Raw genomic sequence first — 66973 nt, 5'->3', positions numbered from 1 at the left:
TACCCTGCTGGTGGGAATGCAGACTGCTGCAGCCACTATGAAAAACAATATGGTGTTACCTCAAAAAATTAAAAATTGAACTTCCATTTGACCCAGTGATCCCACTTCTAGGAATATACCCTAAGAAGCCTGAAACACCAATCAGAAAGAACATATGTACCCCCATGTTCGTAGCAGCACTGTTTACAATAGCTAAGATCTGGAAACAGCCCAAATGTCCATCAGTAGACGAATGGATTAAAAAGCAGTGGTACATATACCAATGGATTACTATGCAGCTGTAAGAAAGAAAGATCTCTTATCCTTTGAGATGACATGGAGGAACCCGGAAAGTGTCATCCTAAGTGAAATAAGCCAAACAGAGAAAGACAAGTTTCATATGATCTCACTTATTTGTGGAATATAATGAGATCCAGAGACGCGGAAGCGGGGTACAGACTGACAATCCCCTAAAGAGGGGGGTGGTGGGGGAGAGATAAACCACAGAACTTATATGCATGTATGCATGAACAATGGACATGGACAACAAAGCTGGGGATAAGGCAGGGAGGGAGGGAAAGGGGGTAATCAGTGGGGGGAAAAGGAGAAACATTTGTAACAAAAATTAATTAATAAAAATAAAAAAGGAAAAAAAATAATATTTTCAGATTTGTAAAATGGAAAAAAAAAAAAAGTAAGGCAGAAGAGAGAATCTCCCAACCACTGTGTCTTCTGTATAAACAGGTCTCAAAATTTAGATTGTGAACTTGTTAGAGAACTCTCCTCAGATCGAACCTGATGGCACTCCACAATTACAAACAGATAGACTGAAGATCAGGATAATGGCAACAGCTAACTAGGCGATAAAAGATGAAAAGTGGTGAGAAATAGCTTGAGAAGAAATAGGGCCACAGATCTACAGAGAAAAATGGAAAATCTCAACCAAGGTTACTTACAACCCCATGGAGCAACTCTGGGGCCTCAGAACAGGAGAGCCTCATGTAAGAAGTCATGGAACAGCCCTGGCCAATTTGGCTCAGCAGTTAGAGCGTGGGCCTGTAGTCCGGAGAGACAGGGTTCAGTCCCCATACCTTGGTTGCAGTTTGTCCCCAGCCCTGGTTGGTCATGCGGGTGGCAGCCACTTTATGTGTCCCTTTCACATCAATGTTTCAAAAATTAGAAAAATGTCCTTGGGTGAAGATAAAATAAAAAACAAGTCACTGGAACTCTCTGAAGCCCTCCCCTGCTCCTGGGAGAGAAGGCAGAGTTTTACTGAGGGCGCGGCAGCCCCCAGGGGACGGGTGAGGCAGGCAGGTCCCCGCCTGTGCAGCTGCCTCCTCTGCTCACACCCTTCCCTTCCAGATCTCAGTCCTCAGGTGCAGCTTGTATTTCTCTGAACTTGCTCCTTTCTTAAATAACTTAATACCCCTGACGGTTTGACTCAGCGGTTGGAGCGCTGGCCCACAGATGGCCCACAGACTGAAGGGTCTCCGTTTCGATTCCTGGTGAAGGGCACGTACCTGGGTTGCAGGTTCGATTCCCGACTCCCGTCCCCGGTTGTGCAGAGGAAACCTATTGATGTGTCTCTCTCATGACACATCAATATTTCTCTCTCTCTCTCTCTTCCTTCCCTCCCTTCCACTCTATCTAAAAATCAATGGAAAAATATCCTCAGGTGAGGATTAACAAAAATAATAATAATTTAATAACCTTTATGGACATCTTTAAGTCATTTTAAAAAGCAAGGAAGAATGTATAAGATGGCTATATTCTCTAGACTAGAAATGCAACTGGTCTCTAACCAAATCTCCTTGGTTTGATTGACCAGATTCTTGGTGACTTTAGACTAATCCTTGAAGTGGGTTTCAGCTTTTCCTTCTCTAAAATGGGAAAAGAGGCTACAACAGGGCGCGGGAGATAAACTGTGGAGCCCAGATGGCAGAATGGCCAAGCCGGCAGTCTCACTTCGCCTCCGTGGGCCAGCTTCCTCATCAGACAGTGGAGGATTCCCCAAAGTCTGAGATCTGCGATTCAAATTCGACAACAAACACCCCAAAACATGAGTAAGCCACACTGAAAATATCATATTTGGATATATGAAATAATCCCATGATGTTTGAAAGAAAGTAGATGCTTTTGATTTTGTTTTTCATAAGCACACTTGGTTATTTTCTTTCAATTGTAACATTAGAATGTAGAATGCATACAGAGTTTTTGACATCTGAGTTCCATGTCATCAGTATACCTGGTTAGGTTTCATTAATCATCTGTAGTTGCCCAAGAAAGTTCATTTCACATCTAGAGATCTGAGCCTCGTGGGGCCAGCCTGGACACGAAGTCATTCGATGTTACCTAGGAGAATGTGGGGCCATACAAGTTACAGGGATGTTAGGACGGATGGCATCAGTACACAGATGATGATGACGAGGATTCTTTCATCATTCCCCCGTTCGGTAAGCCTTCACCCCAGTCCCTGTGCACTCATCCGGGAATGGCTTTGTGCTGATTTATAGGAAGATAAATTTTCCTCGCCACTGCCCCAGGACAACGCTGAGAGAGGTTGCCTCTCAGAATGTGTGGGTAGATGATTCTAATGACATTTCAAGATGCCTTCCAGCTCTGTGAGTTTGAGAAACAAATGTATACTACTCCTCCACTCTGCTCCTCTAACACACACTTCTTCTCCCATAAAACACACCTTCAACAACCTGCAGCTCGCCGAGGCCAGCTGTGAACTTCGGGGTAGTTGTGCAAAGTCAGAGAAGTGTGAATGGATCCGGTGCCAGCTGGATAGAAGTGAGATTCGATGATCTCCCACTTGCAGCCTCGCTCGTCAGTGAAAACACTGACCTAGAATTCTAATTGCATGGTGACATGTTAGTGCTGGAGGCAGCAACCAGCCACAGCAGAAACGCCTTGTGGGAGGATGGGCCTCAGCAGGCTCTAAACCCCTACAAAGTGGTGTTCCAGGATCTGCAGGCTTTCTTGGTGGCTTATGACTACCCTCACCCCACTCAAAATAACCAACTTTTACAAAGATGATTATTACGTTTTCTATGTTCACTCTAGAAAGATGTGGAGAAAAAATAAATAGCCACAATTTCTTTCTTCCAGCAACAAAGACTGTCAGCACTCTCTCTTATTTTCTTCTTCCTGTCTATTCACTCCCAAAATATCAAGCGCATACCATGCCCGGTGCTGGGGTGTAGCTGTAAACAAGGCAGGCGTAGTCTCAGTTCTCATGAAGGTGTGTTTTAGGGTGGAAAATGAAGAAGTACACAAGTATTTCAGAGACCGAGAGCTTATGAGAGAAATGACCTAGGAAATATGATGAAGAAGAACTGGAGGGTTGGCTGGGGGTATTTTTGAACAGGTGGTCAGGTACGACCTGAGGAGGTGGTGTCTAAACTGCAGTCAGAGGGTTAGGCAGAGCCAGCTTTGGGGAAGCTGGAGGGAGAGAATACAGGCAGGGAAAGAGCTTGAGAGGGTCCTGGTACTGAAGGGGTAATTTGGAGGTTGAACAAGTCAAGGACTCAGCCAAGAGGTGACTAAGGACCAGGTCAGGTAGGGTTTTGTGGGCCCATTAGTCATTGTTCTAAATGTAACAGGAAACTGTCCGGCAGGTGTGGGTCAGTGGTTGAGCGTCAACCCATGCACCAAGAGGTCACTGTTCGATTCCCGGTCAGGGCACATGCCCAGGTTGTGGGCCCGATCCCCAGTGGGGGGCACGCAGGAGGCAGCCAGTTGATGTTCTCTCTCATCGATATTTCTCTCTCTCTCTCTAAAAGCAATAAAGAAAAAAAAATTTTTTTAAAGTAAAAAAAAAAACCTCAAGTAATATGAATTAAATTTTCAGACACTGTGCTTAGCAATATAAGCCAGTCACAAAAGACAAATACTGTGTGATTCCACACACAGAAGATAGAGTAGTCAAATCCAAAGGCTGGGGTGGGGGACAGTACAGACTCACTGTTGAGTGGGTACAGACAGAGTTTCAATCTAGAAAGAGGAAAAAGTTCGGGAGATGCACATCAATGTGAATATCACTGAAAATGGTTCAAATGACAAATTTTGTTATGTATAGTTTATCACAATTTAAAAAATAAAGCCAAGTAGGGTGGGAAAATAAACTGAGGTGGTGAGTAGGACAAATAGATTTTCCTGTCTTCTGGGGTCAGTATGAGGAATGTAACAGGATTTTGGCTTTTTGGCTACATAAACTGCGATGACTTCCTTGCTCCATTCTTCATTTTCTCTAGGAATAAAGAACGATAAGGGGAAAGGATCTTTAGCTACAAAAAGGGCAGCAGAAATGATCTCCCCTCATTCGAAACAGGTTTCTTCCCTGCTCAGAGTTGCCCTCTCTTCTTGTCCTCCTTTAAGCAGGACAGCCCATCTGACTGGAGACGGCCCCGGAGTCCTGCACATTCCATACGTAGCAAGGGCTCATTGAAAAATAGCATACTGTGAAAATCGACAAGACATATATTTCATAAAGAAGTTTGTTTTGTTTGTTTTTTTAAACCGCTAAATGAGAATGTACTAAGAAGGGAGGGCCCCTCCTGAAATGCAGGGGTTCCCTGGGCTGTCTTTAAACATCTGCACTGCAAAATAAACAAGGGTGACAGAATATTTTGAGATTAAATTACATTTCCCCAGGGTTTTCCCTTTTTCCTGTTTCCTTGTTCCAGCAAGTGGTGGGCTGTCCTCCGTGCTGAATGAAGAGCAGAACACTGTAAAACGGTCCCTAGGAGAGCTGGTGAATTACACGCTGAATCAGGCCGGCAGAGAAGCCAGGTTTGTCCCTCACGATATTGATCTGTACGGTGTCTTCTGAAATGTCAAGTTGTAGACGTTTAAAAATTGGGAAGCCTCACACAAAAATCTGGGTTCCCATTTTTCTTTGAGACATCTTAAGATGACTTGAGCAACAAGCAACCTTGTTTGTCCATCTGACAACAACCAGCTGGATCTGAGCTGCAGCTGTCCCTTTGGAATGGCATAGTAGTTGGGATAACATGAGCCACTGGAGCAAATAGCTCCTCAGATTTCAGTGGCACAACACAAAGGAAGTCAATTTCTCACGTATGTGTAACAAGCCCAGAGCAGGTGAGTCACAGACCGGGGGCCTCTGGAGCTCCTTCCTTCTTGTGGCTCCACCGTTCCTGAAGGCCTTGGAATTTTGGTTTCAGGCTGTGGAATGGGGGAAAAGCAAGCGGAGAAGCACACTGTTTCTCAACCACTTTAATCTGAAAGTGACATCCTCTGCTCCATTCCATTGGTGGGACCCAGTCATGTGACCCACCTAGATGCAAGGGGAGCTGGGAAATGTGGAGCCTGGCTGGGCAGCCACTTCCTGGTGCTGACTCTATTCCATGGAAGAGAAAACACAAATATGTGGTGGGCTTTTACAACTTTGCCACAAATGGGCATGTGGGTGCCAGTTCAGCAGAGTCCCACCACCATCTTTTTATCCCTGAGAGTCCCCAAAGGCATTGGGGGTTTGTGGCCCTGGCTGAAGGTGTTTGTGAACAGAGTGTGAGGAGAAAACACAGAAATTGATGAATTCTCCCTAGGCTGAAAAAGAGATTCCCTTAGGCTGGGAGGAAGAAAGAGAGACAGGTCAGCGGTGCCCTGGGAAGAGGGTCTGTGTGCCTTATTTTCTTGTTATATCGTCTAGGAAACTATAATGCCCTGGGAGGAATGATTGCATGGCATGCCTTGGCAGATGGGATGATAGCTGCCCCCTCCTCCCTCAAATTCCCTGTGTCCCTTGTGGAACATAGAAGTAGCAGAATCGACTAAAGTACCATATAAACCTGCACAGTAGAGACAACTTTTCTGAGTACAGAGGACCAAGTGGCTGTGTGCTTCCTTCTCCACCCCACACCACAAAACTGTAATTCCTGGCGTTAGGGATTATAGAAAGGAGGGAGGCTAACTCCCTGACTCCCACACTAGATTATAGCAGACATTTTCAATTGGTCTGCTGCAAGAATTTGTAAAACATGTAATACCTGACTGTTTAGTCAGGAGCACCAACCTCTTTCCCCTAGATTGTCAAATAAAAAAATGACAACATGCCCTGGCCGGTTTTGCTCAGTGGTTAGAGGTTCGGCCCATGGACCAGAGAGACCCGGGTCTGATTCCTGCTAGGGGCATGTACTTCGGTTGCAGTTTGTCCCTGGCCCCATTTGGGGTCCTGTGGGTGGCAACCAGTCGGTGTGTCTCTCTCAAGAGATGATTCTCTCTTTCTTCCTCCTTCTCTCTCTCCCGCTCTATCTGAAGTGCAAAAATGTCCTTGGGTGAGGGAAAAAAAAAATGACAACAGCCAACACAACAATAGCCTACAGGTGTGAATGCCCTGTCTTGAACCATAAATATATAGGTCAGATAATAGAGTTGCATCTTATTGGTCACATCACATAAGGTTGTGTCTGATTGGTTAATTTTTGGTACCAGAAGCCCTGATATACAAGTAAAGGCACTTAATTTTTTAAAAAGTCACTTTGGAACAAAAAGGGTAGGTAATTACTATTAGTGTTTTTTTTTTTTGTAAATCAATCAAAATTATGCCTTTTTGGGGGGTCGGACTGGCAAAAAATGTATTTTTTTGGCGTGCCACATAATTTTAGTAATTAGTTTATGTGTGCCATGAGATGAAAAAGGTTGAAAATTGTTGGATTAGAATCTAGGAGTCTACAGCCAAGTCATTATATAAAATTACTGATAGGTGATTCTTACACACATGAGTTTATGGACTGAGATTCATACCCTTGTTAAAGAGAAAACAACAGGTCCAAAATGGTGTCACTTGTGCTAAAAGCCCAGGATACCAAACCTAGATTTAATACCTGATCTAATTGCAGTTTCAACCTGTCCTAGAAATGTGCTGTTAATCAATGTCTGGAATTTTCTGTTCAAGCACGAGTTATCTGTCACATTGGCCCTCTCTATCCCCCACAAAAACAGAACTCAGCATGGTCTAAAAATAACCCATTCTTTTCTTTTGTTAATAGTTCCTTTGCCCTATCCATCTTCTTACAACACCCTTCCATTTTGTACACTTCCCAGTGCCCTTCTAGTTGCTAGATGGGATGCTGCCCAGATTCATAAATTGCTTTAAAAAGCCAGTTAGATAGATCTTCAAATGTACTCAGTTGAATTTTGTTTAACACCTTTCATGCAATGTTGCAATTTGTTAAATGAAGGCGCTGAGGAAGGCAGTGACCTTGTTCATTTCAGCTTTTTCTAGAAACTGCCTTCCAACTCCCAAACCCATACCTCTGTTCCCGGCCCCATCCTGCCCACATAGCAGGAAAAGCAAACAAAAGCCAAAATTGTGTTAGTTTACAAGCTTTATTGGAAGGGGTAGCTGACAGTGCAGCTAGTGTGACGAAAAGCCCCAGGATAGGCACTGTGTGTATTCCTGGCACATCAACTTTGCTCAAATATTTGGGAAAATATTTTTATATTAAAAGAAACTAGGTTAGATTGTGGAGTAGAACACCCCGTTAACATTCTTAAAAAATGATGAGATTCCAGACTTCAGAGAAACTTCTCTCTTGCAGGAGAGGGGGGCTTCCCTGTTTCAGAACCCTATGTGGGTCTCCACTGGAGTTCCAGAAGGACACATACGGAAACTTTCGAGCATCGCTGGCCCAGCGCCCGACCTGGCTCTGGGCCTCTCCCCCGGCTTGGGCTGCAGCTCTCCAGAAGTATCGCGTTCCTGTTAATATCTCCTCACGTTTCTAAACTCACAGCTTGTCAGCGCTGGCGAACCTGAGAGCTATTGCCAGGTTCCGGCTCGCCGGTTTTACAAGAGGAAATGAAGAATCAGCAACTTTTAAGGACTTGCGGGGGTTGGAGGCTGCATCCAGGTTTCCCATGCGAGGGATCTTCCCAGAATCCTTAGCTGCCTCTATCCTTTAATCTTGCAGGAATTCTGGACTCCAATGCATCCACGTGCAAAGAACCTCACCCTCCACCCACCCACCCCGGGCCCAGTGTTCATCCAGTAGTTCCATCCCTGGGAGCCCTGCCTCTCCACTGGAGTATCTGGCGCCGTGGGGGTGCTTAGAAAAGTTTGGTGAATCAATGGCTGATGGTTCTGAAACAAATGCATCAGAGCCCAGGGGCTGGTGGAGGAGAGGTGGTTGGATGGGAGGAGTGGGCTGCGATTTCCTCCGCGTCTCTCCCTGCGGCCAAGAGAGAGGGTCTAGGGTCAGGGTCAGAGGGCTGGAACCGCATGATCCAGGCGCAGGAGCCTGAACGCAGGTTGGCAGGGGCAGCTTCTTCCTTCCGCCCACGATCCTCTGGCGGGCACACAGCCCAGCAGGCCGGCTGGTGCAATCTCTCGCACGCCTTGCATTGATCAAAGAGAGGGTTGAAACAGTAAACCCAAGGGGGAGCAACGGCTTCCGGCCTCGGCTAGTGAGCACGACCAATGGGGATGCGTGCCTCATTGGGAGGACCAATCAAAGCATGGCCTGCTACAGCGCGGGCCAATCGGGGGCGCCAGCTGGGCACTAGAAGAAGACAGAGGCACGGCGTTAGCGACACACTCTTGCAGCCCGCGTGTATAGTCTCTCCCGCTGACTTGTCTCCCGCGCTGCAGCACCATGGACACCCCGAGGCAAGTGGTCAATTTCGGGCCGGGGCCCGCCAAGCTGCCGCGCTCGGTAAGTCCCAGCGATCGCGCGCGCGAAATGTGCAGTCCGGGCGTGAGCACGCGCGCGAGTGTCTGCATCTCTGCGCGGGTCCTGAGCATCTCCGCGCCGGGCGCTGGGATTCCCACTCCCACATTGAGGACCCCGAACGTTCTGCACCGGCGTGCAGCCAGTTCAGGATCTCTCGCAGATGGGCTTCTGGAAAAATACACGCGGGGGAGGAAGTTCGGGAGTCGCTCCGAGGCGTGCACAACTTGGCCCGCCGGGGCGTTGCTGGCTTGTCTTTGTAGCACACCTGAAGACTTCTGCAGCCTCCTTTCTCAGCCCCGGGTGTGCGTGCGGCAAAGAGAAACCTCTCCTGCGATGGCCTCGCGGGGCCGTGCCGCGAGCCTGGCTGTGTTGAGTGGATGCATGAATGGACACGAATGAATGGCGTATGGGATCGCGTTAACTGGAGGGGACTGCAAACCAGAGGCCCACGCATGGCTTCCTCTAAACAGTGTTTGGGTTAGCCAGCACTTGGGAACATTGCTTTTCAAAAATGTAAATTTGAAAGTCTTCCATTCCCTCCTAGTCACCAGAACTACCCTTCCCTAAATCCTTTTTGATCGCTTCGGTTTGTGCGTAGATTATATTCATTTTTTAAAAAACCAGCTTGTCTTTTCTGAAGTCCCCCCCACCCCCTTCCCAAATACATTAGAATATTCATGCTCTGGTAGGCCTTGGGCTGCTAGCCCAGTTCGCTTCACTTTGTTGTGGAGCAAATGAATGATTAAATTCTCCCCCGGGCTACTGCCAGACCTTTCAAATGCAACTGGCACACTCTCCTGCCTTCCAACCCCTAGCCAGGTGCCAGGTGCCAGACCCCCCCCCCCCCCCCCCCCCCCCCCCCCCCCCCCCCCGGTTTTACCCTTCCTTAACCTTCGCAGCTGTGGAGAAAGCCGAGTCTCTAAAGTGACTTGAACGCGTTGACAAGTTGCACCGCTGCTGTTAGATTTTTATTTTTCCAACCAAGAAGTCTCTGATAATATGTTGGAGCAACATGGGACACCGCCAAGTACTTTACAATTATCTTTTGTTGAACAGGGTAGAAATCTCACTGGGACAGAGCCTCCTCTGTATTGTAGGAACAGAGAATCTTACAATTTTAGAAGGGAAAGGACATGTTACTTTTCTGGGGGTAGCGGTCACAGTAGCTGAGAGAACATGGCTTATTTTTTCTCTCCGCGGTTGCAGTGTGTTTTAGGCGAGATTCTCTGCCAGAGCTGTGGAAATGTTTCCGGTACCTCCTTACCGTTTTCCTGTCTTCATCTTTTGGATTCAGTATTGTTCCCTGTGTAATTGGTTATGTTTTTATTATAATGGCAGTTGTCAATCATTACTACTATTATTTGTTTACTATTTGTTTTCTGAGAGGAGTTCTGCCCTCAGATGCGCTATCTAACCTGGGGGGCAGATGTTGCTTTGTATGTGACTTGATTTAATTGAATTAAAAGGATTTTTCAAACTGTCTGTAATCACAATGGAAATATATTTTACAAAATGACCAAATACATGTATGTAATTATAACTAAAATAAAAGCCTTATGAAATAGCCTAATTAACTACGACATACCCTCTTGGTATTCTGTTCTGCTCTAGTCTGTTCAATTTCATTAAAACATTGGTTGTGACCCACAAAAGCATTATGGAGTTTGAAAAAAATAAACTCCACTGGATTAAGAGGGCTGTGCTTTATGGACGTAAGTCATAAAACTCTTTGTAATAATTTTGGATATAAACTTATAGAAGTCTTCGAAGAATAATGTCTCTAAGAGAAATACAGCCTTAAACAGAAGTTCAAAGACGATTCTATCTCAGATGGGTGTTTACCAAAGAAAAGGATTCACTAAAGTTAGTTTGATTTAGCCAGTGCTAATAAGCATCCAACAGTGCAAAACAGTGACAGATTTTCAAACCCTCTTTTTTGTCTAATTCTTTATTGTTCAAATGTTTTTTCTTCAGACAAGTCACAATCCAGGTGAGATGGTTTTATGATGTATGTCCTCCTTAACCTGTATCTTTTAAGGAAACGCATCTCTGATGGCTGGATGCTTCTACAGAGGTCTTATTTGTTGTGTGCATGTTTTTTGAGCTCTTCTTTCTCTCTTTTTACTTTGTGGCAGTACATACACAAAAGTAGAGGGAATGCTATAAAGCCATCCATTGGCCAGATTTAACAATGGACATTTTTCCAATCTTATTTCAGTCTCCTTCCCCATCCCACCCCCTTCTCCCTCCTGTCCCAGGATTATGTTAAAGCCAATTCAGATATCAGTCATTTCACTCATAAACATATCAGCATACATCTCTGATGAGTTTTTTTTTTTTTTTTTTTAGGTATTTCCCTTTTCAGCTTGTTATTTTCATTTTACTTGCCTTTTGGGAAACAAAAACAATGGGCCTGCTCTGTAGCTAGAAGCTGCCTTTCCAAAGGAGAGGTTTAGAAGAGATTTAGCTGTGGCCCTCACACTCCATCCCTCTCTAGTTCCTGGCACTGGGATTGGCCCTAAACTGGGTCTGACTTGCCCTGTTGTCCCTGCGAGGTAGAACACGGTTATGGGACTGCAATGATGCTACAGGATAGGTTGAGGAGCTGGTGAGGGCATGTAGCTAAGTCACCATCTGGAGCCTCAGCTGAGATTTCTCCTGGCCAAATTAGGAATAAGCCTATCACCCTCATGGCCCAGCTGTTGGGACCAAAGAACAGTACACCAGTCACTCCTGGAACAGTCTTAATTCACAGCAGGTGCTTCCTAATTCATGCCCTGCCCACCTATCCCATCCCAGTCCAGCACTTTAGACCTAAGGCATGGAAAATCAAGTTGTTTAATTTGGTACCTAGTTGCTTTTTTTTTTCTGACCCAGAACTTCATGCATTTTGTACTTTTGCTTTAAGATGGTGGCAAATGAGGAGGGGCAAGGGGGGCATATTCTAGTTTTTCCCAAAGGTTTTATCTTGATAAAAAGTTGTCTTCAGAAAAATTATATACTTGGTCATTTTCTTTTAAATCCAAGTTATTTTTTTTATGTTTAAGTTAATGCATGCCTTTGGAAAAAACTGTATCCTAACATCAATCATGTTCCATAATTTTGCGTTCAACTTTTGTGAAAATTTCATTCTCTGGGCTCTGTGGGAGGAAGGGGATTGGCTGTAGGAAGGGACAGAAGCTTCCAGATCTCACAGACCCAATGGGTAGAGCCCTTCCCATGCCCCTCCCCACCCCCAAGTTTATATGTCTAGAGGGAGAGCTGTGCACAGAATATTCAAATCACCTATTTTTTCTTTTTTCTTCTAGGTATTGTTAGAGATACAAAAAGAACTATTAGACTACAAAGGCATTGGGATTAGTGTTCTTGGTAAGATTTACTTTTGCATTCTGTGAATGTCCAGGTTTCAAAGGGAACTAATTTAAATGCATCAAACCTGCAATTTCTGCAGGGTCTTTAAAAAAATATGTTTCTATTGATTTTTAGAGAGAAAGCAGAAGGGAGAGAGAGAGAGAGAGAGATCGATCGGGTGCCTTTTTCATGTACCCACTGGGGATCCAGTCCACCTGGGCTTGTGCCCTGACTGGGAATCAAACCTGACACCTCTCTCTGCATGGGACAGTATTCATCCAACTGAGCCACACCTGCCAGGGCTTTATTGGTTTTGCTAGTCATAGGGTCTGAGATCTTACTGTACGTTTGCATACCAGTGGCCCAAATATTTAGTTTTTACTACACTTAAAAATGAACTTATTAAAAGTTTAAAAGTACACAAGGTTTTTATGAGGATATTGCCTGTTAATAATTTCATTAAGTTTCTCTTTTTTATATTACTGGGGAAGAGGACCTTTGAGTTCTAAAATTTTTTTTAGTTCCAAAGACTGCATAGTATTAAGAGTCTATAGGGTTAACTGTATGCTCATTGCTATTAAATATTGTTCCTGTGGGCGTTGGGACATGTAATTTGGCATCTGTGAGGTGAGAGCATAGCGTAGAATTTTGTACTACTGTCCCAAAGGGCAGACATTGCACATAGATTCATGTTTGTGAGAAAGAAGGTGGGAAATCAGAGACCAAAACTGCCACTTGAAAGATCATTCTGTTGTGATACAAGGCTACAGTGCTTGCAATTTGAAAATCAATTTGATATTTTCCCCTAAATGAAGTTGAATGCAAGATAACTGAAATTTCTACTTATTCTGTCTTTAAAACAATTTTTTTTTTCTTTATTGATTTTAGAGAGAGAGGAAGGGAGAGGGAGAGAGAAACATTGCTGAGAGAGAACCGCATGAGTCAAAGCTCAGCCACTGAGCCACACCGGCCGGCTCCACTTTTTCTTTTACTTGGAAATTTTGTCATTCTTTCTGAAGTTACTTGTGTTCATTTGGGTTTGAACTGAAACTTAAACTTGTTTATCTTTCCTTCCACAGAAATGAGCCACAGGTCGTCAGATTTTGCTAAGATTCTTAACAACACGGAGAATCTTGTACGGGAATTGCTGTGAGTTTAAAATTTGAAGACCAAACTGCATTACTTTTGTTTGATAATATATATAACTGGGTGTCTTATATTATTTTCTATCCTCTGCTGTTTAGAATATTCCATAAATAAAAGTAGCCTTATTAAGATTCTCCCAAATTCACTAAATTACTACATAATCCTTTTTACTTGTTCCCTATTCTGCACTTGTGTGTTTTTATTTTATGTAGTATTTCCAAAGATTTGAAATAGTTATATCCAGGGAAGATTTTTTAGCACTTTAGAAGTTTGGCTGGCCTAAGAGGGATTTAAATGATAAAGAAATGGTCATGTTGTCGACATTAATAACTGCAATATAGTTCACTGGTTCTGGAAGTATGGGCCTCATACTTCCTGTGAGAACCTGGTTGAGGGAAGTATTAAAAAATTCAAATGCTGGGCCCCACCCAGACCTGCTGTCAGAATCTCTGTAGAAACTTCATTTTTATTTTGTTTTTTAATTTTTTTTTTTTTAAAGGGGAAGGGAGAGGGAGAGAGAAATAGAAACACTGATGAGAGAGAACATCAATTGGCTTCCTTCTGCATGCCCCTCACTGGGGATCAGGTCCACAACCTGGGCATGTGCCCTGACCGGGAATCGAACTGGTGACCTCTTGGTGCATGGGTCGACGCTCAGCCACTGAGCCACACCAGCTGGGCTGTAGAAACTTCATTTTAAACAGGCTCTTTGGATTATTTTAAGAGTCCCAACTCCAGGAACTGCTGCTACAGGGAACCCTCCTAGGTCATCTGTACTGTGTTTCTTACCCAGCGGAAACGTTATGGCTAATTAAGGGAGAGGTTTTATCATATCAATGTATGCCTATAAACGAATATGTTAAACTTGGAAACACACTTTTTCTCCTATTCACAAAACTGCTCACGGTCAAGGTAAAAAGTTTAGAAACAACAAACTTGCAAATTAAACTGGAATGATCTAGAACCTAATTAGTCTGGGGTAATCATTGTTAATGTTTTAGGGTTCAACCTTGCTTACTTTCGGTAACAAAATTGGAATTGTACCGACTGTTTCATTCCTTTTTCTTTTTTATCCTCACCCGAGGACATTTTCGCATTTTTTATCTTCAGATAAAAGAGAGGGAGGAAGAGAAAGAGAGAAATGTCGATATGTGAGACACATCGACTGGTTGCCACCCATACAACCGCAACCGAGGTACATGCCCTTAGCGGGAACCGAGCCTGGGTCTCTCTGGTCCGCAGGCTGACACTCTAACTGCTGAGCCAAACCGGCCAGGGCCGTTTCATTCCTTTTTAAACTGCTTGATAAATGCTTCAGGTTGGGCAGGCTTGGTGCCCTTTTTGTGAGGAGCAGTAGGAGCATACTGTAGTGTGGTCATCTGCCTGGCTTCAAACCCCGGGTCTGCCTGCTGGGCCTGCCGTGCTCACAGTGATCCTGTCCTCCACGGACGGCGTATTTGGAACCTTGGCCCTATATGGCATTTGAACCACATGGCTGTGAGCCTCTTCAGATTGTGATCCTCTTCAGAACTTCCAATCTGAAGTTCAATTTATGGGCCCCCTCCCCTTGTCTCCTAACCAAGTTCCTGCCTTGTACCCCTGTACCTAGGCCTCTGTCCAGTGTCCTTCCATCCAGCTCTTGGCCTTGTTAACTGCCCTGCATCTGAATAACATAACCCTGGGACCCTGCCTAGGGCTGCCCAGTCCTGCAGCTGCTGAAACCTCATGGGTAGAGCCTCCTAAGGCCTGTGTGCTCGGCTGTTCTACTGAGCATGGATATAGGCAGGCACGACTCAGAGCCAGGTATTTGCACACCACCTGTTTCCCTAGACCTTCTCATGTTGCCCTGCCCTTTGGTACCTATGCCTCTGCTGGAGCTTTGTCCCCCTCTGTCTGCCTATTCCTAAGCTCCCACCTTGCTCAGAGGCTTGGGTCACAGCCCAGTCCTTCCAGAGCTGGCCTTATCCTACTGCCTGTACTCATTCCAACCATCATCTTCCTTTTCCATGCTGGAGGAAAAAAATGTCACCCTTAATCTTGATGTGTATTGGATGCCTGATTATGTGATTAGGCCTAAAACATGATCAGAGAACCTTCTCCAGGATCCACTAGGTTCATAGCATGGACCAGCACATAAATATTTTTAGGGGTTTTGGTTGCAGAGGACAGAAACTGAATTCTTGGCTTACCCAAAAAAAGGAATGAATTTGCGGGAGCATGATCTCCCTCCCTACCCCCCTTTCCCTCTCTCCTTCTTCCTTGCCCTCTTGCCTGTGCCTGTCCCCCAGTTCCCCCAGGCACTTCACCTTTGCTTTCTCTCTCCTAGGCTCCAAGGGCCCTTTTTTGCCTTTGTAACTTGTTTCCTGAGCCCATGCAGCCCAGCTGGCTCATTCTTTCTACCTTTATGACTTTCTCAGTAAACTTCCACTTATATTTGAAAAAAACAACAAAAAGGAATGTATTACCTCACATGATGGGAAAGTCCAGGTGTGATTTAGGAGCTCAGATGGTGTCAGGAAGGTCTTTTTTTCCATCTCCTGGTCCTACTTTTTTATGTGGTAGCTTCATCAGATGGCCACCATTGGTTGCAGTGTTAGTTTCTTCATCCCCCCTCAATGCAAACAATTTTTCTTTCCCAAAAGTTTGATCAAAGGTCTCAGAACCAGACCCCATTGGGCAGCTTGGGTCATGTGCTCATCCCCTGGAGCTGGGGTTGGTCACCCTTGAACATGTGGACTGAGAATGGCAGTGGGATGACACCCTAAAGGAACAACAGGGTGTTACTTGCTTCTGTCCAAAGAGTGACCCTAGGCTTCCAACACAGGGCCAATAAATAGTTGTCCAAGGACTGAACAGATAAATGACTGGATTGGGGAAGGCGAGGTGGTGGTGGGACTTTGCCATATTTCTTGTGGTATGTCCACCCAATGTAAAGTGCTGGTAGAACACCACTCATTCTCTGTCTTTGACCCTGTGAGCCTCTAGTTACGGTCCCCTGTGCTTCTGCCCAGAGCTGTTCCAGAAAACTACAAGGTGATGTTTATGCAAGGAGGTGGGTCTGGCCAGTTCAGTGCTGTCCCCTTAAACCTGATTGGACTGAAAGCAGGAAGGTGTGCCGACTATGTGGTGACAGGAACTTGGTCAGCTAAAGCCGCAGAAGAAGCCAAGAAGTTTGGGACTGTGAACATTGTCCACCCTAAACTTGGGAGTTATACAAGTAAGTGCTGGGAGCTGATAGTGTAATGTTGACTGGTGAGTGGTCCCTCAGATGCCCAGTTATCCCTGCTCAGGACAATCTGCAATTGTTTTTATATTTTTGTTCCTTTTTGTCAGGTAGTTTGATACCATTTAGATTGGATGGCTGTACTAGTTAAGACTAGTGCTGCTGCAGAAAGTGTTCATGAGCTCACTTAGCTGGAAAGCCCAGGGTCTGGTTTGGCTTTAGGTGTGGCTTGATCAAGGGCCCCAACTCTATTTCCAGGTCCTGGTATCTCGCACTGTCTCCTCCCTGGTGGCTCCCCAGTCAGGAAAGCTGTCCCCTCAGTACTAGAAGATGGCTACAGCCTCTGCTGACCTTATTTTGTCCAAACTTAAAGTGCATGTGCTCAGGTACTCCAGTAACAGTCTCATGTCTCATGTCCCATTCCAAATCAGTCGTGTGTGACAGCACCTGTCACATTCTACCTTTGGGGCTTCAGGTGGAATTTGTTCCACTGGGATCACATGGGCTGATAATGGAGGTGGCTGAAGCCCCAAGAGGAAGCTGTTGGACCACCAATGGACATAGGATGACAAGCAGAAACCCCAAATAGTCACCTTGCCATATCTGAAGATTTAAGTCAGCAGGGTGAGATTGATCATCCATTTAGGATGGAGGTGGTGATTATAAGGCAAGATGGATAGGGTGCTGTCACTGGGAATGCTTTGGAATGACTCTTTCATTGCTAGGGAGGCTGTTACTCCTTTGGACTCCATCTGCATAAGGAAAGGAGTAAAAGTGTGACGTCTCCATCTTGTCTTCTGTGATAGAAATTGTAGACCCAAGCACGTGGACCCTCAGCCCAGAGGCCTCCTATGTGTATTACTGCGCCAATGAGACTGTGCACGGCGTGGAGTTTGACTATATCCCTGACGTCAAGGGAGCAGTGCTGGTCTGCGACATGTCCTCAAACTTCCTATCCAGGCCAGTGGATGTTTCCAAGGTACAGTGGAAAAGAGGGGACCCCAGCGTCTTGGTTTCTGTAAGGGCACTTTAATGTGTACTAGAACAAGGTAAGGTTGGGGTGCCTTGGGCCAGCAGAGACCCTGAAGCCAGGGTGTAGCTCTCGGTGAGAAGGCCAACTGATGCTTGTTTCTCATGGGTTGTCAGATGGGTAAGTCCTGACAATCCCAGCCCTGTGTTCATGAAGTCCTCATGGGGTCACACTCGAATCCTTGGGGGATTTATCTGCCTTTGAGAGTGGCTCTTAAGAAAACTTTTTGGTCAACACATTGGGAGTGGCTTGCTGTCTTCAGGGGAAGATGTGGATTGTCCCAGCTCAGGGTGCCTCTGAAGGAGCCCCACCTTGCCTTGTACCCACTTCAACTCCAAGAGCATCAGGACACACAGACTCTCGATGGCGCACCATGGTGGGCGGTGGGAGTAGTGTACCCAGGTACCTGCAACAAGGGGTATACTAATATCTGTAAAGAAAGGAAAACAAACTGACTAAATAGTAATCTGCCTTTTAAAAAAATTGTACTGAAACATACTTAACATAAATTTGTCATTTTAACCGTTGTAAGTGCAGTTCAGCAGCATTAAGCACATTCACACTCTTGTGCAATCGTCACCACCATCCATTTTCAGAAGTTTTCATCTTCCCAAACTGAAACTCAGTGCCCATTAAACACGAACTCCCTTGTCCTTCCTCCCTCAAGCCCTAGTAACCACCATTTGTACTTTCTGTCTCTATGAATATGACCACTCTAGTTTCCTCATATAAGTAGAATTATGTAATAGTTGTGCTTTTGTGTCTGGCATATTTCACCTAGCAGCATCTCCTTGAGGTTCATTCATGTGGTAGCATATGTCAGAACTTCATTCCTTTTTAAGGCTGCATACTATTCCATTGTATGGATATACCACATTTTGGTTATAGCCAGGTCTGTATTATCAGTACCATGCACTGGCAATTCTAAACAATGTCAACTATAAGATACTCCTGCTGGGCCAGGCTGTCCCCTCTTCCTGACACCACTTGATTTTACTTCAATTTTCATGGGGAGACATGGGAAAGGATTCTATATTTTACATGACAAAATTTCCTGAAGTACCTTTAAAGGTCTCTTTTCTAAAATGTCTTCTCAGGTAGCTTATCTCATTATTTATCAGCAGTCTTCTGATTGTTCCTTTATCCACATATAAATGGATTAAATTCATTTTTTTGGTGTGTGTGGTTTTTTTTTTGTGTTGCCAAAGACAGTTAGCCTCCCTATTTTAATTTTAGTTTAAATTACTTTTCTGTTGACTTTAGAGGAGGGGGAAGGGAGAGGAAGGAGAGAGAGAAACATCGGTTGGCTGCCTCATGCACGATAAGCCTGCGACCCAGGCACGTGCCCTGACTGGGAACCTAAATGGTGACCTTTTGGTGTATGAGATGACACTTTTCCAACTGAGCCACACCAGCCAGGGCATAGCCTCCCTATTTAAAAACTAGTGTAGGCATAGATGGAAAGTATGCAGAGTGAATATGAGTAAGTATAAGATCTTTACAGAGGTGGGCTTGGGTTAAGCCCCTTACTGGGCAGAATGACCAGGCAGACTCATAATCTGCCATCCTCTGAACTCGCAAGTGTCTCAGATGGAGATTCCTTTAGAGAAGAGAATATATTCTGAATATGAATACAACAGTCATTTCCTCAAAAAAATCGTGCTTTGGAAAGAGGTTGGGAAGTTTAAATTTAAGAAAAATGACCAGGTACACCTACAATGTCATGTGTTTCTCGTTTTCAGTTTGGGGTGATTTTTGCTGGTGCGCAGAAGAATGTTGGCTCTGCAGGGGTCACGGTGGTGATCGTCCGCGATGACCTGCTAGGGTTCGCTCTCAGAGAGTGCCCCTCGGTCCTGGAGTACAAAGTGCAGGCTGGAAACAATTCCTTGTACAACACACCTCCGTGCTTCAGGTAACTCTTGGGCTGCTTGTGGACCGATTGAGGGGGTCTCTTTCCCATTAAAGTAGAGATGACTCTAGAGCAGCAGTTCTCAACCTGGGGGTCGCCACCCCTTTGGAGGTCGAACGACGCCTTCACAGGGGTTGCCTAAGACCATCAGAAAACACATATTTCCGAGGTCTTTGGAACCCGAGACACCGCTCTATCCCTCTCCAGGAGGGTCCGCCCACATACAATATGAGGAACTATATTAAAGGGTCCTGGCATTAGGAGGGTTGAGAACCACTGCTCTAGAGTTTGCATGAGACCTGATAGCCTAGAGATGCTATCAGGAGTTTCTGTCTGCTCACGCTCGTTACCCTCTGTGCCCTGTTTGGTCAGTCTTCCTTCTGGCCCTTTTTTGGCGGGGGAGTGTGTCTGTTTGATTTTGGTAGCTTTGTAGTTCACAATAACCCCAGAGCTCTCCGCACGTGAAGTGCTTATGTGCTGCATCTCCAACAGCCAGTGTAAATCGGGAGAAGGACCTTCAAATGCTGGGCTTCCCCCACTTTATTTTCTTTTCCTGCTGGGCCTGCACAGAGGAGGCTCGATGCTTGGCAGCAAACACACTGGCTTGGAACACACACTTTCCTGGTTTTTCACCCATCTGCCAGGGTCCTGGGCACTGCACTGCAGCCTCTCAGGCCTCCCACAATCTTAACTCCCAGCTTCAGGTGGTTTGGGGAAACCTTTGCGGCACCTGGGATTTAACAGTTACCTGAGAGATCTTGCTACTAACCAGCTGTGTGACCTTGGGCAAGTCACTTAACCTATCTGTGCAGTAGATCCCTGCAGAAGTAATAATAGTGCCCTCCTCACAGGGTTGCTGTGAGGACTAAAGGAGTTGATTTGTAGGTAGTGAATGCACTTAGTGTGTCCTAGATGTCAGCCACTACACTGTTGTTAGTTCCCAGAGCTTTAGCAGGGGAGGGGAGAGCCCGAGTTGACGAGTTTGTTTCCAAGGCAGCTATGATGTAAAATAGTAATACATGATGTGTAGGACTCCAGTCTCCCAAGCAGCTGAGGAGGCAGGTAGTGATATTATTCTCACTGCCAAGCGAGGAAGCGGAGGCCCTACTTGTAGGGAGCGCGTAGCTGGGATTGGGCGCGGGCAGCCTGGCTCCGGGCCTGGGTCGCACTCCCTGGGCCTCTGCTCTTCGCAAGCACAGTTGTCAGTGCGGACTTGTTTGTGCTGGAAGGGTCGCCTCTTTGGGAGAGGGCTGGCGGAGTCCAGCTGTCCCGCTCCTAGATTTTTCCGTGAGGGGTGGAAGTCCCTTGAAAAAGGGTGTAAAACACGGGCAGGGGCCAGTGTAGCAGCCAGTCTGTCGTGGTCGGGACTTCATTACAGGTCTCCCCACTAGGTGCTGCCTTAGAAAATTTCTTCCATATAATCTGCTCGAAGAAAGAAAGGAGTTGTTTGCAAAGTTTGAATCCTGATGGCATCTTGGCTACTTTCCCACACGGCTTACATGACTCGGAGCAGGGCCTCGGGTTGTGTCCCCTGCTTGCTCAGGGAAGGGGGTTCCGGTGCTAGCTCTCCTGGGTGCCTGTCAACCCCCCACTCTGTGGCACCCTGGTTGAAAGTGTTTCTAAAATATCAGGGGTGCAGAGGTGGTGGTGGGGATGCTGCACCCCGGGGCTCTAGGCAGTGGAGAAACAGTGCTCACTGGCCATCTGCAAGCGAGAGCGGGACGTGCTGGCTGGTGAAGGACCAGCTGGGCACCCTCAAGGGCAGCGCTCCTCGAGAAGGGGCTTAGGTGCCAGGTGGCTCTTACCTGTTAGAAGGTGGGGCCAGCCGGTCCTGGCTCTCAGTCAGGTGAGTCTTTAGGGGAAATCAGAGGCTGCGCTGGCTTTGGGAAGGTGGAAGAAGACGGAGGAAATGTGGCCTGAAGGCGGGCAAGTTATGATTAGAACACAGCCTGGAGGAGCAGGGGGAGCTGTCGCTCGCCTGGCACCTTCTCCAAGAGTTACCCCGAAACAAAATTTAAAAAATGTAAGGAATATGTCAATCCACTGTGTGTTAACATTAGGAGGGAAAATCATCAGGAACAGTGAGAGCGGAGGCCAGTCTGTCCCATGGGAGATGCAAGTGTCTGAAGTCAGACCTGGAGGCAGAGGAAGTCCTAAAGCAGGACCCATTTCATAGGTCACTCTCCAGCCTTGGCCCCAGTCCTCGGCCAGTTGGCATGCTGGTCACCTGTGGGTGGGGTGGGGAGGACGGAAGGGTGGTGGGCAGGAACTTCCTCCCCAGAACTTCCCTGCCTGAGGAGTGTGCTAAGCCAGAGACAAGGGCAGAAAAGGGGATAAGTTTTTCCCCAGACAGATCAGAAGAAGGATAATTGGCCATCTCTGGGCAGGATAGTTAATATTTGATTAGAATCATGTAAATGTAGAAGATGAAAGGGACTGGGTTAAATGTATTCGGCCCGAAGGCAACTCCTGGAAGTTGCTTTGCCTTCTTTTACCCCAAAAGAGAACAAAGTAAAATTCTGTATTACCCTGAATCTCTAACTGGGAAAATGTAGAGTTCATTGCAGCGCTTAGACATCCTGTATTAGAAAACGGTCGCTTACCCGAGGAGCACAAACTCCATAGACAGCGACATAAGAGTTGTGCAAAATACCCTCCCTAGTCTTTGAATGTAAGCTGATAAGGCACGCAGAACACTCCAGAACTTTCTATCACATAGAAGTCCTTGAAAAGATCTGAGTTTGAAAATAAGCCTTTTTTTTTCCTTCTTTTAAAATCAGAGCCAAATGACCACAGGCCCAGGGAAGTTTGTTTGAATGGTGCAGGATAACTGGCCTTCAAGTACTTGCTGTAGCCCTGCGCAATGAATTGGGGTGGAATAAAGGGCCCTTGATCATTCTTTTAGTAGAACACATTAAGCCCACTTAGCGGATAAGCAAAAAGATGCCCGTAGTTTTTTTCTTACCCTGTAAAAGTTTTTACTTACTATGACTAACTGAACCCCTAAGTAAAAATTCATTTTAGTTGTAGTATGATGTATAGTAACTAACAAACTATCCCCACTAATTCAGTCCGCCTTTCTTACCAGAATGGGCTTTGCCTTGTCCATTGTCAACTCCAGGAGCTCACCTGCAGAGTTTGAATCTTTAGAACAACCAGGAAGAGTTTTCTGGGGACTTTCTGGTGTGCTTTTCTGAGGCCTAGTGCAGAGAGTGTTTGGTATTGCTTTTAAAACATTGTAAGAGTACGCGTGCTCCTAGCAACGGCTTCTGAAGTGCTCAGAGCCTGCTGGGGTAACTGCTTGCTGTGTATCCTAACAGACCGTTAACTGGGCACATGCACATATACAGAGCCGTGTACTTAATTACACAGATGGAACTTTCCCATATACACTTATTTTTCTTTGACCATTCCAGTATCTTTTTTTAAAATTATTTTTTTATTTTTATTTTTTTAAATCTTTATTGGTGAATGTATTACAGATATTCCTCATTTTTTCCCCCATTGATCCCCCCTCCCGCGCCCCTCCCACCTTTTCCCACACTACACTATTTTCTATGCCCATTGGTTACGCATATAAGTTCTTTGGTTTATTTCTTCCACCCCCCAACCCCTTTCCCTTTGAGGTTTGTCAGTCTAGCAATGAATTTGTACTTCTTAATCCCTTCACCTTTTTCTCCCATTCCCCCAACCCCCCTCCCATCTGGCAACCAACAAAATGTTCTCTGTATCTATGAGAATGTTTCTATTCTGCCTGTTCATTTTTTTTGTAGATTCCATTGTCGATAGATATGTATTTGTTGCCATTTTGTTTGTTCATATATTTTATCGTTTTCTTCAAAAAGACCCTTCATCATTTTATATAATAACGGTTTGGTGGTGATGAACTCCTTTAACTTTTTCTTGTCTGGGAAACTCTTTATATGGCCATCGATTGTAAATGACAGCTTTGCAGGATAGAGTCATCTTGGTTGTAGGTTCTTGGTTTTCATCACTCTGAATATTTCTTGCCACTCCCTTCTGGCCTGCAAAGTTTCTTTTGAGAAATCAGCTGACAGCCTTATGGGAACTCCCTTGTAGGTAACTAACTGCTTTTCTCTTGCTGCTTTTAAGATTCTCTCTTTGTCTTGAGCCTTTTGCATTTTGATGATGATGTGTCTTGGTGTGGGCCTCTTGGGGTTCATCTTGTCTGGGACTCTCTGTGCTTCCCGGACTTGTATGTCTGTTTCCTTCACTAAGTTAGGAAGGTTTTCTGCCATTATTGTTTCAAACAGGTTTTCGATTTCTTGTTCTCTCTCTTCTCAAGATGCGAATGTTGGCACGCTTGAAGTTGTCCCAGAGGCTCCTTTCACTATTCTCATTGTTTTGGAATTTTTTTTCTTTTTGCTGTTCTGATTGGGCGTTTTTTGTTTCCTTATATTCCAAATCGATGGTTTGCTTCTTGGATTTACGTACTCTACTATTGAATCTGTATAAATTATTCTTTATTTCAGTTAGTGCCTCCTTCATTTCTGACTGTGCATCCATCATTTCTGACTGGTTCTTTTTTATGCTCATGAGGTCCTCACTAAATTCATTGAGCATCCTTATAAGCAGTATTTTGAACTCAGCATCTGTTAGGTGGCTTATCTCCATTTCGCTTAGTTCTTTTCTTGGGGTTTTGTTCTGTTCTTTCATTTGGTACCTGTTTGTCTCCTCATTTTGGCTGCCTCTCTGTGTTTGTTTCTGTGTATTACTTAACGAGCAGTATGGGGCTAGCTGAGACCAGATGCTGCTTGTTTGAAAGAATTTAGGAAAACCTGAAGCAGGATCCAAGGGAGGCCAATCCTATGGTTAAGCAACTGGCAACAGCTTGGGTGGGCCTGAAAGTTGGGTGGGGTGGGGCGGGGTGGGGCGGGGCCTCAGGGAGTCAACAGGGCGGGGCTACCAGTGTGAGCCAGGTTGCTGGAGTCCCAGGTATGGAGACTGTCTGCTGCTCCCGGGAAGGGCTCACCAAAGGAACAAAGGCCTCTGACAGCACGTTTGTCCCAGAGAAAGCCCCCTCTCCAGCCCTAGCTCCAGTGCCAAACAGCTCAGTTCTTCCCTGTATGTCTCTGGTGCCCCTGGAGCTGCCTCCCCTCCAAGCTTAGAGGGAGAGAGTCTGATAAGTCCGTGCGTGGGCCCTTTAAGGAGCTGCCTGGGGCTCCAGCCGCTTCAGCTTCCCTGAGCCTCAGTTCCCGCTGGTTTTTCCAGCCAAAAGTTATGGGGATTCTCTTCCTGGCACTGGAACCCTGAGCGGGGCACCTGGTGTGTGACGGGGACCCCTCAGTCCTCAGGAAGGACCTTCCCAGCCGCGGGAGCCTCCTGATTTTTATCCTCCACACGTGGGTGTGGGACCAGCCTGTCCGCTCCGCCCCTCCTACCAGTCTGGATGTGGCTCCTGCTTTAATTCCGTAGTTGTAGGACTTCCATTCAGCTTGATTTCAGGCGGTTTTGAATGATGGTTGTTGTGTGGTTTAGTTGTAACTTTGATGTGGTTGTGGGAGGATGCGATACCGCGTTTACCTACCCGCCATCTTGACCGGAAGTGACCATTCCAGCCGCGGCCCCCACCTTAAATACCATCTTTAGCTAATAACAAAAAGAAAAAAAAGAAAGATGGGCTCGGCCGGTGTGGCTTGCCACCGAGAGGTCGCCAGTTCGATTGCAGTCAGGGCACATGCCCAGGTTGTGAGCAAAATCCCCAGTACGGGGGTGGCGTGGGCATGCGGGAGGCGGCCAGTTGGTGTTCTCTCTTATTGATGTCCTCTCATCAATGTTTCTATCTTTCCCTCTCCCTTCTTTCTCTCTAAAAAAATCAATAAAGAAAAAAAAATGAGAGAGTGAATAGTAAAAGCGGTACAGAGAAGTATGGGCAGAGGAATCTGGACTTCAGGAAGTGAAGGATTAACTGGGTGTGGCCGGGGCAAGAGGGTCTGAGGTTGCGGTGGGGCCAGAAATGTCGGGCAGGTGGTGGTGAGAAGTGCATCCCAAGTGTTGTGAAGTTTGAGGACTTGGGCTGAACAGGCAGAGACTGATGCGACCTCCGGTGAGGGTTCTAATGAGACCTCTTTTCTGAAGGGCTTTCTGGGGCCTGGACCTGGGTTGATCTTGTCCCTGGTCTACACATGGCCTCCTTTCATCTTGTCTGTATCCAAAGACATTATAAAGTGTTTTGTTACAACTTAACGGTTTGCTTGAATGTCTTCCCACTTTTGCAAAGCTGAACTAACTGGGTTCTTTGTTTTTATCTCCATTTCAGCATCTATGTCATGGGCCTGGTCCTGGAGTGGATTAAGAACAACGGCGGCGCAGCAGCTATGGCGAAGCTCAGCTCCATCAAATCTCAGATGATTTATGATATCATCGATAACTCTCAAGGGTTCTACGTGTAAGTTGGTGAACTTGATCTCGCGCTTTACCTCTGGTGAATTTATTCATTTTTTCTTTATTATTTTTATTTTTTTTGTGGTACGTGCCCCTAGTGGGAACCGAACCTAGGACTCTCTGGTCCGCAGGCCAACGCTCAACCACTGAGCCAAACTGGCCAGGGCGCCTCTGGTGAATTAAATATGTCTATACACCAGAGACTTTTGGCAAATGGGTGCATTCACCTTTCCCCGGGACGTTGAACTGCTGGTGAGCTGGGTGGTTCTCCATACCCACCCCAGGAATCTTGGGCCTTGTGACCTGTCTCCCAGTGGGTGGTGACAGTTTTACACTAAAGACATTGCTCTGGGAGAGTCTCATTTCACCCCCCAGGGTGACCCCATTTTCCCACCGCCTTCCTCTGTGTGCCCCCTGGGGGAAAACACATAGAAGCTGGAAGCTCTTAGCTTGGTGTAGGAGTTCATAGCCAAGGGCAAAATGGTAAGGTGTGATCTTGGAGTTGGAAGCTATTGGCCTTGGCTGTACTTGAAGGCAGGGCTTGTAGATGAGCTTGAGCCTTGGGAGAGAGAATAATTAGGCACCAAAGAGGGCAGAAGTGTTTTTAGAAATCTTTAGGAAGGCAGGAATGGCCCCCACAGAGGCACCAAGGGAAGAAAGTACAGTGTGCTTGGGGAGCAGAGAGTGGGCTACCTGGAAGGGAGGGTTAGTGCTGGGACTGGAAAGAAAGTCTGGGAAGGTCTGAGGACATGTTTAATCTACTTGTTCATTTATTCATTCATTTATTTGTCCACCCACCCACGCATCCGTCTACTCACCATCTATCCATCCACCCTCTTGAGCACTGACTCCGGGCGAGCCTTGTTCTGGGCTCTGGGGGGACACTCAGAAGAGTGTCGTCTTTCCTGACTCCCCAAGCATGCTCAGAGCCTGAATGTGAGTGAAAGAACTTGGTGGCCATTGTGGAGGGGAGACCAAGTTTTCTATTAGCCTTTGGCTCTATATATTTCTCAGGATATGCGTAGGCACAAAATGGGAGGTGATACCTCCATAAAAAACTCCAGGGAATTAGAAAAAGATACACAAGCCCTGGCCAGTTTGGCCCAGCAGTTAGAGCGTCGGCCTGCGGTCCACAGAAACCTGGGTTTGGTTCCCGCTAAGGGCACGTACCTTGGTTGCAGTTTGTCCCCAGCCCTGGTTGGGGTCGTACAGGTGGCAACCACTTCTTGTGTCCCTTTCACATCAATGTTTCTCTCTCTCTCCCCCCCCCCCACTCTGTCTGAACAAAATAAAAAAAGGAAAAAATGTCCTTGGGTGAGGATAAAAAGAAAAGAGAAACAGATACACAAAAAGTATACGAGGAACACTGGGATCCCCTGGATTCTTTTTTCCAAGGTCCTTCAACTCCAGGCCGCCAACCTGCGCTTATCCCAGAGGCAGCCTGCCGAAGCCAGCGGGTCAGGCGCCCTCTTGCGGGGATTCTGATCACCTTCCCATTCAAAACCCTTCACTCACTCACAGGCAGCCTTGACCGAGCACTTGCGTTCTCTTCAGAGCAAACCTCTTTCTGGGAACGTCTGTCTACCCTCTGGGCCACCTGCCCAGAAAATGTCCTGGCTCATGACATTCCTGTGGGGCCCTGTCACCCGAGTCAGAGCAGGCTTTCTTACCCCTGTCCTTAGTGTGCGCAGCTGGATGCTCACTAGTGTTTCTGTGCTCACTGGGTTTTCAGGAAATTCTTCACTTTTCTTTCGAACTGTGGAAATATGGCCCCAAAGGGGAGGTGAGCCATTTTGAAGGGGAATACCAAGTATAACCTAGTATTAGATTTTGTCATTAATCACCACCTTGGCTTCTCATTTTTGTCCCCTATCCTGTGCCCCTGACTGGTAAGGCAGCCTCTTAACTGAACATAGTTCTGGGCGGTTCTCGGGGGTTTACGCCAGCTCTGCTGTGACTGTGGCAGGGAACTCTGAGTCTAGTTAAGAAACTGCAGCCCTGGCTTGTTTTGCCCAGCGGTTAGAGCATTGGCCCGTGGACCAAAGAGTCACAGGTTCGATTCCGGTCAAGGACACATACCTCCGTTGTGGTTCGGTCCCCGGCCTGGTCGGATTGTGCAGGAGGCGACCAATCGATGTCTCTCTCTCTCTCCCTCCCTCCCACTCTATCTGAAGATAAATGGAAGAATATCCTCAGGTGAGGATTTAAAAGAAAAAAGATAACTGTAGAAGTCCCTACATTCATCTCATCGGTGAACCACCCACGGGGTGCTGGCTGAGCCCACGTGAGCGTATAGTATCTTGAGCATGTCAACTTGGACAAACGACCTTCCTGTTCTAAACTCATCTGTGTGACGCATGAATAAGGAGTTTTGACATAGGTGTTACAACATGGGCTCTTGGTTAATTGTGTAAAGCACTAGAGACAGTGCTTGGACCATTCCTTAGAGTTAGCTCTTAATATTATTACTTGTGGCTATTATGGAAAGCACTTAGAATATTCCTGACATGGTGCTTAATATATATTAGATACTAATTTTAATATTGTAAGGATGTCCAAGTGATAGAGTTCATATCCCTATCTGAGGACACCTTTCTGACCACCATCATGTGGGGCCTGGCCTTAGGAAGAAAGAGGGGGAAGGAAAAAAAAATCCAGGTTTCCATTTTCTCTCATCCCAAAGCTAACTGCTTCTCACTGCTCCATGCAGGCCCTGCGCCAGCCAGGAAGCCAGCACTCCGGTCCCCCGGAGAACCTGCCGGGCCCCTCGCCCACGCAGATGCAGGTTCTCTGCCAGGCCCCGCCTCCTCCACGTCCCCTCCTCTGAGACCTCCTTGCTCGGCCCTGCGTCCACAGCCCTCTGCTGCTGCAGCACTTCTCACGTGGGATTTGAATTCCCTGCACTGCCAAGTCGCTGGGCTGGGAGCAGTTAATTCCCCTTAATCTCTCTTCCCTCTCCGCAGCCTCATACCAGGGAGCAGTGTAAAAACAGTTGTTCCGTGCCACTTTCATCCGTAATTCCTAGCTTTTAGGACATCATTATTGCCTGATACCTACTTTCGCGATAGGGATGGGTAAATGGGAGGAGGTGGCGAACCCCACAGATTCTTCATTTTTTCCCCTTTTAGTTTAGTTTTGCTTTTTGTTTTTGTTTTTTTCCTTAAATTGGCTGTGCTTTTTGCTGCTCCACCTTTCCTTTTTTATTTTTTATTAAAAAATATATATATATTTATTGATTTTAGAGAGGAAGGGAGAGAGAGAGAGAGAGATAGAAACATCAATGAGAGAGAACATCAATTGGCCGCCTGCTACATGCCCCCCACTGGGGATTGTCCCACAACCTGGGCATGTGCCCTGATCGGGAATCGAACTGGCAACCTCTCGGTGCATGGGTCGACATTCAACCACTGAGCCACCCTGGCTGGGCCACCACCTTTCTAATTGGAACCTCCTGTTGGGAGCCTGAGGCAGCAGAATATCAAAAGAGAGGGTATCTACAGAATTTTTAATGTAACTGTCAGTCATGACACCACTTCGTGAGAAAGGGGGACCCGGAATTAAGATTCAGAGCCAATGACAGATATTTGGTTTCCCTCGAGTCTCCTCTGCATGTATCTGTGCACTTGACTCCCATGAACTTCAACAGGAATGTGGATGTGCCCTCCCGAGAGCCTACCCTGTAATGGGGGCTTCCTCATTGCTTTTATGTGCTGTTTAATTCCAATGAATCCCACTCTGGGGAAGTGAAAGACTAAGACAGGATGTGCTTGAGACAATGGAGAAAGAGGGTTACATATTTTACTTTTATTCCAAAGGGACATGTCAGATCCTCTTTCATTTGTATCTTTGGGTTGTCAATGGAAAATAATTTTGGCTGCTTATTTTCCAAATCAGAAACTGAAGTCAAATCTAAGATTAATAATTCACTCACCAGTTTTAACAAGTCTGTATAAACCCTGTGCAAGGTGCTGGGAAAGATAGATTGATAGAATTTAACAGATGCTTATATCACATTTACCCTGTCCCAGACACTGTTCTACATTGTATCCGTTATCTATTTTTGCATCACAAAACACCCCAAGACAGGGACTTAAAACAAAACGACAACCATGTTCTTTGCTCGCGATTCCTTGGCTCAGCAGGTGGGGCCGGGCCAGCTGGGAAGCTCTGCTGCTCTCACTGGGGACGCTTGTTCAGCCAAAGTCATCTGATGACTCACCTGGAGCAGCAGTTGGAATGGCCTCAGTCACATGTCTGGGAGCAGGTGCTGGCTGTTGGCTGGGCCTCTTGTTTCCAACAGGCTTCCTTAGTGGAAGCATTTTAAGAGGAGGACAGGTGTAGAAGCTGTGTGCCCTTGAGGCCTGGAAGGTGCACGCCATCACTCCTGTTGCAGCCTCTTGGTCAAAGCGTCACAAGGCCCAGATTTGAAAGGTGTGGAGAACTGACCCCACCTCTTGCTGGGAGGGCTACAGAGAATGTGTAGCCATTTAAAAATATACCACAAAAACTTTCTGTAAATATCCTTAGCTAGTGTGGCTCAGTTGGTTTGGAATGGTTCCATGCACCAAGAGGTCACGGGTTCAATTTCCAGTCAGGGCACATGCCTGGTTTTGGGGCTGGATCCCTGAGGGGATGTGCAGGAGGCAGCCAGCCGATTGGTGTTTCACTCTCAGATCAATATTTCTCTTTCTCTCCCTCTCCCTCTCTCTTAAAACATTTTTTTTCTTAAAAAAATTTTTTTAAAATACTTTTTTATAAATATATTTAATCAACCTTATGAGGTAGATTCCATTATCTTTTCCACTATTCGGTAGATGAGGAAAGTGAGATACAACAGAGAGATTAGTAACTCGCTCAAGGTCACACAGCTTGAGATATTACAGTGTGACAAGTGCGTTGAAAACTTCATTATATATTTTGAACCACAATGAGGACCAACAATTTTTTCTCTGCAGCCTTGTAGAGAAAACATCACTCACATTGCCATGTGGCTGCTGTGTGTCAGGAGCATCATACATGTCGTACCACTGAACTGTCACAGCTAGTGTGAACGGAGGTGTTATTCCCAGTGTTCAGATGAGGAGATGGAGGCTCATGGGAATTCGGTTCAAGTCGTAGACGAGAAGGCTAACTGCACTGCTCCTGCTGCAAGAGGGGCCTCCCTACCTAGACAAATGTCCTGGGGCACAGCTCTTCCTTCAGTTTCCTGTTTGCATCTAGAAAATGTGCAAACATTTGTTTCTGTTCCTTCGTTAATGGCAGTTTCACATTTCAGAAAAGTTGCTGGAGTAATAAACATGTTTTTCAGATGCCCAGTGGAGCCCCAGAGCAGAAGCAAGATGAATATTCCATTCCGCATTGGCAGCGCCAAAGGAGACGATGCCTTAGAGAAAAGATTTCTCGATAAAGCCCTTGAGCTCAATATGATCTCCTTGAAAGGGCATAGGTGAGTACCCGTCCAGTCCAGAAGCCCGTCGGAGACGGTTTAGTGTTTCAAATGCAGAAGGAAAGACTTCCTGGAGGCTGTGCAGCTTGGAGCAGCGGCTATTGTAACTTGTTGGGAAAACCAGTTGTCACAGGGGAATCCTTCCTCTTGCTGCTTCTAGAGCTCTTAGCCCGATTCCCTTGTTGAGAGCCTGTGGTGGAGCCACATATTCCGTGGACTTTTGTTAAAATTACTCTTGAAAATCTCTTAAGTGGATCTTACAGCACAGGGCTTGCCAGTCCATCTCTGATGAGGCTGGCACAACCCCGTGCGGTGTGAGAGCAGATCACTGGTGCTCCAGCTGAGCATCAGGTGGAGCCGTCAGTCCCACACGCGCTGGGAAAACACATGTCCTCGCCACACGAGAGGCAGGAAGCCCGCCCTGCAGCGTTTGCCGGCCCCCCGCTTCCTGTTGAGTTAATCTAGGTCATATGTGAGGTTGGGGGACCTTCGCTGCATCAGGAAGAATTTTCTAATGATTAGTCTGAAGTTCCCGGCCTCCTGTGGGGATGACTGGGAAGAGGGTTCATCTTAATGCCAACTTAGATGCTTTTGTTAATGGCTGCGTCTTTGTCATTCTAGGTCTGTGGGAGGCATCCGGGCCTCTCTGTACAATGCTGTCACGATCGAGGATGTTCAAGAGCTGGCAGCCTTCATGAAGAAATTTTTGGAGATGCATCAGCTGTGAACACATCCTAACCAACATACACATATATACTGTACCCTTGGACAATGTCCAAAATTTAAAGTAACTTAACGGTTTCAAAAACTTAACCATAGTATTTTTCTCAAAGGAACATGCTTATTATAGATTCTTTTTTTTTTTTCCTTCAAAGTACGGCAAAATATCCACAGTTCTGCAAAGCTGGTGGGACTTAACAGACACCTTAATTTAGACTCGAACTGGAAGTGTTTTAAAAAATCTCCCTTTAGCTTTCTAAAGGTTCTCCCTTATGTTGTCTTTGCTGCTACTTTTTCTAGCTAGATCTCAGTATTCAGACTTGCCTGTGGACTTACACAAAGTGCAGTTGATGTTTCTGGAGACACACAGACTCGTAGCGTTGAGGGTGGGTAGGGTCTGTGGGGTCTGCTAGGTGCTGAATCTTGGTCCTTTTCAAAATGACAGCAGTGGGGGCTCCTTGGGTTCCACAGCTGTTAATTCAGGTCAACCTTGATCCTGTGAGTATTTAGGGTTCTGGGCTAAAGAGCCATTTGGAGATCTTTATACTGTTATTCTCATAGAGATAAACGTGACATACCATATGTTTATATAGCAAGGCCTGTTTTTATTACCAAATAGTTTATATCTCTACATTTATATTTCTAATAATGCGGTTTTCAGTGATATGTGTAGAGACTTTGGGAATTTGTAGAGTCCTTGGCCTTCTGCGTGCTAACATAGTTCCAACAGTTTTGTCTCCCCTTCCCCCCTCCCTTTGGAGGCTGCTTCCCAAGATTTTGAAACTCTCCAATTCACTTTTATTTTCCTTTCGGTAAATGGAAGAGAAGGTTGGTTGGTTGGCTGTTTATTTTTCAGTTATGCCGTGAAACTAAAGAGTCTCTGATAAACTCCCTTATTGTTTGTTCACTTGACTGTGTCTGTAATCGTGTTTGACCAGAGGGACGCTGTGAGTGCTGGAAGCTCCTTGCCGGGGTCTTTGCCCTGTTGTTTTTCCTTCGTCAGTGTTTTGTGTTGAATACGGGAAGGACATTAAAGTCCTGAAACACCTAAACCTTTGTCAGTGAATTTCTTTACCTGCTTTTTAGACAGGTTATTCTTTTTTAAACTTTATGGTGGGGAAACTTGAGTCTAAAAATAGCATCTGATAAGGGTATTTCATTTAGGTCAACCACAGGTGTCAGACTTGAGTTCACGGTACATCTGTGTGTGTATAAACGATTTGGCTCACTGGGCTAGCTTTTCATCGGCTTTTGGACGGACATTATCAGCAAAACCACCTTCCCACACAGCTCATGGTGTAAAGTTCCATGAACTCTGTTCTGTTCAGGACAGAAACATGCCAATTGGATGGTTTTGAGCTAGCTATCTGTGCTTCGTTGGACAGTGTAATGAGGACTGGACTGATCTCTCATCCTGAATTATTTGGGTTCCCCTGATCAGGGCTAAGCCTCCCAGTCTTGCTTTTCTCATCTACAAAAGCAGGATTGAAATAATTCCCCCACTTATCTCAGGGATGTTTAAATTTACAAAAACTCAATACAGGATGTGAATAATAACCAGAATAAATGTTTAAATAGCAAAAGCCAGCCAGTCCAACTAAGTGTTCACACATAACAGAGTCAACTTCTTCCTCATCCTTTCCTGTGACTGTTGCAAGTGCTTGTGGTTTGTACCAGCTCCAAGTTCCTAGAGTCTCCACTTATTTCCATTCCCACTGCCGTGGCCAGCTCTGATGTTGGCTCTCAGCAGACTATTTCAGGAGCCAGTTGGACTACTAATTTCCCCTGTGCTCCTTGGTACGAGTTCCAGGCTTAGCCCAGCAACCGCAGCTTTGTAGCATCTGGTCTCTTACATTTAGTGGTTAAAATGTGGCATGCATTTGCACCTGTGAGACGTTAACCTAGACGTCCTGCTCCCACTCAGGTTCAACCTTCCTGCAAGAAGCCTGCCAACCTCCTGACCTTGTTTGTGTCTCCTCCCTCAGAATGGTGCTCTTCTGTTCTTACGTGGCTGACCCACTTATCCCATCACAGCACCTTCGTGATTTCTTTGGTGGATGGGGCTGTCTGCTCCTCTGCCTTCTCCCCTAGAGCCGCGTGGTTCTCTACCTTCCTCTGGCAGCCTGCCTTGCCCTGAGGAGCAGCTCCACAATGGTCTGTCTAATGAATGAAAAGTCGTACACCTGCCCTGTTGGTCACCCTGAATTTCACAAACAGCCTGAAGTAAAAGGCAGAGTTATAATCTCACAGAAATGAATTTTTCTGGAGTAAAAGGCAGAGTTGTAATCTCGCATCTATGGATTTTTTTAATTTTCAAAAGCTTAGTATACAATTTAATTTTCCACTACGATGATCAGATATGACTGGTTGAATGAGTAAATCTCAAATCTTGGAGGGTTCCCAGACTCATAAATCTGTGAAAACTTCTGGAAAATGGACAGCAGCTGCATTCATCCAAGACAGGATAGTCCCTGTTATCTGGACACAGATTGCTAGAAGATGCTCATCGAGTGCAAACCTCGACCTTTGTATGTCTCAAGTGAAGGAACTGATGCCAGCCAGTCTGCTGGCAAGGGAGCCAGAACTAGCTGGTCTACTAAAGAGTACAAGCTGGGTGGACAAGTGCCTTGGGGAGTCTGGAAGGGTGGTGGCCTTGTGAACCTTTCAGATCCTCCAATTTGTACTTCTAACCCCAAAGCAGATTTGAAGTTTGATTTTCTTCTCAAAGTTCCTGACAGCTCATAATCATAAAATGCCATCCAAGTGAGAAAAACAAAATTGTTTCCATGGGTCTTACGTGTATTCCCATATACTGCTTTGTCTCTAACAGGTTCTGTTCTTTGTCTGCACAAGAAAAAATTGTGTGCTGTTCCTGAGTCTTCATTCCCCTGCTTGTCTATCTCAGTCTCTCATGCCATCTTCTCACGACTTAGTGGATGCTGGAAGGTTTGCCAAGCCCTTAGGTGAACTATGCGATATAACAAACAATCATTTCTTCCTCTAGAGCTGAAGGAGCCACTAAGACCCATTGCTAAGATGTCCAGTTCTGCCCAAGGCATTAACAGGTCTGCCTTGTATCACTCCACGATTCATGTTTGTTGTATCATGTTCTTTGGAAGGAAAATAAATGAATTTTTCTCACATTTGATCGGAGTGAGCATAATTGAAAAGTGAAATGCAACTGGGTCTCTGCAAAGAAATCAGGCACTTTAATTGGAAAGAAGATTCCTTGCCTCTATCAGTAATTGGGCTCTTGGTAATTTAAAATCAGAATCCATGACAATTTGTGATAAATTGGCTCCTTTTGGGTTAAAGAAGGTAATTACCTCTGGACTAATCCAGAGTGGATGGGAAAGCTTGATCAAAGAGGGCGAGAGAAGCTAGTGAGAGCATAGTTATTGCATTTTTAAGATGCTAAAGTCAAATAGTTCACTTGATGTGACAAAAACAAGACCTCGTGGTATTTGAAGTCCCAAAGATGTAAATTGGGTTTTCTAAGAAAATAGGGAACTTGGCATATAAGAAAATGATTATGTACACCAAAGTTCTGTAGTTAAGTTATAGGAATTAGCCTTGTTTACTAGTGCATGAGAATATTGACAACTTTGGGCTTCCCTTAAGGGGAAGTACGGATTTTGTACTTTGAGTGTTAAACATTAAGTAATAGGCACTAAGTCTAAGAAAGTCCTATGGTCTCTGGTATCTTTGTTTCTATAACTTTCTCAAGACTACCTGAGGAATAGGATGGATTTTAGGTTGAAGCACTGGGTTATAAACTTATTTTTAATTGTGTTTATTTTGTATGTCTATATAGGTATAACTAGACACAGTTGCAAACAGAAAAGTTGCAAGTTTTCTATCGAACTCATGCTTTCTCTAGATTCATCAACTATTAACATTTAGCTTCATTTGCTTTGGCATTCACCCTCTTTCCATATGTAAAATTTTTCGGAACTACCTAAGGATACATTGGAGACATTTGTGCCCCTTTTAAACAGTGATCATTTCATAAGAGCAGTGACACTCTTACATAACCACAGTGTAGTGATCTAAGTCAAATTTAACATTGATACTGTTGACTCATCTACAGTCCATGTTCAAATTTTGCTCCAGTAACATCATTTAAAAAACAAACAAACATGTTTTTATTGATATTTTAGAGAGGAAGGGAGAGAGAGAGAACATGGATTGGCTGCCTCCTGCACACCCCTACTGGGGATGGAGCCTGAAACCCAGGCATGTGCCCTGACGGGGAATCAAACCGGGACTTCTCAGTCCATGGGAGGACTAACACAATCCACTAAGCCACATCGGCCGGTCTCCAGTAACATTCTTTATGGCTTTTCTTTAGCCCAGGAACCAGTGCACAGTCATGCATTGCATTTTGTTCTCATGTCTCTAGTCTAAACGAAAAACAGTTCTTCAGGTTATTGGCCATTTGTGAAGAATCTAGGCTGGTTGTTATATAGAATGATCCCCAGTTTGGGTTTGTCCTCTGTTTACTCATGATTGTTTCTGGTGGTGCATTTTTGCAAGGGAAACAAAGAAGTGATATTGTGTCCTCAGTGCATCCTCACAGGAGGCACCTGATGTCTGTCTGACTCATTGGTGTCTTGATTAAGGTAGTGTCCATGAGATTTCTCCACTGTCACGTTATTATTTGTCCCTTGTAGTTAATAAATAAAGTATAGAGAGACATTTGAGACTTGGTCCTATTCATCAAACTTTTCTCTAAAAAGGATACTACAGCCCAGCCGGTGTGGCTTAGTGATTGAGTGTCAACCCATGTACCAAGAGGTCGCCAGTTTGATTCCTGGTCAGGGCACATGCCCAGGTTGTGAGTCCATTCCCCAGTGGGGGCATGCAAGAGGCAGCCAATCAATGTTCTCTCATCGATGTTTCTATCTCCCTCTCCCTCTTTCTCTAAAATCAATAAAAGAAACAAAAATTAAAAAGGATAATACAGGTAGACTTATTCAATGTAGAAGGTGAAGTGATTTGCTTATTTTCCACCAGTATTTTTATAGCCCAGTGGGGTGGGGCACCCTGAAATATAAGCAAAGGTATGCAAAAAAGTACACCGGAAGTCCAAAGCCAGCAGTTGGAGGATGTAGTCCAGGAGCCCTGAGAGTAACAAACATTTTGAGAATGTGAATAGTGGGCAGGTGTGTTTTGGTGAACCAGGGAGAATCTCCACACCAGGATAGAGGGAGCAGATTGTAGAATTTTCCTTCCCTGTTCAGTCAAATGTGTATTTCCCCCTCGATAATTTTAGAAGTACGGCCCTTTGGCAACACTGACCTCTAATCTAATAGCTAGATCATGAACCACACTGCCTGACGATACTTTGAAAGATGTCGTATAACAAGTAAAGTTAAAGTTGTTTTTGGTGACGCTAGCCTAGCAAAATAGCCCCCAAGAGAAAAATAACATCTTGGCTTCCATCAAGCCAGGTAAAAAGCCGAAGGCATCTTAAGTGCCCGAGAAGTGAAACGAGTTTAAAAATCAGAAATGTAAAAAGTTATAGGTCATTCTAGTGGGAAAACAGTTATCCAGCAGAGTAAACGGTGCCTAGGGGCTGAATCATTCCTTCCTGCCCGCTTCCCATCCTTTGAAACCATAGTATCTTTAGGTTGAAAGTCCAGGGGTTGAAGCAGAATCTTCAGGAGTTCTCGGGAAATGGCAGTTGAAGGTTAGTAACCTCAGATAGCGAGCAATCTGTTTTAAAATGCATTGGGGAAATACTGAATTTCTGATGCACTTACATCTAGGGCAGTCTTACACATTTTCTAAAGAAATGTGTTCAAATGAAGGCTCCAGCTGACTCAGTGGGTCACTTCCCCCTCTGAGCAATGCCTACTTCTCCCAGCAACACAAGGTTTAGCAGGTATCTGTTCAGTGTTTTCCATGGGCAAGTTCCTTGTGGATACAGGGGCAAGCAAAAATATTCAAGGTATTTCAATTAGGATTATCTTGGTTACAACAGATAGAAAATTTGATCCAAACTGGCTAAAGAAAGAAAAGGACTTTATTCACGGATATCTCTGAAAGTCCAAAGGCAGGGAGGGCCAGCGCAGGTCTGGTTTGCTGCGGAAGCCCATGTATGTCACCTGTGGGTCTCCTTCACTTCGTGCTTCACGGCAACCACCATGGGGATGTTGTCTGTCTGTCTCTTCCCCCTCAGCCACAGTGCTCAGGCTTGCTCTGCTCGAGTTGCCCTTGGTCAGGCTCATTCCTGAGCCACTCACTAGGGTCTGGAGGATGTCCTTCCTCCAGCTGTCCGGGTGGCTGGAATCATCCGGACAGGGCCCACCCCTGGAGCTGAGGAGGTGGCCAACTCCACCTAAGCCAAGTGGAAGCCTGTTCAGTTTGCCAAGTAAATTCTGCTTTCTGTTGCCTTCATGGAGCTCATAGCCCGGTCGCAGAGGCAGACAATACACAGATGGACACCAAGTAAGTAGTAAAGGGGCTGTGAGACCAGGTAAGGGGAATACAGTCCAGACCGGGACGTGGGAAGTGACATTTGAGTTGAGATCCGAATGGCTGAGTAGGAGTGAATCAAGAAAAGAGATGAGAGAGAGGAGCAATTTGTGCATTTTGGAGGGTGTTTATAAATTTTTTCTTTTAGAGAGTTGCTGGGTAATACTCACCTCGATTCTTGTCTCTTCTCGAAAAGGAGGGAATTCGGGCCTGCGTTCCGGTGTGGCTCCCTTCGCCTGCCTCCTTAGACGTGTGCTCTCATTTACTTTTCCTCCACCTGCCTGCGTCCTTAGTATTTGTTACCTACCTGGCCCTTGGGTAATGGGTCTGCACATAGCAACATTTAAGATTTCTATTAGAAAATGATCCCCAGGTAAAAAGAGGAAGACATTTGGTCCTGTCGGCACCACCCTTCCGGCCTTCTCCGCTGTTCTAACCCTGCAGCAGGAGCACGAACTTGGCAGCTGTGAGGATGCTGAAAACAGCCAGAGCAATTCCCAGACCAGTGGATGTTAGGCTGTTAGCTTTGTGCAGGTTAAAAGCATTAAATAATCATTTCCAGTTACACCTTTCTCCCTCTCTCTCTCTCTCTCTCTCTTTTTTTTTTAGCAAGAGAAAATAACCAAATTTAATACGTATGTATGGGAACTCCTCATACATGAGAGTCAGAGACCCCTCATGCAGGGAGGCTCAGAGACGAGGGGGACGGAGCTAGGGATGAGGTAATGCAAGCTGGGGGCTTCAAAGGGTCATTGCAGGGTGATGAGAAGAGCAGATGTTTGTCCTGCCCTATAGATAGGTCAAAAGAGGTTATCTCCTATCATCTCTCCTTATGGGCAAGGCCCCTAACTCAAGTCGATATTAAGGGAAGGGCAGAAGATTCTCTTGAACCTGTGGCTAAAGTTGCCTTTAGCTCAAAACCACATATCACAGAGGCACAAGTTGGGGCAACTAGTTCTGAACCCCTCTGAAACTTCTCTGGGCGTTTCACACTCCAGAATTTGGGTTGATATATTGTTCTATCTCATTAAACCAGTTCAGTCTCGAGAACAGTTCATTTCAGTTCAAATGTGTCTCATTCAGGAGGCAGTGATGCTGGTGGACTCCCAAATTTAAGGCCATGGCTCATGCAACCAGGCATTTAATAGGAGGGCCTCTGTGCCGGTCGAGGTGCCCGAGGTGGCTGAATCCATTTCACTTGCCCCTGCCCTCCCAGAGCTCCTCTCTGGGGGTTCAGCCTGCCCTGCCCTGGCCAGTCCCATTTCACAGAAGAGGAAACTCACTCCAGTTCTACCTCTTGTAATTTCCCTTTGTCTACAGTTTCCTCCAAGTTCTGCTCCCTCAGCTCGAAACCCAGAACTAACCCCTTCCAGCTTGGATGAGGAATGTCATTAATCTTAGCCTCTGCATCACATCTCCTGTTTAGTCCTGAAGTCCAGTCCTATAGGATTTCAAGTAAAAACTACCATCCACAAGTCACTTCTCCATCCATCCAAGTCAGTCACATGTTGAACAGTACTGACAAAATCATTATCCTCAAGGGACTTGGAGCGTAGTGGGGAACTAAAATGTAGACCTGGAATTGTCACACCGTGAGATAGATGCTCGCCAGGTAGGGTTGCCAGATAAAATGCAGGGTGCCCCATGAAAACTTCATGGTTTCCTTGTTAAACCTGGTATCCCTATCACTGGGGGAGTCGTCAGGTGCAAGGGAACACACACAGGAGGACCTGGGAGGCTTCCGAGAGAGCACCATCAAGGCTGCCGTGTGAGTCAGAAAGGGTGGGAGATAGGGGGGTGTTCCTGAAGAATATGCTGTTGGGTACATGTGAAGTCCTGGGCTCAAGCAGCCCCAGGAAATTCAAGGGCGTGAAGTTCAGGTTGGAGCACGGAGGGTGGAGAAGTGTGTCACGAGAGGGGAGACTGGAAAGGCTTCAAAGTCCTGCCATGGACTCTGCCCTTGATCCTATGCTCAGTGGGGAGCCATTGTGGGACTTCAAGAAGCAGAGTGATGGAGGATATGCGTACGAGAACATTCTTGGAGTGTAGCAGGGAGACAGGCGACGACAGAAGGGAGAGTGGTGGCGCCTGGCGCAGTGATGACGGTGAGCGACGGCAGTGGCTGTGAGAAAGAAATGGCTGAGCTGCTTGGAGGGTGGATGACTAGATGGGGACAATGAGGGGAAGAGACAGGTCAAGTACGACTCCATGGGGACAGGAGATGCAGGGAGAAGTGTGCATTGTACTGTCATTTGCTTGTTTGCCTCAGATGCACTCCTGCCTTTCTATTGCTCTGCTCGGTGTCATGGGGCTAACTGGGCAAACCCAGTTTCCCGGCTATTCCTGCCAACCCTTTTCCAGGTAGGGCCAGCCAATGGAAAGCATCAGTAGGAGGTTGGAGGGCAGGAGGGAGGGAGAAGCCGGGGCATTTCTCTCTCCTCCTCTGCTCTGTTCAGGCTTTGCCTCTGGTCCCTGCGGCAACAGCACCCCCTTCCTTGCCCCTCCAGCCATGGGTGGCTATGGCCCTGCTGTGGTGCCTCTCTGGGCTGTCTCACCAACTCGTTTGGCCTTTTCGTATTTTCCATCATCATATGAAGTGTGCTGTATTGAACTGCCTGTCATGGGCTGTTTTTCTGAATGGACATGGAGTAATATGAACACGTTGGATTTGAGGTGCCTGTATGAGACGCTTTGTTGTTGTTGTTAATCCTCACCGGAGGATATTTTTCCATTGATTTTTAGATAGAGTGTAAGGGAGGGAGGGGCAGAGAGAGAAACATCGATGTGAGAGAGATACATCAATTGGTTGCCTCCCACACCAGGGCCAGAGATTGAACCTGCAACCCAGGTATATGCCCTTGACCAGACATTGAACCCAAGACCCTCAGTCCACCAGCTGACACTCTTACCACTGAGCGAAACCGGCCAGGGCTGTATGAGACATTTAAATGGAGATGTTTAACAGGAAGTCACATCTAGAGGTCTAAAGCTGCAGAGAGTGAGCCTGGATGGAGACAGATTGGGTAGTAACTGAAGCTAAAGAAGTGGGTGAGATCCTCCTGGAGATGGCATAGAGGAAGAAGAGTGAAGAGTCCAAACAGAGCTCCACGAAACACCACAAAGAACCATCAGCTCAGAAAGAGACCAAGAGGGCATGATGTGAGAGAGAAATCAGGAGGGTTGAGCAGCACAGAAACCAAGGAAAGAGGTATTGTCAAGATAGAGGCATTGTGGGCAGAAGATGGCAGGTAGGTAAACGCGGTATCGCGTCCTCCCACAACCACATCAAAGTTACAACTAAACTACAAAACAACCATCATTCAAAACCGCCTGAAATCAAGCTGAATGGAAGTCCTACAACTACGGAATTAAAGCAGCCGCCACATCCAGGCTGGTAGGAGGGGCGGAGGCGGACGGGCTGGTCCCACACCCACGTGTGGCGGATAAAATCAGGAGGACACCTCGGCTGGGAAGGTCCTCCCTGAGGACTGACGGGTTCCTGTCCCACACCAGGTGCCTCGCTCAGGGTTCCAGTGCCAGGAAGAGAATCCCCATAACTTCTGGCTGGAAAAACCAGCGGGAACTGAGGCTCAGAGAAGCTGACGCGGCTGGAGCCCCAGGCAGCTCCTTAAAGGGCCCGTGCATGGACTTATCGGACTCTCTCCCTCTAAGCTTGGAGGGGAGGCAGCTCGAGGGGTGCCAGAGACACACAGGGAAGAACTGAGCTGTTTGGCACTGGAGCGAGGGCTGGAGAGGGGGCTTTCTCCGGGACAAACGTGCTGCCAGAGGCCTTTGTTCCTTTAGTGAGCCCTTCCCTGGGGCGGCAGACAGCCACCACCATATCTGGGACTCCAGCAACCTGGCTCACACTGGTAGCCCCGCCCTGGTGACTCCCTCGCCCCACCCAACTTTCAGGCTCACCCAAGCTGTTGCCAGTTGCTTAACTATAGGATTGGCCTCCCTTGGATCCTGCTTCAGGTTTTCCTAAATTCTTTCAAACAAGCAGCATCTGGTCTCAGCTAGTCCCATACCTCTCGTTAAGCAATACACAGAAACAAACACAGGGAAGAAGCCAAAATGAGGAAACAAAGAGACAGGTCCCAAATGAAAGAACAGAACAAAACCCCAAGAAAAGAACTAAGCAAAATGGACATAAGCCACCTAACAGATGCTGAGTTCAAAATACTGCTTATAAGGATGCTCAATGAACTTAGTGAGGGCCTCAAGAGCATAAAAAAAACCCCAAAACAGTCAGCAATGATGGATGCACAGTCAGAAATGAAGGAGGCATTAACTGAAATAAAGAATAATTTATACAGATTCAATAATAGAGTACGTAAATCCAAGAAGCAAACCATCGATTTGGAATATAAGGAAGCAAAAAACGCCCAATCAGAACAGCAAAAAGAAAAAAGAATCCAAAAAAATGAGAGTGTGTAAAGAGCCTCTGGGACAACTTCAAGCGTGCCAACATTCACATCTTGGGGGTGCCAGAAGGAGAAGAGAGAGAACAAGAAATTGAAAACCTGATTGAAACAATAATGGCAGAAAACTTTCCTAACTTGGTGAAGGAAACATACATACAAGTCCAGGAAGCACAGAACGTCCCAAACAAGATGAACCCCAAGAGGCCCACACCAAGACACATCATCATCAAAATCCAAAAGGTTCAAGACAAAGAGAGAATCTTAAAAGCAGCAAGAGAAAAGCAGTTAGTTACCTACAAGGGAGTTCCCATAAGGCTGTCAGCTGATTTCTCAAAGGAAACTTTGCAGGCCAGAAGGGAGTGGCAAGAAATATTCAGAGTGATGAAAAGCAAGAACCTACAACCAAGATGACTCTATCCTGCAAAGCTGTCATTTAGAATCGATGGCCATATAAAGAGTTTCCCAGACAAGAAAAAGTTAAAGGAGTTCATCACCACCAAACCGTTATTATATGAAATGATGAAGGGTCTTTTTGAAGAAAACGATAAAATATATGAACAAACAAAATGGCAATGAATACATATCTATCAACAATGGAATCTACAAACAAAATGAACAGGCAGAGCAGAAACATTCTCATAGATACAGAGAACATTTTGTTGATTGCCAGTTGGGAGGGGGGTTGGGGGAATGGGTGAAAAAGGTGAAGGGATTAAGAAGTACAAATTCATTGCTAGACTGACAAACCTCAAAGGGAAAGGGGTTGTGGGGTGGGAAGAAATAAACCAAAGAACTTATATGCATAACCAATGGACACAGACAATAGTGTGGGAAAAGGCGGGAGGGGGGTGGGAGTGGGGAAGAGGGGGTTAATGGAGGAAAAATGAGGAACATCTGTAATATATTCAACAATAAAGATGAAAAAAAAGAGAGAGGCATTGTAAATAGGGCTTCTGTCATGAGTGGCATATGTAGGCAGTGGAATACACATACACACACACACACACACACACACACACACACACAGATGGAAGCATTGTTTAATGGTAACTGCTTGGAGGTTGCATAGATAAGAATTGAGAAGTATTTCTTTGGACTTGTCAACAAAGAAATTATTGGGGGTTTCAGGAAGAGCAGTTTCCGGGTGGTGGGGCATAATGGGCTGAAGTGTAGATGGGAGGGGAGCCACTAGGGGCAGGTCAAGAAATCCCATGATGAAGGGAAATAGACAGGGTTGGCTAGGAGGACACCTGGAGTAGAATGGAGGGTGTTTCCCCAGGGGAGAGTCTTGTGGCTATTTACCTGAGGGCAGGAGGGTGAGCACACAGAAGAAGAGAGCATGGCATCCTGAGCCCAAGGATGACGGGCTCAGGTCTTTGCTTGGCTCCCACGGGTTGAACGATCCCCTTCTCTTTCCGTCCACACTGTGGAGGCTGCCCCTCCACTCCTCGGGTCAGTGTCCTGGATTCATTCACCTTTCCCCTCTTGTCTCTCAGTGCATCTGGAGCATATGTTATGTGAAGTTTAGGTTCTTAATAACACAAAAAAATTGCTAACGATGGTTAATTTTCTTGAGAAATCCCCTATACCTGGACCACTTTGGAGACTGCTTCTTAAAAAGTCAAAGCAGCCCTGTTTTTCGCCAATACTGGGAGGGATTGATGATTCTCTGAGAACCAGTGAAGGGGTTGACTTGCGCTTCACAATAGTGCTCCTTGAAAAACACGAAAGGTGAACTACTTGGCTATGAGAGGCCTCTGAAGCTGAGTCCTTCCTGAGAGATGGCGGGTTCACACCTCCCTTCTTCCTCTGACTCTGAGCTTATTGAGTGGATGGTAAGCAAAATCACTGGCATGGGTCAAGTACTTTTTTGCTTATTTTATTTTATTCAGAGCAGACTTAATGGGAATTTATATAAAATATGTAAATTAAATATCCATATGATGGGGCTTGACTGTATCCTCATGCTCCCTCTTCCTTCTTCCTATTTCCCCATCTGCCCCCTTAAGCCCAGGAGAATTTAATTTCAGGCCACCAATCCACCCAGTTGGTCCACAAGGTGTTTTTCCCTCTTTCCCACCTGGTCGTTGTTGACACGTTGCTTTCTCCCCCATTCCTGGTGGTCTCACTCCTTTCCAAGCATCTGTTAGGTCCAGGGAGGTTGGTTCACTTTAAGCAAGTAACTGTCAACTTGCTGGACAGGCGAAAATAACCCTGAGTATTTGGGTCTAGGAGACTGAAGAAAGAACAGGTCTGCAGTGCCCTAGAGGTTCAGAGATGCACATATCGGGGTCCATATTTTGCTACACACCCAGCCTTGCCTTTCTTTGTTTGCTCTTTGGACTCCACCCAGTTTTCTGCTCTCCTTGTCTCTTTGGGAAGGTCACTACCAACCCCGGGGTAGTCCTAAAATGCTTCCTATTTTCAGGCCCCATTTAGGTTTTATGGCCTCTGCTTGAGTGGCCTGGCATTTATTATAACATGGAGAATGTTTTCTGGCCCTAGGCTATCTTCTCTGGCATCTTCCCTTGTTGATAGTGTTGGGGGAGGTCATCAAGAAGATGTGACCACTGGTTGACCCTTGAGCTGGATCCGGGCAATCAGAGGCTCCTCACCCCTTCCCCATCCTCGGAATGTACACTGTGCCCACCATTTCCACAGTGGGAACCATTGTCAAGGATGCAACCTTGAGAGAACCATGTGTGTTCAAACCATCTGGACGGGTATGTGACTGAACCCTGTTAAGGTCTCTACTTAATCTCTTAAGATTTCTGGTGGGCAGCCTGGCTGGTGTGGCTCAGCGGTTGAGCGTTGACCCATGTACCAAGAGGCTGCCGGTTCAATTCCCAGTCAGGGCACATGCCCAGGTTGTGGGCCCAGTACCTGGTAGGGGGCATGCAGGAGGTGACCAATTGATGTTCTCTCTCATCGATGTTTCTATCTTTCTCTCCCTCTTTCTTCCTTTCTCTCTCTCTAAAATCAATATAGAAAAAAACAAAACAAAACAAAAAAACATAAAAAAACTCCCAGCTTATTGTGGCTGGACTTGCCTACACCTGTGGAGTCGGCTAGGGGCTGGCTGTCAGTGGGGATGGGGACTGACTGACCACAGGTCTGTTATCCCCCAGCCGATAGCTGGTGGGGTTTGTGCTCATGGTGATGGCCGGACTCCAAGAGTTGCAGGACATCTAGAGTCCTGGCTCCAAACTGACACACTATCATTTCTGCTGCATTCTATTGGCCAAGGCAAGGCCCACGTGAACCCATGTTCAAGGCTGGGGAAACTGACTCTACCCCCTGGTAGAAGAAGCTAAAAAGTCACCTTGCAAGAGGTGAAGTTACAAGACAACTATCTGCAGCCATGTTTGCATTGTTGCAAGACAACTGCTACCTTCTTCAAGGGGGTGCTCACAAACCATTTCCGCACAGCCCAGGTCCCTACAAATCTCCATGTCTAGTCTGCTGGTTCCTAAAAATTCCTGATTGTTTTTGGTGAGGGAACGAGTTGTGACAAGTGTTGTCTCTAAATGAGTAGTTCTATTATTGACATCACACTGCCCGTCATCCATTATTTATAAGGCTTCCCCGTATGTATGTGCAATTATATTTCTGTATACATTTTGAGAAATAAATTGTACAGGTCTCCTTTCTTTCACACTCCCTAGAGAGGTTATAGAGGCAGTAAAAGTGCCCAAATTTTTGAGAAATTGGAATAATCAAGAGTTACCTGTATGGAATGCTATTAACGATAGCAATTCACGCTAGAGTACCTTTCATCGGAGACACTCAGGGTCTGTTAACAGATTAAAAGAAGTAAAAGACACCGATCTAGAGAATTTTCATTATCTTGTGCTTTGAAAACTCAAATTTTCATTGGTTTGAATGGGCCTGAACATACATTTTTTATTACTAGGGACATAGACGCCGCTAGCAGTCTTCTTAATAAAGCAAGATGGGTTATAAGGGATCATCTGATGGAGGGTAAATGTACCATACTCCATGTTAAGAAAAATACAATATAAAAGTCTTACCATGGAAGAAAATCTTTATATGATCTTTTAAGAAAACCTCAAGAAAAATAAAGACACGAAACTATATTAAATTTAAAGCCAGTGACTTATAAGCAAAGAAAAGCAAAGACGGTCTGATTAAGGCTGTTGCATTGTTCTGCCGTTTTTCACCCCTGACCCGTTTCTGGGTCATTTTTAGATCATAAGCTTTTAGGGCACAGAGAACAACTCCATTTTGATGGAGTACCGAGCAAATGCACTGGGAGGTTCTCAATAAACAGGCATTAAATTCTAAGTCCAAAGGCTTTGAGAAGCCCTCTCTTTACTCCTTGGTAGTATGGTTTTAACCAGATATTTTTTTCTTTAAATCTCAAAATTGAGAGACTCCACTATCAAATTCACTTCTCACCTTTGCCTTATGCTCTGCTGTGGTCTCTGTAGAGCAGACCCTGGCCCACCTTCCTGACCCACGGTCTGAGTTGTGTGCTGTGTCCTGTGCTCAGGGGCCATCTTGACAGGGCTCTGGACTCTAATATTCCTTGGTCATGTTCTTTTACAGAAGCTTGGGTGCTTGACCATTTTGACTCTCAGTCTCTTTCGCAGGATCTAGGAGGAGTGAATGAGCTTGTATGATATCCCAGTGGCTGAGGCAGAACAGGTATAGAACAAGTCTTTGCTTCCTTTTAACTAGTTGCTCAGAAGAACATGATCCCAAGGATGGGATACTGGAACCCCGGCTGCTGTTTCTCAAACTATGCTAGGCATGTGCCTCTCCTGCAGGCCTTGTTAACATGCAGGTTCTGGTCCATAGCTCTGGGGTGGGGCCTGGATTCGTAGTTCTAACAAGCTCTCAGGTGACAGTAGTGCTGCTGGATTGTGGGCCACACTTGGAATAGCAAAGCTCTGCCTTCTGACTTTCTCCAGGCTTCCTGCAGAAGCAAGACATCTGCCCTGTGGGGAGAAACCATCTGCAATGTAAACATTTTTTTTATCCTCACCCAAGAATATCTTTCCGTTGATTTTCAGGGAGTGGAAGGAGGGAGGGTGGGAGAGAGGGAGGGAGAGAGAGAGACAGAAACGTCTATCGGTTGTCTCCTGAGACCTTTCAGAGTGCAGGCTGACACTCCAATCGCTGAGCCACACTGGCCAGGGCTCCAGTATAAATTCTGTAACCTACTATCCTCTCAGAAAAGGAGCCTGTACCTCCAGGTCAAGGTGAGCAGAAGAGACCTGTAGACTGAGTCCAGTTCCAGGGTCCGGCACTGGAGGCAGACGTCTGGTTTTAAAAACTGGCTCTTCCACCCTCTCGGTGTGTGATCTGGGGTGAACTGTTTCACTTCTCCGTGACTCCCCGCAGGGGACTGTTATGGGATTAAATGTGATACTGGATGCAGCAGTACTGGGATTTAGCTCTTATTTTTATTAGGAGACAGGTATTCTTTGAAGAGAAAGTGTCAACGAGAGTAAATAGTTTTTAAAATAAAAGCTCCTACAAAAATGTCAACTTCCTCCTCTCCTGCCGGCTTAGACACAGGGAGGAAAGGGGGAGAGGAAATAGCTCCCAGCTCGGGCCTCTTGCCTCCAGCGAACAGGGTCCCGGGCTGCTCTGAGGGCCGCCCGATCACCTGTCACTCCAGTCCTTCCCTTTGCTCTCTCCCTCTCCTCTGTGGGCCAATTCACCTTTGATTGTAAGAAGAGAGACGAACACACACTGAAACAAGCCTATGCTTGTTTTTTTATTTTTTTATTTTAAAGCGGGAGCCTGGACCAACAATCACCAGCTGCCCAGAAACCAAAAAATGACGCTTCTGAAATCTCTTGATTCGACTCTGCTCACAGAGCAGTCAAGCTGCCCTACACACTTGTGCACTCACGACAGAAGCCCTTTCGCACAACTTTCTAAATTGAAAGAACTCCAGACCGGGAGAGGGAACCTTTCAGGATGGACTGTAATTGGCTGTTAGTGCGCTCCCTGGGTGGTGGAAATCGCTTGGCCTTTGGCTTCATTCGGACCGTGGGCACCCACTACAGGCATTAATAGCTCATTAACGCACACCCTGTCACTGCTTTGTTTTCTCATTAATACTGCTTGCTTTAGGGACAGGGGAACACAGCTGCAAAATGGTTTTATCTATTGCTTCAGCAAGGAGGGAGGAAAAATGTTATTAGCACCTCCTGCCTGCCATATTCAGGGTTGGACTAGAAAATCAGAAAAATCAGCAGGGTCCTATTTTTGTAATCTTCACCTCAGGGCAGAGAAAGGTCAGTTCCAAACCCCACAACAAGCTGAGATCAGGAAGCTTGAATTTTGATGGTGTAGCCAGCCCTCAGGTCCCTTATCTGTCTCAGAGTGAGACAGGCTGGCAAACCAGGACAAGGGACCAGGTAAACGGAGACAGTTAAACTGACATCTAGTAAATCGCAAAATCTGTCTTCCCTAACCAAGGACACTTAGGAGTAAATGGTTTACACTACTCCTCCCCAACCAGAGGGTGACTAGCTTAAATCACCCTACTCAGGGAGACAGCAGAAATCCAATTAGTGCCATTTGCCAACAATGTCCAGGAACAGGGGAAGTTAAGGGAATAAACCTCATTTAGGTTCATCAGCATAAAGCTGATGAATATTCTATTGCAATATACATATATCAAATTATTATTTTGCACACATTAAACAAATACAATGTTATTATGTCATTTATATCTCAAATATATATGTCGATTATAATTCAATAAAACTGGCGGTGGGTGTGAGGGATGAAAGCGTCTCCCCCCTCACAGTCAAGGTAAGACTGTAAGCCCAGATCTTACACCGGTGTTAATTATATTTCTATTAACTGTCAGTAAACGGTAGGTGTTTTCCTTCCCACATCTTCTGTTCTAGCCCTTTGGGTATAAGGTAGAGCCACACTATTGGAGTGATATATATCTCAGCTTTTTCTAGAAAATCATGGTTTCAAAATTCTGTCCTCTTTTTCACCTAAGAACACTTTCATTTTAATAAAACAGGTTTCAAAATTTTGGTTTAGAAAAATTATGGCCACGGTGCCTACTATGTCAAGATGGAAACTTGGAGGAGTTGGGGGGATGGGCAGTGGCAGGTGACAGGTGAGCAAAGCCAGCATCCAGTGGGAGGAAAGCTAAACAAAAACAAACAAAAACCCCAGAAAATCCATAACTCCAGAACAAATCCCCAAATAATAATCATACTGTAGTAGTAAGTACTAGCCTCTAGTTTACTGCCAAACCTATTCCTCAAATAACATGCTAGTAGGAACATTTAATGCAAAGTTTCCTAGCTGTAAAATGGAAATATTAATATCTGCTTATGTTCGAAGGTTATTTCAAGGAGTCATGCTAACATCAATGAGGCCCTTTAAAAACAAACTAAAGTAACTCGGAAAATATTCCTTTTCCTCTCGATCACTACCAAGCAGTAGCTCTGTTTTAACTGAATCCTGGAAGTCGTATTACAATGATCATCTTCATACCTGCCAGGTATTCCCGCACGATGTGTGCAAACAATGACGGCTGAGCTCTGGCCCGTCTCGGAGCTACTGCAGGAGAGGATCGAATCGATACACATTACGGCGTCCTCAAGGGTCTTTGGCAAAGGCCTATAGATTACTTTGCTAACGGCATTTGTTAATTGGACAGCAGACCGAGTGGCAAGAAAAAATGTGCTTGTCAGCTGGGAAAAGCCCCTCTAAAAATCAACAGATACAAGCAAAGCAATCTCAATGTGAAGGTTGATTAGAACGTGGCTTGTATTTTGGACAATAAACTCTATTTATGATAGTCTCCCGGCCATTAAATATCTCTGCTGAAGGAGGAAACTGGGGCTATTAACTTCTTCAGACAGAACCAGGGGGAAGAGCGATCTTTCCTTTTATAAGCAGAAGGGAAGGTTCTGCTCAATAAAGACCAATTAGACATCTCTGTTAAAAGGCTGCTTGAAGCTAGTGCCAATAGAAATTGCATTGTATTAAGTCAGGCTCCTCATTCCCGCCAGCCCTCCCCACCTCTGTATCTTACACTGGGAAAAATTTTTAAGAGGACACTGACAATTGTAAGCTCTATCAGGTGACAGAATTCTCACATTCGTGGCTGAATGATCTCTGATGCTGGGTGACTGTTCATGCATTGAATAGTGCCATCCCTGGAGGAGGCAGGCAAATCAAATGCTCCCCTGAATTCAGCTGAGCATCAGTCATCCTCATAAAAGTGAAAAAAAGAATCTAACAGTAGGTGCCCCGAAATGAAAGATTACTTGGTGGTCAGAGCTTCTAATTCCCAGATGCAGGAAGAGTTTTGGGGGCCCTCAGCGGGCCATTGTATAAAGAAAGCCATCCACAATCTCTGCGAATATCTTACACTTACCAAATGCACTGCTGTTCTCTGGTTTCGACTGTGCCCTCCCACAGAAATGCAGTCTTTTCTTGGTCAGAATGAACTGCCTTACTTTCTGAGCTCCCATACGATTTTCTTACACTTCAATGATCATACCTGCCTGACAGTTAATTTTCCAAACATCTGTCCCTCATCCAAGATGTAAACTCCTTGTTTATCTTTTCATCCTCTATCACCCTCTCACCCCAAATGTCCGGTCTGATGTTTTTCACAAGACAGGCATGTTGAAATAAGCTGCATGTTGGTCTGGGATGAGCATCATGGCAGTAGGTGGTCTTGATAAGAATATTCCTGAAAGGAGAGCTGTGCACACTGGCCTGAGTCAGGGGAGACCCAGACACGATGAATGAAAGGGGTTGCAAGGGGACACATCCATCTCTATTTAAACCCAGAAATTACTAGTCTTAAAAATCCCGAGCAGTAATTCAGACTCGGTATTATTATTGTTATTATATTTTTATCACCTGAGGACATTTTTCCATTTTTTTTTGTTCAGATAGAGTGGGAGGGAGAGAGGAAGAGAGAGAGAAACATCAATGTGAAAGGGACACATCGAGTAGCTGCCTACCTCACGACCCAACCAGGGCCGGGGACAAACTGCAACCGAGGTACGTGCCCTTAGCGGGAACCAAACCTGGGTCTCTCTGGATTGCAGGCTGACACTCTAACTGTTGAGCCAAACCAGCTAGGGCCCTCTCGGTATTATTAAAAAAAATTTTTTTTTATTGCTGTCCAAAAATTAGCACAAATGGAACAACTTGCCATACAAAACTATAGTCTCACAGTTTCTGAGGTCAGAACTCCCGGCACAGTGTGGCTGGATTCTCTGCTCTGCTGGGGTCACACCAGCTGATGAGGTGTCAGTCACAGAGGGGGCTCAGCGTCTTCTTCTAAACTCAGTTGTTGGAAAAACTTGTTTCTTTTTTTAAAAAAATTTTTTTTTCTTTATTGATTTTAGAGAGAGAGGAAAGGAGAGGGAGAGAGAGAGATAGAAACATCGATGAGAGAGAACATCCATCGGCCGCCTCCTGCATGCCCCCCACTGGGGATCAGACCCACAACCTGGGCATGTGTCCTGACCGGAAATCGAACCTGAACCTCTCAGGCCATGGGACGATGCTCAATCCGCTGAGCCACACCGGCTGGGCAGACCTTGTTTCTTTATGGACTGAGGACCCCTTTGTTGCTGGAAGCTCTCAGCTCCTGGAGGGCGCTCTCAGCTCCTGGAGGACACCCACTTTCCTTGCCACGTGGCCCTTCCAGCACCAAAGCCAGCCACGAAGACTCTCTCCATGTTGAGTCCTCCTCTCATTTTGATTTCAATTTCTGTCTCTGACTTCTACCCTCAGGTTTAAAGAACTCAATTGATTGGACAAGGCCTGTCAGGACGATTTCCCTCTCTTAAAGTTTACTGATGTGGGACTTTAATTACATCTGCAAAATCCCTGCCGAGTAGGACTTAAATGAGTGTGACTGGATAATTGGAAAACGGTGTGTATTCACTGGGGGGTGGAAATCTTGGAGGCTGACCGCCACATTCACCGAGATGCTGAGGTGAAAGTGTCACTTACCTGCCGGGGCTTGACCTATGAATGTCCTCCCTACATCACGAGTTGTGCAGACAGGGGAGGTCACAACCCGGCTTCTGAGATTAAAAGTCCTGCTCCCTGAAGAGGAAGGGAAGCCACAACCTTGACTCTACCCCTTGATGAGGGTGATGTTTCACAGTGTTGGGAAGATTTTCATCAGATCAATTGCCTTGGCGTTGCTAAGGTGACAGATAGGCAGCATTAATGCCTCTTTTTGATGGTATTATGAATGGTCTAAGGGAGGAGTCGGCAAACTAGAGCCAGCCACCTGTTTTTGTAAGTCGAGTGTTGGACCACCGCCACGCCCATTCATTTCTGAAACCCCCGCTGCCTGCTTCTGCACTGAATACTTGCAACAGAGACCTTTTGGCCACAAAACCAAAAATATTCTCTGGCCCTTTACCTTGTTGACCCCTGGTCTAATACCATTCCCATAGTTTTCTGATGAGAAGAATCACCTGGATCACTTGTTAAAAAACCATTTCTGGGCCCAGCACAGATCCATGGAGTCAGAACCTCCAGGGTTGAGGGTTCGGGAAGCCCTGTGAACAAACTCCCCAGGAGATCCTCATTAGGGGGAAGACTGTCTCGGTATGGCTTCCTGCCAGTTAGGGGAGGGCTTCTTAAAACAGCAGTGGGTGTTGCCTTTAAGGGCACCGACTTCGAGGTTCCACCCGCCGGGACACATCCCAAATCTGCTTCTCACCAAACCTTGCCATCTCAGGTAAGTTACTCTTAACTTGCGGTTTTCTCACGTGAGGAATGAGGATCATGCTAACTTGTCAGTGCGCGTGTACATGTTGAGTGCCTCACCCGAGGCTGCACTGTGGTCGCCCTTAGGAAGCAGAGCGGCACTGTAAAAACGCCAGATGACCCCACCGTGGGAACAGCTCATAAATAAGACAAGCCCAGCAGGGCTTTACAACTCTCCACAGTGCAGACATGTCTTCCTGGGAAAGAAAATCTCCCTTAAAGGAATCTTCCATTACGTTCAGGACAGTGGAAAACCCTTTAGAAAGTCAAAATCTCCTGCACATCACTGAATATTGTAAAAGGTCGTCATCGATTATCTTAAGATATTACTGAGCTTGCAAAAGAATATTTAATTTTATGATTGCAAACCTTGTGACTTAGCAGAAAACCTTAATTTCCCCCCTATTTCTGAGGTCAATGCTTCTTGCTTGATGAGCTTGTGCAAATTCAGCCATCTCTACAGCTGTTTACGGCACATTTTTAGATAAATCGCTATGCCTTTGCCACACACATCCTTGCAAGATTCAGGACCCCAATAACACTTCAGATTACCAGGAAGTTTCATATTCTACTGTAAGGGGGAAAACTCAATCTTGAATCTTTTAATCCAGGAACCAAAGAATCACTCCATTGAGTTTGTTCAGCTGCTCAGGTGAGTGCAATTTATTTTGATTTGATCTTATCTGATTTAAAGTTTACTTTTTCTGGAAAATATCAATTCTAACATTATATGGATAATAATGCTGTAATTCCTGACCCTTTTTAAAGCCACTTTAAGACACAGCTTATGTAAACATCCTAGGGTCCTGTTTTCGTCCGTTTTTTTTTAAACAGGTTTGTTGCATATTATTCTTCTTTTCAACAGAAGAGGGAGGCAAAGACTTGGCTAAACAGTGTTCCTAGGTGCCAGGCTAGTGGAAATGGTCCTTAGCCACATTCTTCCTAGAAGAACAAGGAAACAAGAACAGGATGAATTTTGCCACCTATGATTTAGGTTTTGTGAAAGAAAAAAAAAAGCACAACTGGCCAATGATTATGTTTTGCCAGTTTCTTAATATTTTAACTTCAGTTTTAAAAGAAAGTACCAGTTGAGTACTGAGAAAAAACCGCAGAGGGGAGGGGATATATATTGTTCATTTTTATTAAATGTGGTATTGGGATCTTGCAACACCCTAAAACACAGGTGGGTAAACAGGGTAGTTCAAGGTCTGTCTGAACCAACTCCCTAAGCAAACGTCCAGGTGGCTAGGCCACCGGGCTGAGCTCCAGGCTAGTGACCACCCGTGCTCTTATGCTTTTCTGCTCATCACAAGGGGGAAAAGCTAGAAGTGTTGACCACCGTGCATGCATCCTGCTGGGATTGTCCAACTCTGAGAGACCCCTGGGCTAACGCCTCCTGAGCAGATGCTCCCAGAGTTCCTCTGGCTCACACCTGGTGCCAGTCAGCAGCTGGGGACCTGCTTGTAGGTCCTCCTGAAAGGCTGATGCTAATGAGGCAGTCATATTAGCTAGAGGCTGCCTTGATCTTCTGTGGGCTTCTTCCTCTTGTGGTTTCGAAGGGAGCAAGGAGCAATGTAGGGCCCTATTTGATGGGAGATTGTGAATATTTGGGTTAGGTTCGCTTCTGAGACTCACTTTCCCTGATAGATAATAAGAGTGATATTAATTTGTGTATGTGAGCGTGTGCACGTTTGCGCACGTGTGCGTTTGTGTGCACACACACCTGGTATCATGGAAATACTAAGGGATGGGAATTCTGCAGTCAGCTGAGCTGGGAACTGGGTTGAGTTTGCTGTCACCTAGCCCCACTGTGACCTTGGACAGGTCTCTTAACCTTGTCTTTCATCTGTAGAATGGGAATTATAATATCGGTCTCATTTTTCCCTGAGATTGTCATGAAGAGCCAGTGCGATACATATATGAGAGTGTTTTCAAAATGGCAATGTTCGCTGTATTTAGTGTGCATGGCAGATAGCATCTCAGCTTGAATCGAAATGAGATTCAGAACTCTGATAGTTAACAAGAAGGAAGGTAAGCAGGGCCAGGACTGGGGTGAGGCAGGCAGGGTGACCAGGGTGCTAAATTTAAGGAGGTACCCCCTCAGAGACATGTTTATATGCTAGCTCTGAGCTCTCAAGATAGATAATAAGAGTGATATTAATCAGTGCATCCTTAAATTTTTGCACCCTAGATACCCTGCTTGCCTCATCCAAGTCCCTATCCTGAGTGTAAGTTAAAAAACACACACCTGTTAAAATTATAAAGGTAATACATGTTCAATGTAACAAAACTCACCGGTACCTAATCTAACTTTGCCGAAGTAACCACTGGGACAATTTCTGGGGTGGCCTTTTTCACCCATGTGCAACCCTTAACTAGGCTTGTTCTCATCTCGTGGGCAGCAGAGAAACATGCAAAAGAAACACAGATCCGATCCCCAGATCTCACTGGTGTTCTAGACCTTTGTCAGACATCTATCTGCATGCTCTGAAGGGGTCACATGGCACATGACACAGCAGAACACACTTGAACCCTTCTTCACCCAGCTTTCTCTTCCACGGTCCAAGTCTCAGCAACGGCTCCAGGATCCCTATTGCCTCTCTTTCTAAAAACTTCAGGTACCTCTGTTCTTCCACTTCCTGGTGGCTCTTCTTCATCCACTACTTCTTCCTTCATCTTGTCTCATGAAGATCATTTGGCCAATTGAGGACTCCACCTCTTGTCCCTTACTGTCTCCCACAGTTCCAGAGAGGATCGGAGAGGCAAGATACCACTTCCCTTTAGGAATGGGGTTGGGGGAAAAGCTTTTCCATACCTTTTCCATACTTCCATAGGTTTTGTTCCTGATGTGTATTATCCATATGTACACTTCTTTGCCACCACCTTCCATTTTGGAAATGGGGGCACACTATCCCTACTGTCTTCTGATTGGCTTGTTTCAGAGACCTTCTGCAGCCATACTTGTAAGCTGATCACATTGTTTTTAACAGCTGCCTATATGCTACCATGAGTGTGCCATCATTAATTTAACCCTTTCTGTGCCAAGAGATGTTTATGTTGTTTCTCCTTTTCCACTCTTGCGGATAATGTGCATTGAAAATCCTCCTCCACTTTCACTTCCTTGCACACTTAGGTGTTTAAGTTGCCGGGTCTCAGAGGATGTGCATTATGGGGGGGATGACTGTGAGCACAGAATGGGATCTGTCCCTGTTTTTTTCTTCCTGACCAACCTCCATTGGTTCCACACAAGAAAACAGGTTTCATTTATAGTTTAGGGGCAACAAATAAAAAGTGGAAGAGTTGTTTTCTTTCTTTTTTTTTTTAAAGTCCTCACCTGAGGATATTTTTTTCCATTTATCTTCAGATAGTGTGGGAGGAAGGGAGAGAGAGAGAGGGAGAGAGAGAGAAACATCGATGTGAGAGACACATCATTTGCTCACCTCCCGCATGACCCCAACCAGGGCCAGGGCTCGCACTGCAACCCAGATAAGCACTCTTGGCTGGAATTGAACCCACAACTCTTTTGTCTGAGGGCTGATGGTCTAACTGCTGAGCCAAACTGGCCAGGGCTGGAAGAGCTGTTTTCTAAAAAACCCTCAGTAAAATATTGTGTGGGGCACAAAAATGACCCCCTGGGGATGGTAGCTCAAAGAGGAAAGAGGCATTTCCCCTACTCCATATAAACCACCCTGCGGCTTTGGCCTGGCTGGAGTCCATGGCATGGGGTGCTGGCCTGCCGGAGCAGGAGGGAGCCGCACGGACACGATGCCACTCTGTGACCGGCTGGAGAGAACCGGCTGGTTTTAAGAACCGGCTGGTTTTCAGACGCAGGTACAAACAAAATCCCTGGGAAATAGAAATGTGTGAGGGGTATTTTACTGGAGGCTAAAGTCCTGCTTGAACAGCAGGAAGATTGGAGCCAGTGACATTTGGGTTATTGTTAAAGTGACTCCATGTGTCGCTATAGGCTGGTGCCTGGGGCAACTCAGGTTACTGTTGCTTTTGAGTGAATTTGCATTTTTATGTCTCACTATCTACATATATTAGAACAAGAGAGTGGCAATATAACAGGAGCAAGTCATTCTCCAGGCAGTGCTTATCTGACTTCGGGGACCTCTGCCATAACTCTGTGGTCCATCAGTTGGGAACCACTGAGATGGGATATTGAAAAACTGAGTGCAAATGAAATCATTAGCTCAATGTCAAAGGGGAGTGTGTGCTTTAAAGAAATCCTGGGGTGAGTTCTCACTGTACCTGCTACTCGTACTCAAGCTCCTAAAACGGCTCCCCAGTGTAACAAACCAACTTCTCTTTTTCCAGACTAAATCCTCACTGTGTCATGAGCCCTGTTCCCTGCAGCTCTGGTCAGGGCAGGGGCTGTCACCCGTCACCAACAGTGTGCCTGTTCTGTTCCCACACTTCTGCTTCCCTTTTTCTGCCTGTCTGCGATGCCCCGTGGCTCCTTCAGTCGTCTGACGCCTCTCGTCTTCCAGCTTTTCTCAGCAACTCCTGCTCCAAGTTCTGTTAGCCAACGTGGGCCTGGAGTGACTTTCCCTTTTGTAAAATCCTGAAGCTTTCCTGCTCGGTGTCGTATGTTTGATGAGGTCTTCATTTTGAGGATGTCACTTCATCTCAGCTAGACTGAATTCTGACATCAGCGATACTTAATGTCTTCACAACTCCAAAGAAGACACCAGACACACAATAGTGTAAAAATGTTTATGTAACTGGTTGCATGATGAAAAACTTAAAGCCAAGTGTTTTTTTTTTCTTTCAAATATATATCTTCACCAATTAGATCTGCTTCAAGTAGATTTTTTATTTATTTATTTTTTATCCTCACCGGAGGACATTTTTCCATTTTTTTGTTCAGGTAGAGTGGGAGGGAGAGAGAGGAACAGAGAGAGAGAGAGAAACATCGACGTGAAAGGAACACATCGAGTGGCTGCCACCCACACAACCGACCAGGGCTGGGGACAAACTGCAACCGAGGTATGCGCCCTTAGCGGGAATCGAACCCGGGTCTCTCAGGACCGCAGGACGCTCTCACCGCTGAGCCAAACCGGCCAGGGCTCAAGTAGATTTTTAAAACTCTTTCTCTTCGGAGGGGTGGGAAGAGATAAACTAAAGAAATTAGATGCATATATGCACAACCAATCAACATGGACATTAGGTTGGGGAAGGCAAGAGGGGGCTGGGAGCGGGAAGAAGAGGGGTCAATGGGGAAAAACAGGGGACATCTGTAATACTTTCAACAATAAAAAATAATTAACAATAAAGACTCTCTCTCTCTCACACACACACACATGCGCACACACGCATGCACACACGCACACACGAAGTGCCGGATCCATGTCAGGCACATCCCTCTTTGACAGAGTGGAGCAAACACCTTGGTTTCCTGGAGCTGTGAGCTGTGAGCTGTGACAATGGGCAGCCCCTGCTCTGTGGGCAGGACTCTCATGACTCCCTGCCATGGCTTTGAAGATGCCCGTGTCCTGAGTTGTGAGGACCAGGTTGTCCTCTCCATTCTTACCAGTGCCCTGACGACCTATGTTAAATGCTTGAACAAGGCTGGACACAGTTATAGGGACACAGCCTTCCACTTAGAATGGAGGTGTATTCCTGTGAGAAGTATGCCCACCAATGTGGAAAATCAAGTCAGTTGCTCATCAGAATGGAGCTGCTCTGCCCGAATCTGGGTTTAAGACCCCAGAGCACCAGGGTCCAGCTCCCCATGTTCTGGGAACTGGCACACTAGGAAACACGTGCTGGATGAGTGGTGTTCATACTTCGGTCGGCTTTAGCTCTGCTTCCTCTCGTTTCGCTGTGTGTTGACTTTTACTCTGTGGGCAATGTTTTCCTGACCTCGGGGTGAAGAGTACTTAGTTAACGCACACAGGCCAGTGGGCAAACAGCTAACTGGGAGAAAAGTTCAGGGGACTCTAATATCTTGGGAGGATTTAGATCAATGACTTAACTGCCTGAATACCAAGTCCCTTCCTTTTAGCTTTATAATAAGATGAGCTGGCTCTCACATTTATCCCAAGAAGACAGACTTATCCAAATCATCTATATTTTAGCAGGCAGCACCACAGTTCAGGCCTCAGAAACACATTTTAAATAATTCTTGCCATACCATATATTTTAAGTATCATTAAAAAGCCATTTTCTTACTTTTAAGAATATGTGCACAATATATTTTATGAAACCTATAACAAGTCTATGAAAAATTGATTATTTTTTCCAGAGGGATATGTTCAAATGATTTTCATTCTGCTCACAAAATGAAAAAATCTAGCACGCTTTATGACCTTTATCTTATTTATTCCCTCTCATGAGTATAATCACCATGTTCCCAAACAAAGAGGAATCCGTTACTCTTTTGAGTAGCCAAATAATTTTCTGTGGTGGGCAAAGGGGACGGTACACGTCTAAATGAGGGCACGTGGATTTCCCTTTCAAATGCCTGACTTCCCTGTTCTGTGCCTCCTTTCAGTCGGCTCCATGTGGACTGGGTCAGAATATAAGGCGGGGGCTGGCAAATATACTGTGATGGCAGGAGCAGGCCGCCAGGGAAGATACAAAAGAGAGTTTTGTGGTCAAAGATGAGAATGGTTCTGTTCTTTTAGTTAGGATTTAAAAAAAATAGTCTTGAATTATGGATATTTAAAAAACATGTTTTTATTGATTTTTTAGTGAGAGAGGAAGGGAGATAGAGTTAGAAACATGGATGTGAGAGAGAAACATGGATCAGCTGCCTCCTGCACGCCCCCTACTGGGGATCGAGTCCTCAACCCCGGCTTGTGCCCTGACCAGGAATGGAACCGGGACCTCTCCATCCCTGGGAGGACACTCAATCCACTGAGCCACACTGGCTGGGAAGGATTTAGAAAAAAAGAAATACGTGTACTAGTTCCCTACTTACTTTTGTCGTGGAGTTCTCTGGCCCTCATTGCTACAAGCTGGGTATGGCGGAGGCTGCCTTCCGGCATGCAACCCGCCTCGTTCCTTAGGCTCAGAACCGTGGTTGGGGAATGGGGAGGGATGAGCATCGTCGATGTTCACCTGTACCCCAGTCTCTCTGAACTCTCCCAATCAACTCTTCCATCTGGGAGTCCTGGATACTTGTTAAGCCCTCAGAACAGAGGGCGGGGGACCTGGGCACCCTGTGGGAGTGACGGGAGTAGAGGTCGCGTCTCCTCTGTAGCTAAGTGGGAATGGAAACAGGCCTCTGAGCTGGGGTAGCTGAACACATAGTCCTTGTTTCACAGATAAGGGTGAACAAGGCAACAGATCGAGGCTCAAGAGACTGTTGTGATGAACTGAGTTCAGCGGAATAGGACAGTCTAGAGAGGTGGGATTTGGCAAGAAGCAGCAGCAGGAACTGGGGCATCCTGAGCTGGAAGTGTGCCAGGGCCTGATCTGATGAGGAAAGGTTGGCGCGGCTTGTGGCTGGAGTGGGGTTTCGAGGACAAACATGGTGATACATCGTGGGGGACCACCAGGAGTTTTAAGACTGAGACTTTTGAGAATGTAGTTTGAGCTGAGGCTTCGGAATCAAAGTTGTCCTGTCTAGTGGTCTTATACCTGTGCTTGGATGATGTGCACTTGGGGGCTGTTCTGTGGGAGGGTCTGAGAAAAGAAGCCAAGAGGCTGGAACCGAAGGCCCCTGCTCCCACTGAATCAGGCAGTTCCACTTCCGTCTTACTTATTGAGCTGTCAGATGTCTTGCTGTGTGTTTTTTAAATTGTGGTAAAACACACACACACACTCACACACAACAGAAAATATACCGTCTTGACTATTTAAGTGTTCAGTAGTGTTAAGTATATTCACTTAATTGTTGTGAAACAGGTTTCCAGGACTTTTTCACTTTATAAAACTGAAGTTCTTTACCCTTCAAACAACAACTCTCCTTTCCCTCCTCCCCCCAGCTCTTGCTGACCGCCATTCTATTTTCTGTTTCTATGAATTTGGCTAGCCAGGACAATCCACCCTGGCTCCCAAAAAACAGTCACGAAGTTGAAAAGGTGAGAAGGCTACTGACCAATGGTCCCTCACAATCCCCCAGCCCCACATAGATGGTGAGGAGCCTGGGATCTGGAGTTCCTGGGGGTCCAAAGGGGCCACACAGTGGAAATGTTATGAACACAGATACTTAAGCTGGACTATCAAATCCTGGTTCTGATGCTAACTGTGCATGTGTGTGACCTTGGGCAACTGGGCAGTTTATTTAACTTGGTGCCTTAGTAATTTCATCTGTTAAAGGGACACGATAGTAGTAGTATCTGCTTTTTACTGTAAGGGTTAAGTGAGGTCATCTGAATAGAGCACTTGGAATAGGGCCTGGCACTCGTGCTATTATTATTAACATTAAGTGACCCCCTAGCATGGCATAGCTCCTGAAGAGAGCTGTTACTTTGGTCCTACAGCCAGCTCCCTTGGTGCGTGTCTCTTGAGTTCCCACTTAAGGCTGAATACATAGCTCTGACTCGCATGCTCCCCTCCCGCACAGCCCTATTTCTCATCTAGCGCATGCCGTTGAGCTCGGGGGATGCTCCATCAATGTCTTAATTCTCAAGGGGAAAGTGAAGCAGGCCATGTCACACAGCACAAGAAGGACGGCTAGCCTATGACAGCAATTCACAAATATTTACTGACTGCTTTTGATGTGGAGACACCTGGTGAGGTGATAGGGACACAGAATGAACAGAGCAGGCAAAAATTCTTGCTCTCAGAGAGCTTGTGTTCTCACGGGGCAAGCCTTTGCAACACAGCGCTCCTAACAAATGAAATGTGTTTCTTGGACTCATCTAGCCCAGGAAGATGAAAAGTTTGCATGAAAATGCTCCAAGTTTGGAAATGAACATGCTAGACTTATTGCTCCTAGTGCCTTTGAAAAATGGTTTGTAAAAATAGATAACTAAAAATGGTTCAGAAATACTGGTTGAGACAATTTTTCAGATACAAAGTTTCCAAATCGATTTATCTCGAGTTCTCATTCCAGGGTTGTGCTTATAGAGCAGTCCATCACATTTAGAACTGGGTGAGGACAGCATGAGGCTGGTTTCACTTGTGCTTCCCTCAGATATTAGGAGGGACGTGGGATTCTACCTGCCTACACCTCCTCCTGGGCTCATCCTTTTCTCCTTAATATGAGCAGAAGACATTCAGACACAGAGGAAGCCGCAGCAGGCATAGTGGGGTTGGGACTAGTCTTGTTGGGGGAAAACACAGAAATTGCCATCAAAGTAGCATGCATTGAAGTTCACCTGTCACAGGCTGGGGACAGTCCAGCTAAGAAGAAAAGATCTGTGACACAGGCACTTGTGCTGCTTGCTGCTCCCCTGGGCCACGTGCATCACAGCTATTGCCAAAAAGCACAGAACTTCTTTCCTGGGACCCTACAAATGCTGCATTTATAGGCACTTCCCAGCACGGCATTTCCAGGCTGCTACTGCCAGCCAGTCAAGGTTGGCAGGTGTCATGCATCCTGTGTACCATCAGGAACTACTGGGACTGATACGATGGCCTGAAAGCCATCATTCACAACCACTGGCAGTCGTGGCCAATAGTTTGTTGCCTGAGCAACCTGCCATTATCTCACTTCTTTCCTGCTCAGAGCCCACAGTTTTGTTCAGGTCGGTGGAGATCCCTTGAACTTAGGAATGGAGGTCTTGCTTCTAACCCTAAAGGGGAATGAATCGTAAAGGTCTAGGCCCGTTGTAATAATCCCACTTCCTTTTGCTAGCCTTCCTTCAAACTCTACGTGGCCATGTGGCACTGGCCAAGGAGTCTGGTGGTGGTTTCCAGGAAAGAGTTAAGAAAAAAACAAAAGATCCCAGATAAAAAGACAGAGCTTTCCGAGAAGAAAGCTTTCCTGCCGACCTCTTCCGTCCAACATGGAACACTATTGTGATGACACAATGCTTGGAGCAGTAGCAGCCAATATACATCCCTGAGTTTAAAACACCACCCCTCCCCCCAGTCAGATAAATTAGTTGAAGCCCTGATATTAGGAAGGTATCATCCAAACTGGGCTGCCTGCTCCCAGATTTCCTGTTATGTGGCAATTTGATGTTTTTATCACATTAGCCTATGTTAGTCTGGTTGTCCGTGACTGGAAACAGATTCGGCAGTCTTAGCCTTGTCTTTTAGGTAAGATATCCACATTGCATATGGGCTCCCACAGCTGCAACTCTTATGTAACCAAGAGGGCTACTGAGTCATCTATGATTTTTGACTCAGGCTCATTGAACTTTAGTGCCTAGGCGAAATTGTAGAGAACACCTAATCCCAGGTTTTCCACGTAGGTTCCATGGAACTTCAGGCCTCTAAGACACTTCCACCCATGAAGGTTCCAGGACCAGTGAGGTTTGGGAACCCCCTCCTACCACATCCCCTTCTCAGAGAGGAGCAAGTTCGGTGTCTACGGTTCTGTCTATTCTGTCACTGTCTTTGTTCCGGACCCTCTTCTTGCCTGTCTGGACCTGTGTGAAGTCCTGTCTCTGGTATCTCCACATTCTGTTGTTCCTCATTTGTTTTTATAATATGAGAGTTTTTATTTTTATCCACTTTGTTTAAAAAATACTTTTATTTTTCAATTACAGTCGACATACAATATTATTTTAGTTTCAGGTGTAGAAGCTAGTGATTGGACAGTATATGCCTTATGAAGCGACCACCCAGATAATCTAGTACCCATCTGACACCATGCGTGGTTATTACAGTGTACTGACTATCTTCCCTATGCTGGACTTGACATCCCCGTGGCTGTTTTGTAACTGCCAATTTGTACCTAATCCCTTCACCTTTTCCACCCGTTCCTTTATTCTTTTTGACTTATCTTCCATGTGGCCGCCCTTCATTCACAGCTGAGCACATGCTAGGTGCCTGGCACCTTTCCAGTTGCTGGGGTTACACCAGGAAACAGGACAGAAGAGCCCTGCCCGCAGGGGGCTTACATTCTAGCGAAGGGAGCTATGTAGTGAAGAATTACAAAGAAGGGCATGCCGGCTCTGCAGGAATAAGAGCTTTGGAGGAAACACAGTCAGGGAAGGGGGAGGTGGTACACCTTTGAAAGGAGTGTCAGGGAAGGCCTTTGTGCGAAGGTGACATTGCGGAGAGGAGGCTAGTTACCTGATGTCTCCTGGACCCCTGCAAGGGTGTGGCTGTGCTCTGAGGAAGGTGAGGCACCTCAGGGAGGGTTTGAGAGGTGGAGGGATGTAACAGACACACCTGTTTTGCTCTGATGGGAGTACACCATGGGGGTGGCCCAGGAGGGGAAGAGAGGAGACTGATCCATTAGCAGACCACGGCAATAACCCAGTCAAGAGGTGGCAGCTTGGACCAGGGTGGTTGTGAGGGGAGAAGTAAGAATTAACTGAATTCTGGATGTATTTTGAAAGTACAGACAGGGTGTCATGACAAATTGGATATAGTATGTGAAAAAAATGGGAATCAAGGATGATTCTATTCCCCCCTCACCCCAACTAAGTGACTAGATAGATGGAGTTGCTTTTTACTATGATGGGGAAGAGTGTGGGAAGAGCAGGTTTTGGGGGGAAACATGAGGCACTCAGTCAGACAAGGTAAGTTTGAAATGCCTGTTAGACATGTCAGTGAAGGTGTTTAGTAATCACTCATATATAACCTGTTGTAATGCAAGTCTACAGTTTGGGGGCAAGCTACCGGCTGAAAATCTGCACTTGGAGATCATCAGCAAACACATTATACTAGCTGACACTTAATGCAGCGAGGCTGCATGAGAACACCCAGGGGTGAGCGTGGGTGGAGAAAAGAGGAGGTGCAAGAACTGAACCCTGGGAGGCTCCAGAGTGTATGGATCAGAGGGTGAGCAGGAGCCTAAGAAGGAGCAGCCAGGGGTAAGAGGAAGAGTATCAAGTGCTGGGAGCTGAAGAAGATATTTCCAGAATGATAGAATGATCAGCTGAGTCGCATGCTGCTGATTGGTCAAGCAGGATGAGGACTGAGAAGCGACCCTTTGATATAGCAAAGAGGGCATTTGATGGGGCGTAGTTAAGCAACTCCACAGTATTGCTGCTTTGGAATCCATATTGCTTGGTCAAGTGGCCTACAGAGGACCTTAAGCCGACACTAGCCCCTTCATGAAAGCGTGTGGCCTAGATAATAGCCCACAGAAGCACAAGCAACTGTAAGTTCCTGATAATGACTTTCCCAAAGTGATCAATAGTCTCCCCTGCCTTGCAAGACCTCCCTGGCATGTGACACTTGGATACGACCCCTGTGAAGTTCACCAAACCCTGTGCTTTTCATTTAAACTGGCCAATTTGGCTTTAGCCCAGAAACACCAAAGCACTCTATCCCAGGTCGTGCCTCTCTCTGTCTGCACCCTGCCTTGACCTCACATGCGGTCCCTTGGGGTATGCTATATACCTCTACTAGGATCTATGAATAATAAACTTCTCCATCTAAATTTCTTTTATGATCTTAGTTGACCCAGGACTCACCAACTGGCCCCCTGTGCTCTACCTAACAAATGTTAATTTATCAAAGTCATAGCAGGAGGTTACTAATGGAGTTGACAGAGAAGCGCTGGTGGAGGGATGGAAGCAGAAGTCACAGTGGAGCAGAGAGGAGGAGGGCAGTGAGGACAGACAGGTCTTGGAAGGAGTTTTGCTCTCCAAAGGAACAGGGTGGGGACACAGCTGAAGGGGAATGGGGGTCCAAGAAGGGAGAATACTGTCAAAGCAAAAATGATGCTGGACAAAAATGATGCAGGTAAGAAGGGTTTTATTCAAGGCAATAGCAATAAGGAAGAGAAGCCAGAAGTCACCTGAGCTCAACTCTGCTGAAGCAGGAAGGTGGTAGGGTTTTTAAGAGCTGTGGTGTGAGGGAGATATAGGTCATCCATGCCTGATAATTGGCTTTATCCAAAGAATATTAAACTTCTCAAATCATTATGATAGGAGGGAATTTTATAACTTGGAGCGAGGTGCTCACTGAGGTCAGGCTCCCACCCTGACATAGAAACTGGGTGATAAGGATAAGTTCTCCTTTGATTACATTTCGAAACCATCCAGGTCTTTGAAAGATGGTCCTGGGTTGTAAAACAGATACGTTTTTTGGAAAAATTTTTTACTATTTATTTTTTTAGAGAAAGAGGAATGGAGGAGAGAAAGAGAGAGAGAGAGAGAGAGAGAGAGAGAGAGAGAGAGAAGAGAGAAAGAAACATCTATCAGTTGCCTTCTGCACACGCTCCAAATGGGGATTGAATCCTCAACTTGGGTATGTGCCCTGTCTGGGAATTGAACTGGCAACCTTTCAGGGCAGTGGACAGCTCAACATCTTGGTCAGTTTCTAAGACAAAGATACATTATCTGGGTAGGTCAGTTGGTTGGAGCATCCTCCCC

General features: G+C 45.9%; 1 protein-coding gene and 1 non-coding gene across 2 annotated transcripts; one reads left to right on the top strand and one right to left on the bottom strand.

Moving 5' to 3' along the window:
- The first annotated feature begins 8548 nt into the window (after positions 1-8548).
- Positions 8549-33038, top strand: LOC118630208 (phosphoserine aminotransferase). The gene is made up of 9 exons (XM_036261988.1): positions 8549-8660; positions 11987-12047; positions 13109-13178; positions 16187-16392; positions 17205-17377; positions 19171-19340; positions 25618-25746; positions 31051-31188; positions 31810-33038. The coding sequence occupies exons 1-9, from the start codon at positions 8601-8603 to the stop codon at positions 31913-31915; spliced, it is 1113 nt and encodes a 370-aa protein (XP_036117881.1). The 5' UTR covers positions 8549-8600; the 3' UTR covers positions 31916-33038.
- A 15541-nt stretch (positions 33039-48579) lies between these two features.
- On the bottom strand, positions 48580-48715 carry LOC118630365. The gene has a single exon (XR_004959604.1). It is a non-coding gene; the product is annotated as a U11 spliceosomal RNA (small nuclear RNA).
- Between the last annotated feature and the right edge of the window lie 18258 nt (positions 48716-66973).

This window comes from Molossus molossus, unplaced genomic scaffold, assembly GCF_014108415.1.
Source record: "Molossus molossus isolate mMolMol1 unplaced genomic scaffold, mMolMol1.p scaffold_m16_p_14, whole genome shotgun sequence".
Taxonomy (NCBI): domain Eukaryota; kingdom Metazoa; phylum Chordata; class Mammalia; order Chiroptera; family Molossidae; genus Molossus; species Molossus molossus.
This window is presented reverse-complemented; position numbering and strand designations above follow the sequence as displayed.

Coding starts and splice junctions, on each gene's coding strand:
- LOC118630208 (XM_036261988.1), top strand. CDS start 8,601: ATGGACACCCCGAGGCAAGTGGTCAATTTCGGGCCGGGGCCCGCCAAG. Junction 13,179..16,186: donor AATCTTGTACGGGAATTGCT/GTGAGTTTAAAA, acceptor GCTTCTGCCCAG/AGCTGTTCCAGAAAACTACA. Junction 25,747..31,050: donor AACTCTCAAGGGTTCTACGT/GTAAGTTGGTGA, acceptor CATGTTTTTCAG/ATGCCCAGTGGAGCCCCAGA.